This window comes from Chiroxiphia lanceolata, chromosome 5, assembly GCF_009829145.1.
Source record: "Chiroxiphia lanceolata isolate bChiLan1 chromosome 5, bChiLan1.pri, whole genome shotgun sequence".
Lineage (NCBI taxonomy): Eukaryota > Metazoa > Chordata > Aves > Passeriformes > Pipridae > Chiroxiphia > Chiroxiphia lanceolata.
This window is the reverse complement of record NC_045641.1, coordinates 41,222,202-41,294,290: the sequence shown is the minus strand read 5'-3', so window position 1 is coordinate 41,294,290 and position 72,089 is coordinate 41,222,202. Positions and strand designations below refer to the sequence as shown.

The 72,089-nt window shown below is 36.5% G+C and overlaps 2 protein-coding genes across 10 annotated transcripts; one reads left to right on the top strand and one right to left on the bottom strand.

Moving 5' to 3' along the window:
* Nucleotides 1-15,378: 15,378 nt before the first annotated feature.
* Nucleotides 15,379-59,296, bottom strand: METTL25 (methyltransferase like 25). 9 transcript variants are annotated; one of them, XM_032688556.1, is made up of 14 exons: nucleotides 59,223-59,296; nucleotides 58,063-58,221; nucleotides 52,754-52,918; nucleotides 48,554-48,654; nucleotides 43,792-44,424; nucleotides 41,361-41,505; nucleotides 33,098-33,192; nucleotides 30,630-30,659; nucleotides 29,464-29,537; nucleotides 27,038-27,131; nucleotides 24,777-24,878; nucleotides 17,940-18,014; nucleotides 17,250-17,321; nucleotides 15,379-15,704 (listed from the first exon to the last, which is right to left on the bottom strand). In XM_032688556.1, exons 2-14 carry the CDS (start codon nucleotides 58,073-58,075, stop codon nucleotides 15,606-15,608), a joined length of 1,698 nt encoding a protein of 565 aa, XP_032544447.1. In that variant the 5' UTR covers nucleotides 58,076-58,221; nucleotides 59,223-59,296; the 3' UTR covers nucleotides 15,379-15,605. The 9 variants fall into 9 exon arrangements, with proteins under 9 accessions (XP_032544447.1, XP_032544445.1, XP_032544443.1 ...); XM_032688554.1 differs by lacking the exon at nucleotides 59,223-59,296 and adding an exon at nucleotides 59,081-59,160; XM_032688552.1 differs by lacking the exons at nucleotides 58,063-58,221; nucleotides 59,223-59,296 and adding an exon at nucleotides 58,544-59,074.
* Nucleotides 59,297-59,532: 236 nt separating this feature from the next.
* On the top strand, nucleotides 59,533-65,094 carry CCDC59 (coiled-coil domain containing 59). The gene is made up of 4 exons (XM_032689287.1): nucleotides 59,533-59,679; nucleotides 60,866-61,091; nucleotides 62,399-62,498; nucleotides 64,724-65,094. The coding sequence occupies exons 1-4, from the start codon at nucleotides 59,550-59,552 to the stop codon at nucleotides 64,883-64,885; spliced, it is 618 nt and encodes a 205-aa protein (XP_032545178.1). The 5' UTR covers nucleotides 59,533-59,549; the 3' UTR covers nucleotides 64,886-65,094.
* The last annotated feature ends 6,995 nt before the right edge of the window (nucleotides 65,095-72,089 follow it).

The window sequence follows — 72,089 nt, the reverse complement described above, 5'->3', positions numbered from 1 at the left end:
GAGTTTCTCATTAGTCTAAATTTTTTCCCTGCTTACGTATTTCAGAGTCCAGAATTGCATCATCACAGTAGCTTTATGTCTGAATGCCAATTTAACTATACATTCGATGAATGTCAGTATATATTTAAATTGACTTTCAAACTCAAGTATTAAAATGCTCTTTAAATATTACTGATTTTTTTTTTCCTTTAACTTATATTGTAGTTTTAATCTATGAAGTGTTTTAGACAGGAAGAAGGTCGCAGGTTAAACAAGGAATACTTTACTTCAGAAATCCTGTCATGAAAGGGGGGACATAATTGCCCTCAAAGAGAGCATGCTAGCATGTAGGAGGAGAACATCTGTTTCCACACTGTCTCTTCTGCAGAACACAGTTTATTATATTTGTCTTCATTCTCTCATTTACAAAACCGGTGTGGAAATGTATTTCAATATGCTTAGAGTTACAACTAGGAAGAAACACCCACGAACATATTCTTTATGTCACTTTGAATGCCAATACTAACCTTATTTCATAATTTACAAAAGGCCTCAGTGGCTGACTAGAGGATTGGGAAGATTTGAAACCTGATGTTATGTAAATTGCTGTTTCCAGCTTTGATAAGGAAAGTAAAACATTTGGAAGATGATACACTGGGATAAAGACATAAAGATATGAGCCTGAAAAGGCTCATATGGGATTATGTAGTTCTTTTGATTCTAGTGGGGGAAGGTCACCCATTAGTTAGATTGGATATCAAACTTCCCCAGAGCTGAGTCGGCTCTTTGCTGACTTATCACCTTCTGTGCCATTATTTTTGCACAAAAACATACTAATGCAGTGAAGCCTGAGTGCCCTTGGATGCATAAGCAATGGACCCAGTGAGAGATGAGGCTGCAGGGATGGGAGTCTCATGAGTGGAGGTGAAGTGGCAAGCAGGATACAGAGACAATGTAGAACTGGAATAGGCTGAAGTGAGCATTCATCTCATATTAATGTTCACCTTCCTGTCAGCTTTGTGCTCATTACTGTGTTCATTGAAAGGCTGTATGCTGTGAGCTACTGTGGACAGGGCTAGAAGATAACCTTAGAGAAGATGGGATGGGAGGTGTGGAATCCTGTGCCTTTGGGGCCAGACTGTATACAGAGATATGGGAAGCCTGGGGTGATAGCATAGAAAAAACAATTATCTGTGACAGTCAGTGATTTACTGCACATATCAGTATAAAAATCATTCTTTCCATCTCTTGTTAGATGGCCCTGTAGCATCTCCCTTCCCTCCTCTCAGAGGAGAGATCTGCAGATTTTCTCTGAACTTTCACAAGTATTCTGCCTGGATTTGGAGGAACAAAATTGTGGATTTCAAACAGGAAACATTCAGTTGTGAACTAAATCCATGTGTGAATACCGAAATTTATATTCTGTTGGGAGCTAAATGGATTTCTGAGGTCTGCAAGCTTAGAAGACTGGAGAATTGCCAGAAACCTGGCAAGGTGACATTGTCATTATTCTACAATTACTGTGGTATAACATAACCTAAGTTTTCTTGAGAGGAAAACAATCCATACTGAGCTTGTACAATAAGCCTCTGTCAAGCACTTCCATTTTCAGGAAGCTACAGTGTAGACAGTGCTTTGAACTGGAGTAAGTCATGAGGTTAACAGAGGGCTCCATGGAACCTGAGAGACCATACTTGAAAAAATTCCAGTCAACCAAGAGCAACCTATAGTTCAACACTTTGAATTCACAATTTTCTTTTCCAGTAAGACTTTAAAATATATAAGAATATACGAGAATGTATATTTTATATATATTATATATATATTCTTATATATAATATATATAAGAATATATAAGAATACCGCACATGTTTATGCATACATAGACACAAAAGTGAAATCTGAAAGAAGGGAAACCTAGTAGATAGAATCTAAGCTTATTTTCTATGCAAATGTAAGGATTTTACTTTTAAAATAACTGTAACATTCCCTAGCTTATGTGAGGTGGTTACTTTAAAAGTTAATACCTTGAAGGCTTGATACTAACATTCAAAATTTTGTTTATATGGTGAAAAAGGTATAATGCCAATTGGTTGATTTTCTACTTTTTTCTCCTTGATGATTACTACAATAAAAGGAGCATTTTTATTAAAAAAAATCCTTAATTTAACTTCCTGGGAAAAAAATGTATGAGAACTAATCTAGATTGTTATACTCACTTGTAACAGAAAATGTACTGGTGTCCTTGCTACATGGCATATAAAAAGTATTAAGATAAGGAAAACTCCTTGTGTTTTTCACTGAGTAGAGGCAGTTTTGATTATAGGTCACACAGAAAAGAACTGTCCTCATCAATTCACTTTTCCATTTTGCATAGACTGTACAAGAAATCCTGGACTGGTAGGAATAAAGGTAGAAATGCTGATTATTTGGCCGGTGATTAACTGTCATACTAACAAGAAACATCTAAAAACATTTCAAGAAAAACCTAGTAAATTCTTAAAGAGCATGCACACAGAACTACAAAGAATGAATATTTTTCATAAGGTTCAGAAAATCTCCTTGCGGTAGCTACAAAAGAGCAGGATGGACATGAACTGAGGAATTTAACCACTTATCTCTGCTTCCCAAAAAACTACAAAAATCTTTGTAGCTGATCAAAACTTCTATCCTTCATGCACCCTCAGTAGAAGTCATTATAAAATATTACCACAAACGTCCTTGTCTACAACTTGCTAACGTGCAACACTTCATACATCAGAAAGGTACATGGAAGTTGCTTTAACACCGGAGAAGATCAAGCCATAGACCTTGTGAACTCCAACCCTTTCTTCCTCTTGCCAGTATTTTCTGCATTAAGGTATAGCACTATGAAATCACATTTGGCAGTTTTCCTTGAACTGATTGGACTCAAGTGGCTACAGGAGAATCTCCAATTTAACAAGTATTACCCTACTCAATGATGGAGGTGAACCATGCAGTTAAGAAAGCAGGAAATACATTAAAATAAACAAATAAATAAGACTTTTTGTTCTCACCATTAATAATATTGACTACTGACTGAATGCCTGATAGAGGGGATAAGATAAAGCAGTCTTTGATTGGATTTGAGTGGGGACAGCTCCTCCTCAGGTATTTCACACTGCTAGTGCAGGAGAGCAATGGAAAAGGACTGATTCATGCCCAATAAATACAAAAAAGCATGCTCAGGCAGGAGCCCTGGATTTGTCACAGGAGTGATTAGGAAAAAAAGCAGGCAGAAAATACATTCTAAGAAAAGCCAACAAAGATTTTCATCGCTACTTCTCTGAGCACTTCAGCATTAAAATAGGTTTGCATAAGAGAATGGGAAATAGGAAAAAAAAGGCTACTGGGGTTACTAGGTAATGTTTAGATTGATAGAAGAGATTGAGATTGAGTAGATATTCCTTGTACAGCAGTATTACCTCATCTCATATTTGACAGAAAGCAGTGGGAATATTTACTAAAACTACAAAAAGGCAAGATGACTTTCTTGTCCGCAACTGAAAAAATGAAATTGAAAATGAAAAGAGAGAAACAAGATAAAACTTAATGGAAGCATTATTATGGCTTTGTCTAAATTGCAACTTTCATAAAATCTTGACATATTTGTAAAAACTGTAATATATAGATCCAGACACAGTAGAATCAATAACAATAACAGAAATTCATCACTCTGTGCTATTCAAAGCACCATGCTGCAAGGCGTCTATTTATACACCATGACAGTACACACACAATAATTTCTGTAAATCAAATAGTTATATTCAAGCATAAATGAGTCAAACATGTCACCTCACATCTTTAATGCCCACCGAGTTGGCTTAAAGTTTTGCTGTTAGAGATAATTATTTATAAAACTATGTGTGTGTTGAGCATACAATGTGTAAAAATAGATACACTAACTGGAAACAATTCTAATTTACATTCTGTTCAATTATTTTGGTTTACATTTGCTGTATTACAAATGGTCAACATATTTTTTTTCATTAATTAATTTAACTGGTCTTGCTTTTGTTTTCTGTTTTAACTAAACAAAGTCTAAAAAGTTTCCATTGTTGCCGTTGCTGTGTTTCCAAAACATCCCGTGGTATGTCCGATTCACTACATATTTGGCTATTTTTCATGTGCTTTCTTTCAGTGTTCAGTCTGCATATCATGCAATGTTCTTTCTGGCATCAAATGTCTGAATTTCCTTCCTAGCTCCTCTGTTAATGGTTCATGGCACACTTAATTTGATCATGATACAAATATAAATATTAAATGTGTATATTATGCATACCAGATTAATCTTGCAGAAAAGTCTGGGGTAAATATGCTTCAGAAATGTTTACTTTCTTCAGCAGTCTAATTGATTTAAAAACATATTTCTTTGGTTTTGTTTGTGCCTATTTGGTGTATGTGTTCCATAAATAGTTTTGTAAATGCTCTTCATTAGGTGAGTAGTTACAACTGCTAATTTTGATCAGATGTTCTTATAGTTGCCAGAAATTTAATGCATAATTCATATTCCATTATTAATCCCACCCTTCATTTTGCCATTCTTGCTATTCTAGCTGGTGATCTTCTAAGATAACCCCCACTTATTTGTACTACAATGAAATGCCTCATGACCTAGACAGGACTAAAGTAGTGAGGCTTAGCAAATGAACCAATGTCTGCACAAACAGATCTTCCTTTACTGCAAAAATTATCCAGTCAGAAAACAAAGCAGTGGAAAATGTAAGTAATCATTCCATACCATTTGTGAACCATCTGCAGGCCAATTTCTTCAGTTATTCAGTGAAGAAATGAATGTATCCTTCAAGACAAGTATGAGAGACAAATATGATCTGCTCATACAATTCACATCAGGGGGGATTCAGCAGCAAACAAGACAGAATCAGGTAGAAATCTTGCAGGCTGATTTTTAATTCTTCAAATAGGGTTTAAATCAGATATAAGTAATTAATGTATTTTATACCTAGGACCAGAATTCACATAAACTAAGTTAAAAGTTAAAATAATCAATCAGTCTGTTGCACTATTTTTCTGTTCTTCCATGTAGGACATAGACACTCGATGAAAAATAATCTTTTTACAAAGGAAGATGACATTCAGTTCAGAAAATAAGAATGCTTTGTAGTGTTCTTCTGATAGTGTTTACTGAAGCGTCTGTGTTTTGTATGGTAAGTAATTTGTTACCTGTCTGTTTTTTAGGGCAACTTAGCAACAAAGTGCAGACATAAAAAACCCTGGCATTTTAAGTCAACAAACGAATACACAATTTTTCAGGAATTAAATGTAAACACTTGTAAGGTCACTTTCAACAGAAGATACATTGATGAGACACAAAAAAAGAATGAAAAAGAACTTTAAAATATTACTAGGTCTGTAGCTAGCTTTCATAACAAACATTAGGGATTTCAGGGTTCCACTGTTACATAAAACTGCCTGTCTAGAATAATTTGCCTGTGTTTTTGGGAGAGCAGAGTGCTGGAATTCATGTTGTTCAGTACATCACTTGTTTTGTTTTCCAAAAGTCATACGAACTGAAGGAAGTGACTGCATATGTTGATATTAGAACTTTTTAAGCTTAAAACTGTAATGGGCACATAGCTTCTCAGCATCTACAAACCAAAAGAGATTTCTTCTCTATATGAAAGCTTATTGAAATTATTCAAAAATGTGTGTTGCAAACTTTTACTTCAACTGGAAAATGATGCTTCTCTCCAACACTCCATTATCCCACAACTGAAGAAAATAAACCAAAACACATGAAAAGTCCATGGAAATTAAATATTAAAGACAAAAAATACATTTCTAATACAAAAATATAGTTGTCCTGAGGAGATGTTTCAAGAGTGAAAGTCAGTTTTTGAAAAGCACTTTGAAGAATAGTATGTTGTGAAGAGGGTTGTCAGAATGCAAATGTAGTGATAATTCAGGTAGTGTACGTGCTCTTCTGCCAACAAAGGGGGATATTTATGATTTATCAGACATAAAAATACTCACTTATCAGAACATAAATTGGGTTTTTTTTCTTGTTTTCTCTTTTTAATAATGTCCTCTAGGCAACCTGGGAATGATAATATGTATTGCAATGTTCAATGGCAAGCCTGTGATTTCACTGTTCAAGGGGAGCACTCTAGTTCAATAAAAAATGCTCAGAACAACCTGGAACAGCACACCCCACTGTATTGCAAAGCATACTGTCACTTCTCCTAGAAGAGAAAGTAAACCCTACAACAGTTTCCTGTAGAAAAGAACAGTTCCCTAAATGACCACAACATTGCATTAATAAGACTACTCGCTGTGAGGACTGCACATAACAGGTACAAATCAGGCTGACTTCCACAAGGGGAATTATCCAGCATTTCGTGGCAACACGTCTCAGGCACCAACTACACGAAAGAGAGATGCAGGAGCAATGCTTGACCCTCAAGCACTGTGCGAGCTGTTCACTGCTACCCTTACACAGTAAGAGAAAACTCAGCCCAAAGTGCTTGAAGGCATAACACAAGTGGTGGATGGGAGAACAGAAACGATAAAGCTCTTTCTTCTTCATTCTTTTTCCTGTCTCAAACACTCAAGACTTGATGCTCAGAGCATACACCTGCTCCTCCCCTGGACTATACAGGAGTCGAGACATATCAGGGCAGCACTTCACCACAGTCAACTAGTGATGCTGCAGGGCATAGAGTTAATTTGGGGTAATCCTATACTAACAGGTTTATATGGCCTCTGGGACTCAAAGTAATAATATTGCAGTTTTACATGGTGTAAAGTGGATCTATCTTTCCTCTCCTGAGACTGAGAACCGTAAGTCTCAAACCTTAAGTGACTAAAAAGTGGCTAATTAAGTTGACATTAACTTCTGATGACAAACTGATAAAGAAATTAAAAGTGCCTACTGTGAACTGTAATCTTCTCTTACATGTATTCAGATTTGTTTTGGCAGCTTTTTAATTGGAGAAACATTACCTTTTTTACCATATCATACACTTCTATTTCCTTCAGTAGAACTGTAAAATACAAATGTGTAAAAAGATGAATGTTCCTAGATTTACTCTTCCCAAATGTTAGGTGCAGTTTGCCATGGAAAAGTAAATTAGCAACATATGAAGTTGTAGTATTTCAATAATAAACAATAATGAATAATTGTGATAGATTTTACATTAAATTGATTTATGTTGTCTTAAAAGCTAAATGCTAAATCATAAACAGGAAATTTTTAAAAAAATTATCCCCACTGACAACGTGAAATGTTATTTTAATTCTTCACTGAGATCCTATCTGCAATTACATAATTTTCAAGTCCTGTTGTAAAATATTTTCAACAAAATCACATTTAAAAAATGTTTTCTATAGAAATCCATTCTTAAAATACATCTTAGATGGAATTATAAAAATTAATCAAAATTTTTGTATCTCAGTCTACATTTATAGGTTCTGTATTGAATTAATGGGCTGTGCAGAAAAAGTTATTAATTAACTTTCTTTAACACAGCTCAGGAATAAGGGATGTGCTGCCTAAAAAGTGCTGATAGAGGTGGCTTGCTGGGGAAACATATCACTTACATAAATTCAATTCTTTGTTTTAAAATGTTCTATAAAATTTCTGCACAGAGGAAAAGAAGGAAGGGAAATACAAGTGAAAATGATAAGTGAATACAAATACAAAGTGAAATTTTGTTATGAAAATATTCTGTTAAAGTACTGTAACAAGTGCTGCTTTTTTTAAGAATTAAGGCTAAATCTTACTTTACTTATTCATAAAATCAGTTATAGTGGTGTTCATGGGAATTCTACCATTGGATTCAGTGAAAGTACAGGCTGTGACACTTCTGTTATTCTTAGGAACAAAAGTGCCATTTAACTCTGCACTACTATAGTCAGTGCCCTCATTGTTAAAGGACTAGTGAGAGGAGAAGAGAAAATCCTGAGAGTTTTGATGCATTAAAAACATATTATCTGAAACAAAAAAAATGAACAAAAAGCCATCTGAACCTTCTCTTACTATATGTCAGGAAGATTTGAATGATGAACCAGTGTTCACAGTAATTTCTATACTTTTCAACTTCAATATGTATAGATAAAGGAAGTGCACATGATCCCTTTGCCCCCAGAAATGTAAATTTGGAACTGTCCTTGTACAAAAGATATTTGATCACCCACACTGTTTGTCTTCAGCAGATGCTTTTGTATCCAACCCTGCTCCCATAGAAATCAACTGAAACTAGGCAGTGACTCAAATGAAGACAACATGGGTCTTCAGTACATTGTTGGACAGACATTTTTTAATTAAATCAAGAATCTGTCTAGGGGTAATCTTAGTGATACACATTTTTATTACATGACTCTGTACCAATATTCCTATTCTCAAATTAAAACTAAAATTTCTGTGAAAAGGAGGGTTTGCATTTTTTTTTGCTTTTATTTACAATATTTAATCATTAACAGCATAGCAACAATTTTGCTAAAATCAACCTTATAACCCTTACTAGCTAATTACAGTCTGCCAATAAACACTGAAGATCTTAAAATAGATAAAACTTGGTTTATATGCTGCTCATTAAGTATTTAGTGAGTTTTTTTCATTGAATTGATACCCACACCTTAGAGTATAAAAAGGTTAACAAATGGCACATTAGTCAAGTAATGTACAGCTCTTTCTGCACTTTTTAACATTTGTGTGTCCTCTTGATGACTTCAGCCTTTCTAAGACTAACAAGTGAATTTATAGTTGAGAAACAGCATGGTTGCTTCTGCTATCAGTCTTTATTCATTACTCTAATAATAGGAGGTGTAATAAACAACATAGATTTACAACTGTACATTTTAATTATTGTTTCTGAAGGTTTGTGTATCAGGAGAGGTGATCACTGCTCCTTTCTGATTTGGAATTTTCTCCTTCAGTGCCAGACACTACCAAGTTATTCAGTAAGCAGACAGCTTTGCTCTTTTCATCAGTGATTCATGAAAGAGTTGACGGTGTGTTAAGGCCATCTGAGCTTCAGTCTAACAGTCTGATTTGTTGGCTAGATTTACTGCATCTTGATTTTCTTTATAAATTTCATGTGAAACCCAATACCATTTGCCCTGACAACATCTTTATCTACACAAATAAGTTCATATTGGTTCAGCTGCAAAGAAAAAAAGATTTATATAAACCTGAGAATTTTGTAATGAAAACTTAAAAGTTTCACAGGTTTCACATGCAGAATTTTTTAATCCACAGATAAACAGTAGTTACATTTAGAAGTGATATTTTGGTTTTGGACAGTCTTTGTTAATTTTACACAAAGATATTAGATAATTGTATCTTGTTAGCATGTGTTACATACAAGAAGAAATGGAAAGTCCCTGCTTATTATACATAACCACTGTGACTGTAATTGCAAAAGACTGAAAAGAGATAATTTAATGATAAACTATTAAAAAATAAAAAGCAAGCACAAACTTGGATTATACAACAGATACAAAAGAAATGTTGTGTAGAAACCAGCTTGATTTCCTGGACTGGACAGTGTATTAGATTGTTGCCCTAAAAAACTTTGTCACTTTTACAGCTAGTTCCTAAATTTAAAATGTGAATCTCTTGTTTATTTACTGAAAGTTCATGCTTTCCTGCACTCTGATTGAATATCATAATTGCATTTCTTCTTACACTTTATACAGAACAACAATATACTGTAAAGCAACTGCAAATCTTTGAGATATTTTGTCCATATAATCTTGCCTTCATGTTTCATATTTATGATTTTAACAAATTCTGGACAACAGCACGCCTCATGATGTAACCTGTACATATACTGTACTTTCCTATGCAAGAACATACACAGTACAATTTACATATAATTGGGAACCTAGAAACCATTTTCTAATTTACTTCAAATGCACATTTCTGAGGAAATTATGGTATATAGTACAATTTCACTTGGATAAAACAATGTAAGCTTACTGTAAAATCAATAAATAAATAAACCTAGAAGTAGTTACCACTCCTATCAATTAGATTAAGTCATTTACTGTTTGGACGAGTGTATTAAGGGAAGGGTCCACCTGTGGAATATAAATCACAGGACAACATTTTGTGGACCTATTAATGATAATCAGAAGTGACCAAAGTAATTAACAGACTGAACTGACTGAAGAAATCTGTTAAATGGATTTCAATAATGATATCAGAAGAAACCTTCGAATGCTGGGCATACCCATTCTAAGAGTTCTGTTGCCTTGTAACATAAAGCAGAGAGTGGAATGTCATTCTCTTGCTGATTTCACGAACAGCATCGCTGTGATGGTGAGACAAATGGCTATTTCTTTCCAGTTTCATGCAAACATTGCAGATGGCCTTGAAGAGGTTGCAGGTTTATACTGGGATGATTGGTGTACAATTTTGAGGCCAATCTTCATTATGTTGGTGGGTTTCCTTGGATTTTAAGTTTAATGATAAGGTGCTCTGGAATTCCTGTGAAGAAAATGCCTCAGAGCTCTTGAATTGAAAAAGACTTGTGAAGAGAAGATATCGTGCACAGTAATTTTTAATAACCTATGCCTCTCAGGATGTCTGATGCTTGCTAATCTTTTTGATCATCAAGAATTAATTTCAAGGCTTTCAGGGAGAAAGCAGCAAGAAGCATAACTGTGGTATAACTTCTCTGAGGCATCCTAAATCTCAGAAGGATTTTACTCATTTTTTAAAATACAACATTGACAGAGATAACAAGCAGGGATAAGCAAATTCAAAGAAACCAACTTATTCAGCAGTTGCCTGGAGATACAGAATACAGACCGACCAATCTGAGTTGGTTATTTCGCATGGTGAGGGAACTGCAGCTGGATTCCCAGAGAATTAGGCCATGTTCCGATATGGTAGGAAGTATGGGAATTTTTGGAAACTGTTAAATTTCAACGGATTTCAGAAACTAAGGGAGTTAAAGTCTCAGTTCTAAGGCTCAGGTGGCCAGTTTAAATGGACAACTATACCTCAGTTCTGATTTGGTTACAAACACTGAAAATTCTTCATGGCCCACACCTTAGGATGGATTATCTTCCTTTCAGAGCTCTAGAATATGTATCAGGAAGGACATATATCAATAAGATGCATGGGATAAAGAGATTTAAAGATGTTAACAAAGACAGATTATTCAATTAGTTCCCAGGGAAAAGGAAGTTTGAAGCACCATACTGTAACAGTGAAGTTGGCTACTTCACACATAAGCAGGGAAGCTTTTCCTGGTTTGGTCCTATCTTACCACTTGCCCTTAGTATCAGTGATCTCTGATAATATAATAAAGACCATGTAATTCCCTGCCACAGGCAAGGGAGGGACATCTGTAAGACCCCAAGTCTTGAGATATGAGTCCACCAAGGGAGTTTTAGTTGCACTTTAAAAATATACAAGACTCTGAAAATTTGCCTGCTGAATTATTAGAAGAGCCTTTGGTTCTTTTAACATCTTAAGAGAGAGCGCAAAGGAGAAGACACAGCACACGTTTTCTCAGGAAGTACTTTACTGGTAAACTGCAGAAAAAATAAGAGTACTTGGCAAAAGTTTAAAGGGTAGCATACAACCAAAACAAAGCATTCCACAAACCATTGACTTAGCACATGCTAACACATACAACTTAGCAAAATCCAACCCATCTGGTATCCAGCTACCCAAAATATTAAGAAAAGCGATTGGAAGAAGAAAAAGAAGAAAAGAGAGATAAAAAGAGATATATAGCTACCATTCCTAGATCCAGTGCAGGTCCAGCTACAGGAGTCTAGAAAATGGTGGGTTCAAACATGTGGAGATCATGAGTCTTTGGTTTATCTACTCTGGCCCCTGTGGTCATCCTTTCCAGGTGGGACTTCTGGCCCACTGGCCACTCTGGGAGTCTAGGGTGAGGGGTGGTGCTCCTGCTGTGCCAGACAATCTGAGGCTGGGCCAGGGGCTCCCAGGGCTGCTACAGGCTGTGCTCCCGGGCTGCCTTTGACTGACAGCTGCTCCAGGTTGCCCCATGGGTCTCACAGGGGCTGCTGTGTGTGTTAGACACCAGACCAATAATTATTGGGTCAGAACCACCTTGTGGGGAGCATGTGTGTGTGTGGAGGGGGATGGGACGGGTCAAACCTCATGGAGGTGGGGTGATGTCATATCCCTCATGGCAGGTCCCTGGAACCCACATGGGGAAGCCCCGGAACAGCTTTATACTAAAGTAAAAGTCCTAGCCAAGCTGGTGAGCTGGCAGCTCCCAGAGCTTGGAGTCTTACAGTGTGGGACAAGGCGTGACCTCACCTCTGTGATTCCACTTGTCCCCTCGCCCCCTCCTGCACACACACACTTGAGTTGCTCCGAACCAATATAATAATCCAGTGTGTCACATCACCTTCCACTAGACCAGATTACTCAGAGCCCCATCCAGCCTGGCCTTGAACAATCCTGGGATGGGGAGTCCACTTTTCCAGGCAACCTGTTCCAGTGCCTCACTATTTCTTCCTAATATCTAATCTAAACCTACCCTTCTTCAGCTTCAGACCATTCATCCTTGTCCTTCTCCCCAGTGTTCTTCTCATTTCATTCTCTGCCCAGACTGTATTTGTGCTTGGGATTGCCACAAAACAGGTAAAGGACCTTGCACTTGCCTTGTTGAATTTCATGATGATTACACAGGCCCAACTCTCAAGCCTGTCTAGGTCCCTCTGGATGGTATCCCTTCCCTCCAGTGTGTTGACTGCACCATGCAGCTGGGTGTCATTGAAAAACTTGCTGAGGGTGCACTTGATCCCACCGCCCATGTCACTGACAAAGATGTTAAACACTGCCAGCCCCAATACAGTCCCTGAGGAACACCACTAGATCTGCAGAATTAAAGGTTTGTTGTGAAAAAAGCAGGCTTGGAGATCTTAGGGCAACATGTGTGTTGCACACGCACCTTGCATTTACTCTTGTTCCTCCATCTAAGAACAGGTTTCAGCCCTAAGAAAAATAAATAAAATATTCCAAATCTGCTACAGAACACATAGCCGTGCCATGAACAGAACCAGGCAAACACCTGATGGGAAACAGGTATATCCTCTGTTCCTTAGGCAGCATATCAATACAGACAGGAGTGTGTCACCCTGAAAGAAAATGGAGATTCTTTCCTATCAAAAGACTTCATCATATTTAGGGTACAGTTTTCATTATGGAAGAACTTCTGGCAATAACCATGAAGAAAAATGTTTTTATTCATCCTGATTACTGTCATGGATTTTTCCATTGTGTAAATAATAACACATTCAGGCATCCAAAGCTTTGAAACAGCTTTGAGAGCAGACAGCAACTGACTACTTGAATGCAAACTCATCATATAAACCTCTTGATAGTTATTATTCTAAGAAGCACATTGCCTCTGTCTTTGCCTGCATAGACTACAAAGTGCATGAAAAGTAGTGAAAGAGCCTAAGAAGCTGATGGGGGAGGGAATGCAAATTTATTCAGAACTTTTTGAATCAGCAGAAAAGCACTTGTGCTAATCCTAGAGATGTGCTTGTTTTTCTAAACTGTTGCAAATTTCCTCTTAAGATAGTAATAAAAATTTAACTTTGAATTTATCTAGCATTACACACAAAATTAGCAATAGTCTGTATACCCTTTGCAATTTTGACTGTATTCAGATTAAAACAGATGGGGCTTGCTGAAATGAATATTTTTGGGCCATAACAGGGTACTTTTTAGGCCCTTGCTTTCAGTGAGAAACTGTGCTTTCTTTGTTTGGACATCATATATGCCCAGTTTTTGTATTTGGTATGAAAAAGTGGAAGAATCAATTAATTAAAAAAAAAAGGCAATTTCTTCCCCAAGTACATTTTTCCAACAGCACATAAGATAGGGATGGCAACACTATAACATTTCACTAATAATTAGTCGTCATGTTTTAGCAGAACATAATGTAATAAACCCTATTTTTCTAAGATTTTTGTTCATCTTTTTTCTTTTTAACATCATGTACTTTAGATTGCCCTTTTATTTCAGATATTCTCTTCAGATATTTTATTTCAGATGTTCTTTTCCTTCCAGATGCCTAGCGGTTAGGAAAGGATTTTCTTTCTTTTGATTCCTCTTCTGGAAAAAGAATTCAGCAGCTTGTTAGTTTCCTTGGTATTCTATATATAACAAAAGGTGCATATATGGAAGGCCTCATTTTTCTCTTCTTAGCTCTACTGCAAAGATGCTGGGAGCACCTGCAACTTCGGTTAATTTCCTTGGGTACTGAAGGTGTTCAGTAGCTCTAAGGATTGAATGTACTGGGACCAAACAAATGTGAGAAGCTCATACTGGAACCATGGAGCTAATAAGGACTGGGAGATAGCAGAGAACTTACACACAAAAAAAGAAGTATTTCTTCCAAGTGAATACATCAATAAAGATGTGACTTGTTAGAAAAATACCTTACTTTCTCTTTTCTTGAATGGCCATGTTCACAACCTCTCATTATATTTTGCAAACTGCAACAAAAAAGATTCTTTCCTACTCACATCTTTATCTCAGTCTGACTCCCATCACTATTACCGTTGCTAAACAATTAGTATAAAAATATTTTCTATTATTCTCATCTTCTAGGTGTATTCTCCCCTTTTCTTCTTCAATGCTGTATTTTATTATTTACTTGTCCTTTTTTTTCTGTGCACTAGTAGTTAATTATATTTTATATATGCTGGAAAATTCTAATAAAAGCACTAGGACTTAAAACAGAAACTTTTCTCCTTTTTATTTGATGGAAAATCTGCAAGTTTAATTAGGCAACCCATTGAGATAAACATATCAACAAATAAATTTCCCACTCATGAATGCAGCAGAGACAACAAGAAACTGGCTAGGAAGTTTCAATTCACCCGGGTACCAAAGTATTTATACCCAACAGATTTTGGCTAGATAATAGCTTTCCAATGGAACTCAAGGATTACAGAGTGAACCCCAGCAGGGCAGCTGATTCTTTAGCACTGGGAAATCTCCCACTGGATTAGAGCACACACATTTTTTCTTCAGAGTGACAGGCAAACAAGTGCATGCCAGAAAAATGCCTGAAGGAGGAAAGGGTTAATACAAAACTGTCCTCTGCAGGTAGTCACTATCTAGGCTCTTTTACACTGGTCTGTAAATAAGCTGGTCCTGATAACATGCAGAATAGGAAGTATAAAAATTCTATTTAGTCTATAAGCCTCTTGTTTACAGCGCAGGTTACTTTTCTGTTTATACTTTGCAGCATCTGGACACAGAAAAGAAAAAAAGTGAGCCTTGTCTGAGACTGCTGATACCAGGTATAATCTTGAGATTAGAAATATCAAGAGAAAGGGTATTGATACATAAGCATAGTACCTTAAAAAGAAGGAACATAAAAACTATTTTAAATAGCAATCACACAGTATAGGTCATAACTTTTTTAATAAAGTCAGATGTTCAACATTGTTTAATAACTGACATAAGGAAGCCATCATATTTATAAAGGAGATACTTATTTCTGAAGATTCAGAGGTATTGCAGTTTTTTCTCTTGCAGCTGAAAAGCAAACAGTGTACTTAAGGAATCAATTAAAGAGAGGAAACAACAGTATCAGTTCAGAATTTTCAACCTCTCTGCAATTTGCTTCCACTTAAGAACATGACTCTTCCTTCAGAGCAATAACTGCATAGCATCTGGGGGACTTCACAGGATCAAATAACTTCACAAGTCCAGACCAGGCAATGTTTTCCTGTAAAATGATGGATGATTGAAGTACATCAAAATGTGTTTGACTTAAAAGCTAAGATATGATAATAGGTTCACATTTTGAAATACGAAATTGAAAATAAAAATAATTATCCTTAATGCAAAGCGGGAAAACCACTTATCTAACAAGAAAATCAGGGAAAGTTTGTTGTGAAAAAACAGACACCCATAACAGGATGCATTTTCAAGTCATTTAGTTATTTCTGGCACTACCAAATGATAGCTTCCCCCCCTCCTTCATCAATAAGGATTTGTTCTTTGATTGAACTAGAGCAAAGAAATTAAGGATCACGACATACTCATTTTAGGCAGCACATTCTACTCCTGAAGCTAATTAACTGACTTTTCAAATGAACCAGGCCAGCTGGATCTGGTCATCATGTTGTGTATGGTTTTTATAATTTCTATTTTAAATCCCAAACATATTTTATGAATCAACCAGTACAAGATTAAATTAATGCATATATTACATTTAGAAAAGGCAAATTAGTGCTAAATGCAGCAAGTTTGATCTCCCATCTTGGAAATCATAGAGATCTCTATGGCACTCGGGAAAATACACTGTTATTTAAACATTTCAAATTGCCTCTCTGTAAAAATACCAGTTAGAACAAAAGCATACATTTACTACAGCTCAGTAGTTGGCAGAGAATACAGTGAGTTTTCACTTATTATAAAATGGAGCTGTTAAAATGTAAGGTTTATGGTGGGAAAACACAGCTATTCATACGAATGAGTTTAAACTTTATTTAAAAAATTTATTTTGACCATGGCTCAGAGTAGAAGCTGGAAGATGCTATGATTTTCTCCTAGCAAATTATTATTTGTGTGAAAAATGTTTATTGGTGCAGAAAAAGCATTACTGCTGCTTCTGAGTTAAACAGGCCAAGCTCAAAATTAGTGTTAGAAGAAAGAGTGTGATATAAATCATCATGGAGTAAATGTAGTAGCATTTCCTTGTTATATCCTAGGTCTATACTTGTAAAATATATCCAGACTGTATGTTAGTCAAATGTACCTCAGTTGAGCCATACAGTTGGAAAAAGTGCACCCTCTCTCATCATTGATCTTAATTAAGGAACAGTAAAAGGAAATAATAAACATTTTGGATCTAATTAAAAATTTCTTGAATTATATGTTCTAAAGCATATTAATTGGAAGTTGTAGCATAAACAGCACAATGTTTGTTTAGCATTTCTAATATTCTTTTTAATTAATAAATATCTCAATGTTGTATAAAATGAGATTTTTTGCATATTTAATTAATTTATTTTTTATTGCCTATTGAGTAGTAATTACCATACAATTAAAAGAACATAAAATTTACTGTTGCTGCTTTTCTGAAAATAAAAACATCTGCTGGGCATATGTTTATATTAAACGGAATGAATGCTTATACTTTTGCAAATACGATGAGAATAATAATTCTGCAACAGAGACTTTTGGTCTGCACTGTAATAAATAGACTGAAATAGCCTCATTTCACTGATGCAGCCTTTAGGTATCATAAAATATAATGCAAAAATACCTGCTCCTTGAGATAGCAAAGACGATCCAGAAGTATCAAAACTTCTATGCAAGGAGCCAGAACAACCTTCAACTGAAAGAAAGATTAGATACTATAATCCCTTTGGGAAAGACAGGCAATACACTTCCAAATGGCTACACTTCCTCAGAACAAGTCCGGGAAGGTCAATCATTTTTTAGGGGTTCTGTTGTACAAACGTCAGTTTGCTAATTTTACCTACGGGATGGACATCTTCAAAACAGATTATATTAGAGACAAAAATACATGGAATGCTCTAAAGTCAGGGAACTACGTTATTTAGTTGGCTTTCAGACATTTGTCCAACAAGAAAATGATACTATCTGTAGCAGAACAATTTTAAAGAGGGAAATAATGAATTTTAATAAAAAGAATTTTTATGAAATAACTGCATGGAGACCAGTCTAGATTTAAAAGGAGACTGACATGCCATTTTCCAGTGTAACAGTCTCTCTTGAAAAAGAATCTTCCATGTATTCACTTTATTATTTTACTTACACCTAATATAGTTTTGGAATAGGACATGCTCTAAAGTTTGGAAGGGCCAGCTGCTTTGTTTTTTGAGATTGCATACCAATGTAAGACAGTCCACCTCCACATAAAACTTAACAGGGCTTTGTTCTAGACTAGCACATATATACAAGGTAATAGTATTAATGCTATAACTTTTACCATATTAAATGCTTCTAGCTCATTCATTCTGTGCTTGTATTTTTCATAGTAATCCATTATACAGCTGTCTGGGAGCTGCAAGAGATTTAAGAAAAAAAAGATATCAGAGTTCTTCTAGTTACTTTTTTTGAGAGAGAACTTTACAATTAAATATTTTTTCCTGATTGAAACTCACACTACAAAATGAAATCCGTGTTCTGCTTTTAAAATTAGCCCTTTTCTAAGGTTTATAATTACTTTCCAATAGCAGTTTCTCAGTTCTAATTTACAATAACTGTTCTTCAGACAGCATTTTGCGCTGACATGAAATACTGAGATACATTAATTATTCAGAAAGCTCCAGTCATTCCTAAATGACAATTACACAGTAACTGGAGATAACATTCTCATTTCCTTTCCCATATATCTTATCCCTTCCTCAACAGCAGTATATCTATTCTTTTGTGGCTGTGGAATGAGCTAGACCACAACTTAGCAGAAAAGTAACAGCACTGACAGACAGGTAGATGTGGCTCCGAGGGACAAGGTTTAGCGATGGACACAGCAGTGCTGAGTTAGTGGTTGCTGCTCTTAAAAGTCTTTTCCAACCTAAATGATTCTATGACTGTGACAAAAGACTACAAAAGCTGAAGTGTTTAATACATTTTTGAACACTTTATTAGAAGAATCATCTGAGAGCATGTGGCTAATCCAGCTGCAAGGATGTAAAATCTCTGCCTAAAATAGGAAAACAAAGTAGGGAACATTTAAAAAATCTGTAAGTTTTCAAATGAGGTGTGTATTATGAACTTCATCCTAAGATAGCCAAGAAGGGAGTAAAGGGACCTCAGAACTATTACTCATTGTCACTGAGAAGTTCTCAAAGAGGGTATGTCAGAGGGTATGGTCTTTTGTTATAGAACACACAGTTCAAATTAAATGCACCGAAAAAATGGAACAAATAAAGAATTTAAAACCACTACAAGATAAGCAGATGAATTTGTCCACATGAATTCGTCAAGAACAAATCACAAGTTGGTCTACTTCACTTGTAAGGAGGGCAAAAGGATTCACAACAGAGAAAAATAGCTGGTTATCATATATTTCAATTTCAGAAAGATTTTTGACAACATTTCACATAATAATTTTACAAGCAAATTTAAGAAACAAGTTTAAGATTAAAGTACTATATGGTGAGTGAAAATTGTTTGAATGACCATAACCAGACAGTAGTTACTAATGAGTCTTTGAACAACTGAAAGACCTGCTGACTGGAGGTCTACTATGGAATGCAGTATTTTCATTAAGAACTCAGACAACAGAATAGAAATCAGATTAATTAGGTCTGCTAATGTGCAACAGAAAGGCATTGCCAGAACTTAAAATAATTTTCAGAAATTGGAGCATTGCTTAGAAAAGAAGTATGAAATGCTGCACAGAAGAGCAGAAGGGATTAGACTCAGGCAGAAATAATCAGCTGTTCAGGATGGGGAACACCAAATGACAGTCTGCGAGATATAGCAGATCATAAGCTGAGCAAGAGTCACAGTTGTGCTACTGCAAAAAACCAGCAATCACCATTCTATGATGTGTATGGGAGAGCAGCCTGCAAAGTGCAGGAAGTAATCCTTCAACTCTGGCAGTGGAAAAGCTCTAGCTGGAATACTGCATCCATTTTTGGGCATCAGATTTCAAAGAAAGAAATGAACTGTCTGAAAAAGCCCTGAGAGAGAAAAGAGATCAGAAATCTAGAAAACATGATCTAAGAAGAAAGACTCAGAGCACTGGAACTGATCAGGCTAAATTAGACAAAATTGAGAGTGGGCATAATAAAAGTGTTTACAAGGCTATCACCAAGAAGCAGAGAACAGTTTGTTCACTATGTCTACAGCGGATAGGGCTTGTATTGCAGCAAAAAAAAAAGTCAGCCAAAACCTTGAAGAAATCTTTTACTTAGAGGTTAATTAAGGACTGGCAACATTGTCAGTCTCCATTACAGGAAGCTTTTGCAAGATCTGACAAATATTTTTCAGGGATGATGCAAAATTCTAACTCTGCCTTAAAACAACAGGGCTTAGAAAAACTTTCGTAGTATTTCAATCATATTTTTTTAATTTAGAAAGTACTTTTTCCCAATTGCAGATGCAAGGTCGAGTAGCTGATCTGGCAGTACAAATGTGGACTAACAAGAATTTTTTTTTTATCTTATTGTTATTTTATTTTCTGTAGATCTGTGCAAATATTTTAGAGGTTCTTTTTTTTCTCTCTTCCCCTCTAAAGAGTCAAACCAACTAAAATATATCAGTCATGAAATAAACAAAATAGTTTATTTAACCTCTGACCTATAAGCTTTCCATTTCAACTGCATAATAATAGGGTTTTAGTATAATGGATTTTTGAAATTACAGGCTATTTGGAATTAAAATACAAAGATCTATATTTGGAAAAATGTGATCATGAAACCTTTCTGCTTTTGCTTCCTTTATGTTCTACATTTTTCAAGATGAAGCATTCAAATTGAAAGAAAACAAGCTGTGAAATGTTTGACAAAAAGGGGGTCAAAAATGTCTCTTGGACATTGCCATACTCAAGTATGTCCTTTTCCATTCCCTCCTTGTTTATTACACATTTTGACTGAATGCATCCTGCTGTCACAGATAGATTAGGTAGTATTCCAAACTGTGTCTCAGATAAAAGTTTGGTGAGCTGGAAAAAAAAAAACCTGTCCATCAAAAAGCATTAATAGAGACAGGCATAAAAAGGGTAACTGGTAGTTAGCCATGTGGCCAATTTTTTGGAAGAAGACTAAAACCCAGATAACACTGGCTTTGGCTGAAACTGCAACAGCTTGCTACCTGCCTTTGGTTCCTAAAAGGTACCCGACACAACCATCTGCTATCCTTCCAAGGTGCAGTAGGAGTAGATTACTGTTTGCATTTTCAGGAGAAGAACTGAACTTCCACATGCAAAGCAAACCTCATTCATTCACTCGAGTTGTCCATGCAACTGTTCTTTGGGTTGCCATGCATTTGCGTAGCCCAAAACAATTTTCCACATATATGCACTGAACCTTTTTCTTTCATTATGATGTTGAAACTATGAACATGAAAAAACTCAAATACATCTATCATGTATTTGTCTTAAGATTGATTCTGCACTCAAAGAGCTAGCTTATGTTACTGACACTCAAGATGTTACTGACACTCAAGTAACCTACATTTTATACAGAGAATTTTTGGTCAGTATTTCTTCCCTTATGTAGCTACAATGTCTCCGGGTGTTTATCAGGTTCTGAACAAAAGCACCTCTTTGCACTGTAATGGTGGTATAATCTTCTTTTAAACTGATTTCTTTGGTTGCTCAAACAGCTGAAACAACCAAGTGAACCTAGCAAGGTCTCTGCTAACCTAGTTGTAACTACACCATATGCTGGATATGGCACAAAAACTGTGCCATAGGACTGACTCATCTACGAGACTGTCAACAGAGCCCTGAGAGCACATGAGACACCATGTGCCTGAGCACACCCAGCTTGGACTGCAGTCCCACAGATATGCTGATTGAGCTGAAAAGAAAGCATTCAGGCACAAGGTATGGGACAATTAGTGATACAACACTTAACATCTCTTCAGAAAGCATTTTTTCAGAGCTCTGCCTTTTCCTAGACTGAGCATTTTGACTGAATGAAAGTCTCTTTTACTGTCCAACGCTGTACACGCCCTACAGAGGAGAGACAGCCTAAGGATGCTATTCCACAGTCTGTTTAAATAGATGCAATTCCTCTGCTGCCTCAAAGGGATTGCTTTCCCCTGCACTGACTGCACAATTCCATGTTTCCTCTTTCTTCTTGTACAAGCATTATCAGGAACAGTAAAAGAGTACATGAAAGCAGTAAGACAACCCTTTTAGCAGAGCAATGTCTTATATCAATTCAAAACACTTGGGAAATCATACCTTACAGTAAATTTTACAACTTTTCCACAACTAAGGTAGTTAAAAATAATGTAATGTAATATAGTGTAAAATAACATAAAATAGATAATGAAATTACAGAATCACAGAATCAAGTAGGTTGGAAAAGACCTCTGAGATCATCAAGTCCAATCTTTGACCTAACACCACCTTGTCTACTAGATCATGGCACTAAGTACCACATCCAGTCTCTTCTTAGATACCTCCAGGGACAGTGAATCTACCACCTCCCTGGGCAGCCCATTTCAATGCCTGATCACTCTCTCCGTAAAGAATTTCTTCCTAATGTCTAAACTAAACCTCCCCTGGCACAGCTTAAGACCGTGCCCTCTTGTCTTACTGCTGTTTGCCTGGGAGAAGAGGCTGATACCCACCTCACTACCACCTCCTTTCAGGCAGCTGTACAGAGCGATAAGGTCCTCCCTGAGCCTACTCTTTTCCAGGCTGAATAACCCCAGCGCCCTCAGCCACTTCTTATAGGACTTGTGTTCCAGATCCTTCCCCAGCCTTGCTGCCCTTCTTTGGACCTGCTCCAGCGCCTCAATGCCCTTCCTAAACTGAGGGGCCCAGAACTGGACACAGCACTTGAGCGGCCTCACCAGTGCTGAGTACAGAGGGAAGGATCACTTCCCTGGTCCTGCTGGCCACACTATTCCTGATACAGGCCAGGATGCCATTGCCCTTCTTCGCCACTTAGGCACACTGCTGGCTCATGTTCAGTCTGCTGTCAGTCAGTACCCACAGGTCCCTTTCTGCCTGGCTGCTCTTCAGCCACTCTGTCCCCCAACCACTAGTGCTGTATGGGGTTGTTGTGGCCAAAGTGCAGGACGCAGCACTTGGCCTTGTTGAACACCATACCACTGGATTCAGCCCATTTATCCAGCCTGTTCATGTCCCTCTGCAGAGCCCTCCTACTGTCCAGTAGACTGACACTCCCCCCCAGCTTGGTGTCATCTGCAAATTTGCTAATGGTACACTCAATCCCCTCATCCAGGTCATCAGTAAAGATATTAAATAGGACTGGACCCAACATTGATCCCTGGGGGACACCACTAGTGATCGGCAGCCAACTGGATGCAGCTCCATTCACCACCACTCTCTGGGCCCGACCATCCAGCCAGTTCTCAACCTAGGAGAGAGCGCCCCTGTCCAAGCTGTGGGTTGCAGCTTTTCCAGGAGAATGCTGTGGAAGACAGTGTTAAAGGCTTTCCTGAAGTCCCGGTAGACTACATCCACAGCTGTATATATTCAGGTTAGTTCATGTCTTAATGTACTATACAGTTTCACTACTCACAGTTCCCCAGTCTTAAGTATGAGGCTTTTTAACACTTTTAAAAAAAACAGTAAAGTTAAACCACACAGTAAGATTCTTAATCATATGTCCCTTCCTTTGCAAACTGCATTTTATGATATTCCACTAGTCACTGCTAAGGAGAATTTACAACCCAAGGAGAGTCAATGGTAAGCTAAGAGAAGCACATCTTCATCTACCCACTGTAAAAAAAAAACTCGTCTGACAAAAAATAACCAATTAGTGAAAAAGAAAATTCTACTTTGCATAAATTCTGATTTCACTATTGTCTACCAGCTTTAAAACTCAAAATGAAATAGTCTGGAGTTTGCAAAAGCACAAAGTCAATGTAGCAAAGAGAAGTAATTTAGGAATTCCAATACAATTGAACTAATAAGCACAATGTCTATCAAACATCTTTGGATTTATTTAACAGTGCCTGTCAACCAAGGGAGATGGGAGAACATGTCCTGCTGCTTGACAGGGTACCATGTGATAAATCTCTGAAGGGAAGACAGGCCCAAGAAAGGTGGTTAATATTCAAGAGTCATCTTCTCCAAGCTCAAAGAAGCCAAGCCAAACCACCAGGGATCTCCTGGACAAAATCAAAAACAAAAAGGAAGACTATCAAAAGTGAAAGCAAGGAGAGATAGCCTGGGAGGAATACAGACATATTGTCCAAGCATCCAGGGATCAAGTTAGGAAAGCTAAAGCCCTCAGAATTAAATCTGGCTGACATCAAGAACAACAAGAAAGGTTTCTATAGGTACATCAGTGATAAAAGGAAGACTAGGGAAAATGTGGGCCCTCTCCAGAAGAAAATAGGAGACCTGGCTACATGAGTTATGGAGAATATTGAGATACTCAACAATTTTTTTACCTCAGTCTTCACCAGTAAGTGTTCCAGCCATACCACCCAAGTTGCAGAAGGGGACAGGGACTGAATGAATGAAGAACCACTCACTGTAGGAGAAGATCAGGTTCAAGAACATCTTAGGAACCTGAAGATGCACAGTGCCATGGGACCTGATGAGATGCATCTGCAGGTCCTGAGGGAACTGGCAGATTAAGTTGCTAAGCCACTATCCAGAATACTTGAGAAGTCATGTCAGCCTGGTGAAGTCCCCATGGATTGGAAAAGGGGAAACATAACCCATTTTCAAAAACAGAAAAAGGGAAGACACAGGGAACTACAGGTTAGTCAGATCCTGCTAGAAACTATGCTAAGGCCCATGGAAAATAAGGAGGTGGTAGGTGACAGACAACATGGCTTCACTAACAGCAAATTGTGCCTTCAAATCTGGTAGCCTTCTACAGTGAGGTTACAGCACTGGTAGATAAGGGTAGAGCAACTAACTTCTGGTTTTTAGAAAACTTTTTGCACATGTAAAACAGAGACTCATATGGAAACAATTTTTTCTCATACTTCTCTGGTTGTATTACATAGTGTCACCAAGTTTTAGCTGCTTTTTAAATATAACCTAAATAAATTTATGTATTAAAACAGTGATTGCCTTCCTTTTTTTTTTTTTTTGTGAATGACAAGGACATTTTGGATTATTCTGGAAATAAGCTTCCTATATGCTTACTCCCACCTTATATTCTTCCCAAGGCATCGGTTTTTGGCCTCTGCCAGAGACAAAGTAGACTTTTGGTCTATGCAGAACAGCTGCTCTTTTGTTCATTTCTAAACAGAGCTAGAAAACAAATTCTACATAAATTTCTCTGATTTTTGTTGTCTTTGAGAGCAAATGTTTAGATTTCATCAAATTTTTAGCTATGTAAGTGGTTTTTTTTCTGAAGAGAGGAATTTAACACATTCTCCAGTATTGTGTAGGTATAGTGCTGACTCTACTGTGAAAACTGCAGGGTCAGAACCACTGTTGAGGGCGCAGTTACAATTTTCCTCTCAGTAGTATCAGAATAGCACTGGTTTTGTGCTGCTGCAGATTTCAACATAGCTGGGAAATAAAAAATAATACTGTTTACATCAGCATAAAATCCAGTCTTCAGTATGCAGCCAGCTGCACATAAAATAAGGAGAAACATAAGCAGAAGTGAGCATTTACTTGAATCAGGTCTTTAGCAACCACACAAATGTGCAGTTTGAAGCAGTGTTGACAGACATCTTTCTCTCAGGGCAACTTGCATTTGTCCAGACTCTTTCTAGCAAAAGGCAGCATGTCTAAAATCAGATCTCTTAACACAAAGTTTCTATGCTTATTGGTTTTAAAAAAACCAGTGAATAAATTTCCACCAGCAGAGTTTAATCAATGACTTTGTAAACCGATTATTGCACAAAAAAATGCACTATTGCTTTTGGGTGATTGTACACACAGAAAGACACATTTTATTTTCAGCTGGGGTGAATGCATGATGTTGGTGCCTATTTATACAGAAAAGCAAACAAGTAACTATGTTTGCAAACAGAATTAAATATAATCCTTTTAAAATATTGCAAAATTCAGGCATAAGTCTTTTTCTTAATGTTGTAAGCATGACTCCAATGTCATTTGAATTTATTTGCTTATTTGGTTTTGCCTTTTTCTCATAGTTCATGCTTGATGTGCCCGGCAAATTTTAAGTGATTTGATGTTTTGACTACAGATTTTAAATGCTAATTTAAGAAAGACTACAACAACATTTACCTTAAATATTTTACATACTTGCCACTCCTACTTTTTCTTTGATGGTACTGAATTTGTTAACCATCTGCCTAGTACTCTCTAGTGTCTCTATTGCCCAATTTGTTCTCACAGCATGGCTGTGATCTTTACACACTCGTATTCTGTGCCTAATGTTATGTTGCCATCTGTTGACCAACTGAGCAGTTGTAGTACTAAGACAAGACACTCAAGAACATAAATAAGATCTCCAAAAGATTTGGAAAGTTTAAAACTCAATTTTGAATTTACTTATTTTTTTCTATCTAGAAAGTTATTTTAATACTTTTTGACATTTATTAATTTAAAGGAAAAAAGAGGTATTAGGCCTTCAAAGGTCTTCAAAGGCAGCTTAGGAAGACTGTCTAAAGGCTAAACTAAACTGGAAATACATTGGAAACTAAGTTGTAAGAGAAACATACTGCACAGACTGAAATGCCTATCTTGCTATAATGTTACATTTTCAGTTTCAAAAGGTGTCCAAAAGGATCATGATAACACTGAAAAAACAACAAAAAAAAATAAAATCAAAAGGGGTCAAAGTATTTACTACGTGATTCATGATTCATAATTTTTTGGATCTCTTTCAGTTTAAACTTAAATAAAAGATAAAAAGGCAACATGCTTGTATAGTGTAGTATTTCAGCTGGTCTAAAAGGATGCATGAGTTACTTTTACTGGGATGTATAGTATCAGCACAGGCAAAAAGTTCTTCATGCCTGCTTCACTTGGCATCTGAAAAGTATATTCACCTCTAAATGACAACATGTATAAAATACTGTATTATATTTTTAGCCTTAAAGGAGATTTGTAGGATTTATTTCAGAAATAATAGAAAGCCTTAAAAAAATCATGATTATGAGCACCATGTAGAAAAAAGGATTGGTTTTATATAAAGTCATTAGAAAAAAGTAATTTTAAATCAGAATATTTTAAAGAATTTAAACATAGAAGTCTGTTTGAAAAAAAAACAACATAAAATCCCCCCAACTTTGATGTTGGTTTTTTTTTTTAATATATATAAACAAGCATGGACTTGCTCTATTAATATTAACAAAAATGATAATGCTTCATATTCATACAGCAATATAGGAAGTAAATCAAGTCAGTGGCTTAAACATTCCATTGTGGTGCTGACTTCAAGAACTTACAGGGATATAAGTACTTCATTTAGTCTCTATTTAGTGACTCACCTTCGAATCATCCAGTTCCAGCTTTTTCAGAGACCTTCTGACATAATCTATGAAGGAGGATGATTTGGAGAAAGTTTTTCCAACATGTCGATCACTGAAAATACAGCATTGAGATGCAGGCTTTTATACATCCAACAACAGAAATTCATGTATTTTTAACTTAATTTTTAACTTGGAAGAAATAAATCAGTTGGACGGTTACTACTGCAAAGTTAGTAACAACTGCCCTTTTTCCTCCTTCCACTTATAACAATCAAGCTAATACTTGAAGTAATTTCTAGACACAGCAATTTTATAATTGCATTATAGTTGTAGTAAGGTTATTATGTAAAAATTTGAAAGTTAATTGAAGCTTGTTTTTAATTTCTTCACTAATATTTTTATTTCCCTATATAAATGACAAAATTCTTATTTCTGCTGACAGATATTTCCTTCTATACTTCTATAATTTATTATAATGCTGCTGTAATTTATTTATCATTAACCACTGGACTGAGCAAATGCCACTTTGCTTGTTACCTTGTGTTCTTATCCCTGCAATTTTTATTTCATTAAATGATGCGAGAATTTTCTCCTGCTTACAACTGAATAGTCTGCTTTTGTAGGCAGCCCAAAATGTGGTTGTTTTTTCAGAAAACGTTAAAATAATGCATAAAAACTGGAAAAAAAAAATAGGAAGAATCCCAACAGGCCACTCAAGTTTTTTTTCTCTTCTCTGTGTTTAAAATATCTTGGAGAAACACCATGCAAAGTTTTTATTAGTCTGAATTCATTTTCTTGTCCTAACATAATTCCTCTTCCAGCTGTGCAGTGTAGGAGTTAAATTTTCAGATACAGAATTTTCAGCTACTGAATAACTTAACAAGAAATACACTCCTCTCCACCCTCCCAGTGAAATATTGGATAGAAATGTCTTACTTTAAAACCTTTCCTCTTCTTTACTCTTAGTAAACCCCTACCTCCTTATCTAAAAACCAGAACTAACATCTACTGAGGTCAACAGAAAGACTTCACTCAGTGGCAGTTCTAATGTGTTTAGCTGTCAAGGACCCCCACTCACTGAGAATCTTTTCTGTTGTCACATTTAATATTGAGATACACCTGAACATTTGGGCTGATGCAGTTTGGAAATCAGTCAATGATTATGCTGTTATGTCATTCTTAGGAAGACGGGCATCTGACTCTTATAACAAGTTACTGGGGGAAGAGACATTTTGTCTGGGATAGAACTTCACAGTAGCCCATACAGTGCTGTGCTTTGGCTTTGTGATTAAAACAGTGCTGGTAACACACCAGTGTTTCAGCTACTACCAAACAGTGATTGCACAGTATCAAGGCCTTCTCTGTTTCTCTCTCTGCCTCTCAGTGAGTAGGCTGAAGGTGCACAAGAAGTGCAGAGGGAACACAACCAGGATGGCTGAACAGAACAGGCCATAGGGATATTCCATGCCATATAACATCATGCTCAAAAGTAAAACTGGTGGTGGGGGAGGTCTTTCCAAGGTAGCCATTGCTTTAATTTCAAAAGTATAATCTTAATTACTTCCTTTAACAAATAAAACATCTATCTCACACTTTTTCTTTTCTCTACAATTTAGCAGCCATGATTTTTTTGTGTGATATTTTATGTAATTTTAAAACAAAGAAGTATTTCTTCTTTCAGGAATTCGACCTTTTGAAGGGTAAGCTGTCTGACTCTAAATTTAGTATAAGTTTTGGGGGTATTAGCATTAGCATTTATTTTAGATCTGGAGTATATTGCTGAAGTGAATTTTCTGGTTTTCCCCACCTCTCATGCCTTGGTTCACACTGTGGAATAGTATCGGAGCTCAAAAAATGGATTATTTTCAAACTAAATTAAACTGGAAGGTGTGCTTCTGGACATGCTCCAAGTGTTAACAGGCATACATCCCCCAGAATTAGATAAAATCTAATCCAACTACAACCACAAGAAAGAGTACAATGCAGATGTCAGATCCTCAGCAGCAGCTCTCCAAATCCCATTCTACAAGGAGGCAGCACTTGCCAGGGTAGGCACAGGCAGCGAGTAGCTCTTTACAGCCATCATGGCCATTGAGCTTTCAGCATTTTTTCTCAGGACAAATGGAAATGCCTTTTCCCTTCTGCAGTATTAAAGCTGCCAGGACCTCTGCATGACAGGGTAGCCCAGGATTACACTGTCTTTTTAGTAAATTTGCTGAGTGTTCTCTGGTGAAGATATGTTTCACCATGTATCCAGTACCAAAGAGGACCTACTTCAGCTACAGGTAAAGGAAGGACAATAAATTTGTGATATAGATTTAGGATGAGTAAATCTTTCCTGCATTTTAATACTAATGTCTATATACAAAATACTTTCTTTATAGAATAGAGGTGGAAGAGAATCAGATCTGTGGTTGGCATTCTGTGAATTCAGAGCTTCCTACCTTTTCGTAACACCATACATTTCTTCTATAATAACCTGAAGAACAGCTCGATAAAACAATGATTCTGTAGGCAGCTGCAAAAAATTTTACAATAGCAAGGATTTAAAATTGGCACTGAAATAAGGATCAGAGTAACAAAACCAGTATTGGTTTCCTTAATGGCTTATTGATTGAGTTCTTTACAATCAGTCAGAACAGATTTAAGAGGACAATTTACTAACATTCTTGCATCCAGTCAAAATTATGTATTTGGGTCAGATTCTAACATAACCATAAATGCAAGAAAAAAAAGAAACTCAAACTCTGAAGATCAAAGGTTGATGGAGGGAAAAAGAACAGAGGAAAGTATACTGATCATGATCCAAATTCTAATATGCAAAATAAATAACAATTTAGCTAAGCTGTTTTGAATACAAAAGGCATAATTCTCTAGCTGAATCATCATACACTGTAGTCTGAACCATGCAGAAAGTACTATGCTAAAAAAAAAGAACACAGTGAAAATTTCATATCTTTGTGTACGGAAGATCTGTTTGCATAAAAATAGTTAAAGATTGTCAATTAAAAATTTACAGGAAAAAACTACTAGGGTCAGTGGGCTTACATTTGGAAAGAAGTCTCTCAGGCTTGCCTTTTAAATACTTGCACAGTTGGTGTCCACCATCCCCTAAAGGATAACTTGCACAACAATAATTCAAAATATTCACAGGGAAAAAATATACAGGGATAAAAATGAGAATGATGATGTTTCTAACAGGTTCAAGCTTTTGTCATAACAATGTCTATTTTTACATTAGTTGATAAAACATTGGGATAGAGTGATCCAAACCAGGGTTATCAGAAGGACATTTGCACTGAATTTATTTACTAGCTGAAAGATAGTGAAGGAAGTTAGGAATGGTATTTTAATGCCTTAAATTTTAAGCTGTGCTTTTTTTCCTCAGACTCTTAATTGTCAAAAGAAAACAGATTCACTAAGTACAACCACAGCAATAAAAATGTGATTTCATGATGACACATGCTATCTATCAGGATTTGACGTAGTACATGCCAGTATTTTAGATTCCAGATATGCAGGAGTTCAATAAAAGGCCATGGATTAAGAACATTCAAAGGGGGAGAACACATTTTATCTCAAAATGGCTAAAATAAACAATATTACTTACCATTTGGCCAACTGCAACTCGCTCCAAAGCCTTTAAGAGTAAAGGAATTAAATTGCTGATATGTTTATTCTTTGTCATAACATTTTACAAACATGTTGTATAAAAGTCAGAGGAGATGACATGTTGAAAGACTAATGGTGTGACATAACACAAGCTTGCACACTTTAAAGTGTTAATACCTTTAGGTACTCTTAATCAGCTACTCCTGTTATTTTGGTTTATTTACAGGAGAACTAACATCTGACTGTGTGGAACTAGATACACACAAAATTTGCTTGTTTTTCTTTGTCTTGTACCAGAATTTTAGAGGATTACTTTCAGTGAAAATACTATAAAGAAATGCATTTTTCTTGAGTCTGTTCCTACTGAAATACAAATAATTCACTTTGCATATTTGACTATTTAAAAGTAAATACTCATTCAATGTACAATATTAGTTTTAATCCCTGATACTAGATAAATTGAACTGTTGTATATAAAGTTAAATCAAATAAAACTTCAGAAAGACTGCAGTTTAAAATACTGTGTATTATTTTCCACTAGATTCTTCATACTATAAATACTGATGTAGGTGCTAAAGACTACTTGATTTTTATGATCCATAGTGACAAAAAATGACAAATAATTAGAAGCATGGAATATCCCTTCACGGTTGAAAAGATACTGTACCTATAAAATTTTAAACGAGTTTTAAAGATTGTAGTAGAAATGAAGACAAAAAACTCAGTAAATTATTTGATATTACATCAAATTAGATAGCAAACCGGAAGTACCTCACCACTTAGGGGTCATTTTCCTTTAGTCCCCAAACTTCACTACACTAAATAAGACTGCTTGTTACTCAGTCATCCACTCCTCTTTCTCCTAGTTATAGAACTAACCTTGTATTTCAGACTGTTCTTTAAACACAGTCCAAGTAGATGCAGTTTATTCGTGACTTTGGCCAACTATGATGTGTGTCTTTTGCTGTGTAAGCTATAGCTCTCATACCAGCATGAATATGCTGCTGCTTAGGATATGGATGTGGGTTCTGACATGTATTGTATGGGTCTGAAAATCAAACTCTCACCCAACACCTTTGACCTTGGCATATCAATGAATTTGAATGCTGAGTGTCATTGCTCAGCAGACTGAGTCTCTCCTGGCCAGCCTTTACCCCTAGAAAGATCGTGCCTAGTGGCACTGTGCTGGCTCTCTTGTACCTCCTAAAAGGCAAGGAAAATCCTAGTCATGAAAAATGCATATACAGAATTACACTCTTAACAGTAGAAGTATCTAGTGACACAAGAGAACTCTCTGCCTTTTGTGAATATTTAAACAAAAAAAGCTTTTAACTGCCAAATTTCTATGATTTCTGAGAAATCTAAAATAGATATATATGGCATGAACAGTACTGTCTCCTGGGGGTCATTTGGTTACAAAATTTATCTTCCTAACATTGTTGAAAAACAGCCCAAACTTTTTCCAAAAGAAATGGGAGAGGAAATGGCTAATGTGTCAACTGAGGAAGGTATTGTATGACACAAGAGAAAAGGCAAATCTCTTTAGAAAGCAATTTTTTGTGATGTTTTACAGCAACATCTCTAAAATGAACAATTCTTTTCTTTTACTTTCCAAGGGTAACACATTTAAGCCTTATACTAAACAACTGTCCTATACTTTCTCTTGATAGCATTTAATTATCATGCTAGTTCAAGTTTCTGTAACCTCAATACATTAGCCTATACTGAGTCTTTAGTCTACACTGTTCTCTGTAACAGAGGTACAGAGCAAGCAGCAGAGGCTAGCCATAACCTGATGTGATTCATTATGATACCAGAAATTAAAAATTAATAAAGGGAAGGAATAGTGATCTTCTAACTAAAAGTGGTTGAAATTTTCAGTACCTATCTGTTTTTTCAGATTAGACAACAGCTCATCAATCTATCTTGATGAGGCTAGGTCTTTAAAAGTATTTAATCTCTCGGTGGAATGTTAAAAAAAATGTTTCCAGATTCTTAAGCCTCATGGATTTTAGAGCTCTTCTGGTTTTTGGAATGGGCAGGTTTGTTCAAGTTTTAAACAGTCAGAACATTCAATATTATGAATCATGAAGGCATTGGGGGAGTTACTGATTGCAACCCTTTGACAATTACCTTGTTTCCCCCTAAGTCCTTGGCTAGGAACTGTTATCCTGAGGGGTTACCTTGTTTAGGTTTCAGCAAAGGTTTGGCCTTTCTGTACAGTCTTAAAATGCACTTCTGTCACTAACTCATTTTTTCGTGCCTTTAGCAAGCATAAAATATATAAAGCTGAAAGGTCAATACTAGTTTTTTAGATATAATTTATCATGCTTACAACATTAATGATGTTATTCTGTATAGTCTTGGATTAAAGTCATGGCTTTAGGATTAGAAGCCAAAACCAATGAATTCTATAACATCTGGACAAAGCTCTCAGTAGGAAAAAGAGAAGAAGGGGAATCATACCAAGCATGCTGACATTCTAGCATTGCGACCACAACGCCAGCCTTTGTCCTTCAAGTACTGACACATGGGAAATCCCCACACTTTGTCGCAGCATTCTGCAAAATGGAGGAAAAAAAAGGCACAACTTTTTCTCTTACTTACAGAATGCACAATGGATTGGGCAAGAAGAACAGTAGTTAATGGTAGCAGAAACACTTAATTGTTCTCATCCAGTACAAAAACCTGTGGTGGTGCTATAAAAAACATGTTTTGCTGTAACACATGTTTTTGGTTTATGCTGAATTTCTGATAATTTCACATTTTCCAAAACAATTTTAAGTCAATGTAATGTCCTTTAAAAAAATCCACTGAAAAAACCCAAAGGGACAAGAGGAAAGTTTGCAAATCCTCCTGGCACCTCATGCTACAGCATGAGTCACAAGATATAGGCCAGGCAGTCACTCCAAGCAGCAGGACTTCAGTACCACTTCTCATTGTGTTCTCATTCTATCATAAACATGTTTTAAGCATCCCACAGAACAATGTGTATTTGTTTATTCCAATTTCGAAAGACTGTTCTGCTTCAAGGTAGAATGTTTGTTTTCCAGAAAAGAGCAGCTGCAAAGGCTCTTGCTGTTTCTTCAAAACATCAAGAAGCATTTGCATCACAATCTGTACTCAGTTTGTTTCAGTATCATTTATATTTTAAATAACAACACAATTCTTCGTGTTAAACAGTAATGCAAACGTGGGGAAACTAAAGTACAGAGATTACTTTATAGATGTTCTTAATACTCAGCTTTAAATGTAGTCAAACTCTAAATGTATAGAGTTTTCATTAGCACATTTGTCAGCTGATTTTTTAGAATGCTGAATAAGAATTACTACTTTCTTGAAAAAACCCTACAAATTGGCTGAGATCCTGGCTTTTTAGCACAGGAAGGTGACTGGGGCATATTAAAGAATAAATCATGTAATGGGGTTAAAAAGAGGACAGCAGAAATACAACTTCAAATTTACCAACAGTCTGAGATACATTTAAGTAGAATTCATTTAATAAAAGTTAAGCAAAGAAAAAGAAAAAGAACTATAAAGAACCCTCCCCCTGCAAAGCCCTTGCTTTTCTAGTGCCCAGTCTCAGCTGATCTCTAGAGAGTAACAGCAAGCTGGTAATCTTCTGCACACAACCTCACACTTTGCTCCCTTTTTAGCCCTGAGGAATGTCAGAGGCTCATAGCAGGTGAATACTGATTTGAGTACCGTGATTTAAGAACAGGATTTTAATTCTGAATGATTAGCAGAAGGAGAAAGAAAATTCTTTAGAAATAAAGATGTAATTTGATAAAACAACTTACAATTGATTTCAGCACTAGGAATGTGCTAAGTTTTGTAAGTGCCTCATGACAAGCTCTAAAACATTAATTAACTTCAAGTCTAATTATGACTACATGAGTACATGGGTACTTATATTGCAGGGATGGTAGTAGGAACTTATTAAGTATATTATTTTTCTTCAAAGAAAACAATGACTGCCATGGTTGCTATTGTATGATTCACACTAATAAGCCCTTCTAATACATATGTTAAAATATTTCAAAATAAAAATTTGAAAACTGGGTTAGAAAGATGAAATCATTGATCTTTTCAAGCAAATCCCTTCTAATTTACACCATCCTCCAGGTAAATTAATCATTCATGCAAGTTAAAGTCACTACCCTCTCAGCTACAATCCCAATATCAGTGCAGTGTACTCATGCATAATACTGAGGAATTTATGACACCTTTGAAAAAGATAATCAGGCAAAGCACCATCTTCATTTAAATTACTGAAACTGTAAAGTAGGAGAAAAAGTGAGAGAAACTCGCTTCAAGTGAATTTTTTGTGTATATTCAAAGTTGACCACACATCTACAATATTGCCTTAAGTTCTATTTAGTTTTTCATATCCAATCCACTCTCAAGCACACTGATGAAAACTGTAAGATTAATATATCACTATAAAGTTCATATATTTAGAAGCTACATTTTAACCCCCTGGAAATTCTTTTAATGCCTGCAACTACTTTCAAATATACTTAATATTATATAGCTCACTAAATACCTTATTGTGCTTCTATCTGAGAACACAACAGCTGTTCTAAACTGTATAAATCTCCAAAAACACTCAAGAAACATCTTAAGTACAGGTATTCCATGGAAGATTTCACAGTAAACAGCTCGAGTGTTCAACAGCACATGAAGCAATCATGTTATAATTCCGTACAGACTCAAACAGAACTCCTTCCGTGAACAGTTAACAAAATGGGGAATTTTAGGTAATCATTTTATGAGCTGAACTGAAGCTATGCTGGGGTATAATCCTAGAACATATTAGTTAAATTGCTATAAATTTACCTCCAAGTTAAATTCTAAAAAAGACTAAATCACACATCTAATAAAATAACTGCTGCAAATATTGTAATAAAACATCAGCAATTTTATATTGATGTTTCTTTTTTTTATTAGTTATAGAAAAAATATATGGTAGTAGAAGTAAGATAAAGGTAAAATCCTTTTAACAGTTAATAATTCTGTATGTTCACAGATGATTACAAGGAAATCCAAGAGAATAGGACAAGCTTCTATAATACCTTTAATACTAGCCCATCCATAGATTTTCGTCTAAGAATAATACTACAATTTCTAGGGTGTTAACATGTAAATTTTACTTCACAAAGCTTTACAGTAAAATATGGTCCTTATAACACAACAGACCAACAGTTTTACTGTTACTGGAAAAATAAGCTTGACTCGAGTTCCATGAGACAACCCAAATCAGAAAGGTGTGGAGGCAGTGATGTTGGTGCAATGTGGTGCTCCCCTTGGCATGCCTTCTCCAGCCCTGGTGTCCCTAGAGGCTTTGTGGCTCTCTGAATCCCAACCCTAAACCTTTTGACTGATGATGTAATTCAGTGGGTTGAAAAGTCATTTTTTCTTCTGAGACTTTTCAGTGGAAATTATTCTTTGTTACCTTCCTCAAATTTGTTCACATACATCCTACTTTTTGTATACGCTGAGAAACTTCATCAAGGTAGTACTAAAACACAAATAACCTTTTTCAGGTCCTCCATAGCATCTATCTTCCATGACATCACAGATTCTCGGCCTACTTCTGTTATTCCAAACAAAGCAGATAAACTACTTATTTGCCTTTTTCCTTCATGGGAAAGACTAAGTCTTCCTTGGCCATATGTGCTGGTTTAAACCATTGGGAGAAATGAACCCAACTCAAGAGAGATTACAAGTCAGAGTTACTTATTTTAAGACACTGGCTATGGAATATCTATGAAAATATACCTAGGAAACACATAAATCATCTGTACTCAAATACTCTGAAACAGTGAGCAATCTTTCATATTTCAGTGGAATGGAGTGATATGAAGCCATTCTGTTTGCATAAGGAATCCTTCAGAAAATTCAGTTTCAAAGTTTTTCCTCTGAATCCACCTTACTCAAGGCCTTTTCAGGTTTCACAAATCTGATAAAATTCTGTATGTGAAGTTTGACTACCCTTTGTAACCCTTTTGGTTCCCTTAATTATGTTCACTAGCCTTTAAGGCTTAAAGTTCATCCTGTAAAAGCTTTGCTGACTTCTCCCAGAGTGCATTGTTGAGAAGCTACTCTCCACAGCTACCAGAGGGCTCTAAAACTCTTGTGCCCAGCAGTGACCTGACTTTAGAAAACCTTACAAAAGCTGGAGTTCATGATTTCCAGTACTCAAGCCAACCTCAAAAAGAGCTATAACTGAAAGTAGCTATACAACTACACCTATGTCTTATTTCAAACTCTCAAATACTTATAAATAGTTACTATTCAGATCCTTGTTAATTTCATCAATTGTTAGAGTCTAGTTACACCCTGTGGTTATTCTCCTGATGCTTACTGTTCTAACCCTAAAAAACATGAGCAGACTGAATTTTTCCAGAAATCTGCCATAATGGCTCATTATGTAAATAGGTGTATGTAAAAAGTCTCTAATAAATAGTAAAATCCTTACTACTCTGATGTAATTGACTATCCAGTGCAGTAACAGGGAAGAAAAACCTCAAAGGAATAAATAATTCTAATGGCTATGTATATTTTATCCCTAAAAGAATCTCTATATAAACAGACAATTCTCCTCAGAGAGAGCCAGAGTAAAACTACTTAGAATTTTCCAAGAGCTTATTAACCGAAACTTAGAATCTGGTATTGCTTATAAGAGCAGTGAAATTTAAAGACAGGTGTTAAATGCCATTGCCTTCAACTTTTTTAAATTGAGTTGAAATTTGACATTACATAGCACCTCTTGATTGCTGTAGCTACTAATAAATCAAAGCAAAAACTTTCATAATAGCAAGAGTTCAAAATTATTCCCAGCATAATTGGAAACATGGTCCCTTAACAAAACTTTCCAGATGAATTTAGTTTATAGACATAGAAGGACACTATATACTGCTTGCATTACCCAAGATTGTGACTGCTGGCACTACTTTCATCAGAAATGCTCCCAAAGTACTCACAGCAAGTCCAATGGCAAACTGGATCAGGAAATCTTGCAATATCTTTATTATCTTTAGGATATATGAGAGACGTAATGCAGCTCAGACAAAAAAAATCCCCCAAAATTAAGATAACCAAGGTGATTCAGCAGCCCACCAAGAACACGATAGTAACATTTGGTTGATATTTTGTCTACTCACTGCCTCAGATATAAATGTTATGTTAGGCATCAAAACACCTACATTTTCTCCCTACGAATATCAGTTAATTCCAGTTAATATGAAGTGAAAAAGCAATTTTTCACTGGCCTCAAACAAGACTGATCTTGGTATTAAATCTTAACTGCCAAACAACACACTGCCCAGCTGTCTCAGGTTATGGTAACCAACAGTCCACAGCAGCTCTTCTGTGAGGTGGCTCATCTGCTTAAAGTACACTTATGAGAACAACCATCTGAGTTTACATTAAAGAAGCAGTAAAGATGGAAAATGTGCTACTTAGCGGGAAAGAGCTTTGAGCTGGACTTGCCACAACCTTGACTTTAAGGGTGCACAGCTCAAGAAAATAAAAAACTTTGAAGGAGGGTAAAAAAATAATATAAATACAGAATAGAGCAATGACATTTTTAAGAGTTTTTAAAACTTCGAAGCCACTAACTCAAGACAAAATAACTACAAAATGCTTTAAACAGAACTTCCCACTGTGTCCTTGCAAGCAAAACCTTGCATACTGGACTGATTTCAAACAAATAAGTGTTTTCCTGTGTTGCAGCAAATTCTGGCCAATCCTCTTTGCTTCTTAGGAAGATCTCCTATCCATTACTGCATCCTAATATTCAAACTAGTCTCTCCATGTAAAGCTTCTACAGGTCTCTGCAATCTCTGATTGATGCCTAGATCATCCAGTAGCTTCCCTGAGCTTAGTGTCAGAGCCCGGGCAAGTGAAGTACTACCTACAGTAGAGATTATATTGGCCCAAGGACCACACAGGCAAACTGGAAATATACAACTGCATGTGACCAGATAGGATGCATTTCAGGATGAGAGAAATGACCGGTGTCACATGAAGACTACACTCTATCATCTTTGACAGGTCATGTCTATCAAAGGAAGTTCCCAGTCACAGGAAAAAGGCAAAGACCACACCCACCTTCAATATGATCTGAATAAGCTCAGTAAGCCTCAATAAGCTTATAGAGAAAATTTTCCTGGAAACCATGTCCAGGCCCGTGAAGAACAAGGAGATTGAGAATGGGATGCAGGAATTTACAAGGGATTGATAAACTACTGCCTTCTGTGATGCAGTGACTGGTTCCATAAAGTAGGGAAAGGCACAGTCATAGTTTACCTTGATTTTAGCAACTCTTTCAGCAAGTGTCTTTACAGAAAAAATGGAAAGATACGACTCAGACAGGTGGACTCTAAAGGAGGCAGAAAACTGACAGTACTCTGAAGCTTGATAGTGAAGCCTGCAGATTAAGGGATGTGATTATTCCCCCTTTTTAGAACCTGTGAGAGTACCTAGAGTGCTTCTTTGGGCTCTCCAGCCCACCACTATGACTTACTGAAATGAATTTATCGGTGGCAAGAGGACTAAAGGGCTGCAGAAAACGTCAAGGAGGGATCTAACTGCTATTTTCGACTACATAAAGGAAAGGGAACAGAAAAGATTAAGCTGGACTTTTCTCAGTGGTGAAAAATGAAAAAGACAATAGGTAATGCACAAAAGCTGCAAATTCTGAATAGATATGAGGAAAAGAATTTCACGGTGAGGGCAAACATTGAAATGGGTTGCTAAATCACTGCCCTTGGAGGTATACAAAACATGAATGAACAAGTCCCTGAACTCTACGTTTGCCCTGCCTCACACCATCATCCAGTTCAGATTACCTCCAGAAGCCACTTGCTAATTAAACGCTATGATTTGGTCCATTTTGGAAGCAGTACCAAAATTCACTTGCATCAGACAGCTGCAAGAGAGTTTACTGCTTGTAAAAGTGAATTGTTGGATCAATATCATCTGATTAGTTAGAGAGGCCTCTAGCACCCCCTAGAATGCTTTGTCAGTTTGAAATCCATGCACAGGTAGAGCAGATACATGATATAGTCCGAACTCTTTGTCATTTTTCCTTTGAAGAAATCTTAGATATTGTCAGTCCTTGCACTCTTAGCTCTCCACTGCACATTTATGAACAAGCCATACAGTACATGACTTAGTAGGGAAATACAACAGCATTACAGATCTTAGAATACGCACCCTCATAGTAACAGTACCAAAAAAAAAAATCTATTTTTTTCAGCATCACTGGCATGATGTGCTCTTTTCCAAGAAAAAAATACTGTAATTTTCTTTTCTTCTGTCCAAATTTTTATCCTTCAAGCTGAGAAAAATCAAACCGCTAGAAATTTCAACATGCAATTTGGCTTCATTTCCATACTGCTATGAAACTGCAGTTTCTCTTATTACCATGCACGTATATCTGTTTGTTTGAACTTAGAACACCTGATTCTTTGGTGGTGTCTGAGTAATAATAATCTGGTACAGCCTTATGCACTGGTCTGGAAAACATAACCCTACAGCTAGAACAGGAAGCCATGTCCTCTTCACAATAATAAGAAACAACCAAATGTTTCAGACACTCAGACTCAAACACAAGTACATGGAAAGTTCTTAATTTCTTAAAGCTCTGGTGTAAAAGGAATTGTATGTTTTTTTACTAATTGCATTTCTATGACTTAGGGACTTCAATTGTATTTTCCTTTTGGTTTTGGAGTGAGCTGAAGTATTGTGAAATAACTAATACACTTCAAAAACACTTTAAAATTGTTGCAGAGCAAAACAAAAACAACATGAAAAGATTATTAAAGTAAGCAAGAGCAAGCACATGTCACGATCAGTCTGGAACAGACTGCCTGAACAGCTAACTGTTAAAGAGCAACAGCTGGGTTTCACCTGCCTTTCTGTCTGTGAAGTTCTCTGAAAGAGCTGAAATAAAATTTGCCAATCCACCCCTTTCTCAGGTTCGCTTGATATAATGATCAGGTTCTAGGACTTTGGCAGCTGGTCATTTAGACAGCTCAGCTATGTACCACTTGCCTCAGGAAAGCCAGCTGCTTAAGTGTTTATCATTATGCAGAATTTCAGGTAAAAGAACTTCCAAGTAAAAATACCAACTTTCTATCAAAAATGAAAAACCTTCACATTTGAAGGAAAATTTGCCTACAGTGTGAATCCCAAAATAATTTTCAGATTGTGTCCCCAAGAAAAACTGTTATGTATGTATATGATGGTCTAAACCGGCAATGACCCAGATCACAGCACAAAAATTGGTGGTTTTTTGAGTATTACCTTACACTACAAGAACTTAATTCTCCTCATAGTTGTATATGTACAACTCAATATAACAAGATGGTGCATGTAGACACCCAAGGACAGAGTCTGGTACAAAATATTTTGAAAGGAGAGAAACACACTGGACCAAAAAAGCCTCCACATTTATAAGTGAAGCAAGGAATAAACCCAGCTGTATGCATAACCACATAAAAACATTATGCATTAATGTCCCTAATCTCAGTAAGAATATTAGGAATATTGTCATAACGGAAAAGCTACAGGGCATCCGGGAGTGAATGACCCACATAATATTATTAAAACCAGTTCTAAATAAGCCACTGGAAAGGAAAAAAAAAGAAGGAGGTTTTTAAAAGGTATAATACTCTCAATATGCAAACTTGCAGCCACAAGTTAAGCTCAAAAGATTTACCTTCTTGGTTTTCAAATTGTTCTGACAACAGATGGTAGCAGCAGCCCACACTGCAAACTGCTTTGACTTCAGGCTTGGCAGCAAAAATACGTAGTGTATTTGCAGCCAGATCTCCACACGTATGTAGACCCACCATCACACAGTCCTAGAAAGAAAAATTTAAAGAGGCAATAATAAAGCATCTCCCTCATCAACTGAAAGAGCATGAATAATAACAAACACCAAACCCCAAATAATCTGGAAATGGTTAGTGAGCTGTAGGGCAAAAATACACAACTCCACGAAGACTCCTGCTGTTCTGTCCTAGAATTTTTCAATATTCATAAAAGGTCTTCAGTGCTAAAAAAACATGGTGAAAACCAACCATGAGACACGAGAGGTTCAAGACTATGAACAACAGCTGCATGGAAAGGAACATCTACATGTTGACTGGACACAGGCCATTTTCTCTTGTCTTTCTTAGCTGTCCAGTTCTTGTTATTAGTACCACTGCTACTTCTTTTTCTTACTTAAGATTTACTGCTGTAAATCTGGATGGACATATCAATGGAATTTCTGCATCTTTAATTTGCTGAAATCAAAACTACTTCCTAAATACAGATGGAAGGTGAAGAGCAGGCTTTGTTATTTGCAAAACTGTAGTACTGGCACAGTTTCTCAGTATGCCTGCTCCTATTCAACAAATGGCCATTTTGTTCCAAGGTACAAAGGAAGAACTTCAGCTTCAGATGCTCTGTTCTTCTGTCCATTCTATTTCCTGCTTTCTTTTTTCTACAATTTCCCTTTTCCCTCCATTTCTCCACCAAAATTTTCCCTCTTCTTACCATTCATAACAAGGTATTTCCCTTCTGGCATTATTAGTTGGAATCTGCATGGTAAACATGGTGTTGCTTTGAATTTCAGCCATATTTATTAATCACAGAATTACAGAATCGTGGAACGGTTTGGGTTGGAAGGGACCTTAAAGACCATGAAGTTTCAATCCCCTGCCACGGGGAGGAACACCTTCCAGTGGATCAGGTTGCTCAAAGCCCCATCTCATCTGGCCTTGAACATTTCCAAGGACGGGGCATCCACAGCTTCTCAAAGTAACCTGTTCCAGTGTCTCGCCACGCTACAGTAAAGAATTTCTTCCTAATACCAAATCTGAACCTACCCTCCCTCATCTTAAGGCCATTCCCCCTTGTCCTATCACTCCATACTCTTGTAAAAATTCCCTCTCCAGTCTTCTTGTAGGTCCCCTTTAGGTATAGGAAGGCGCTATAATGTCTCCCCAGAGCCTTCTCTTCTCCAGGTTATCAATATGAAATTAGCCCAGGGTCACTCACTTGGGATACCTGTCTATAATCATTCTAATTTTATCTGATTTTCTCACGCATCTGTATTACATAGTACATACATGTGCAAAACAGTAAAACCTCCCCTTTACTCTTTCATCATAAAGAAAGGCAGTATTATAGGATTTCTTCTACCTTTACATCATACATATTACATGCTAAGTGGATACAAATGTTAAGGCATATGCTTCATCAACAAACCCTGCTGCTCAGGGTGTCTTTTGCATACAGACATGAGCCTGCTCCACACATTCTCAGATACTCAGTAGCATTTATTTGCCCAGGTTACAGGACCATCAGCACAAACCTATGGTCCTGAATCAGAGATGAATTACAATTTGGAATATAGTAGTTTGGTTACTACTGCACATAGGCATGTTTTTATCATTCCATAAAAGACAGAATGCACCTAAATCAATCAATGTACATTAGTTAGTTCAGGCATAGGAACTAAGGAACTAAACATACAACCACAGAGCTTCCAGACTTGTATCACTGTCTTTGGGCAGCTGAGTTTTGGCTTGTTTGTGTAGACACAAACCCTGCCAGCTAGTAAATTACTAAATTAAATTACTCTGGAAAGTCAAAATGAAAACGCTGTTTACAAACTCTTCATCTTGAGTACTATACACAATAAATTCTCCTATGACTTCCCAGTTTGACTGAAATTAGAAAAATCTTTTTCAGTCAGTGATAGCTGACTTAAAAATTAGAAAATTCAGGAAAATTGAATATATATTCATATACTTGATAAATATAACCCCTTACATAATAGATTTATTTTATCTATAATGACAGTTGTAAAATAATTAAATGTGCTAATATATATGCTGTTAATTTTGACAGCTGATTATTATCTCATAAATTCTAAAAGCTGCTTCAAAATAGTCCCAACACATACATTAAAATAGAAAAACAACCTGTATTTGCTAGACGTACTTCTGCTACCTGGCTGAAAACCATTATTGTGCCAGAATATTTGTTTACACCACAGAGAGCACCCTGTGTACACCCAGCAAATATTATGTACATATGAAAATGGCAATATAGACAATGTACAATCTAAATATAGTAAATATGTAAAGTAAAATAACCTCCAGATCTGTTACGATGTCACTGAGTTCTGTTTCTGCAGTGATGCAAGAGGTTAAGGGTAAATAGAGGTTCGATTCACTCGACTTTGTTGCTTTAGTCTTGAGAGATGTCTTTTTTCTTTGCACTTTTTCCTCTTCACAGAGTTCCCCCCAGTTACGACGAGATGAAGAAAAAACTTCTACAGCATCAGCAGGTAGAACATTTAGAATAGCAAGAACCTCTTCAGAAAGTTTGCCCTCATGAGATTTTGTCTGAGGCATCAAATCAGCTTCAGTTTGTGTCCTGGTTTCAAATGTACCCATTTCTGTGAAACCACAAGAAGGAACTAAATCTTGCATAATCACTTGGTCCCGACTTTGAAGACTTTTGGCATTATTTAAGAGTACTTCATTGATCGTTTTAGATTTCATTTCACTTTCCACTGGCCTGTCATTTGTCTTTTCCAAACTCTGGGTTTTGAGGTTTGCTCTTCCTCGACTCTGATATGCTCTCCAGTGTTTCTTCAGTTTTCTGTTCCTTTCATGAGCACCATCTGTGTTGGAGTTGGAGGAGTCAATTCCATAAACTTTTAAGTTGTATTGCATGGACAAAAATGAACTCAGGTAGCCTTTTCCAGAACCTATATCAATCACCTAGATAATGGAGGGGGGAAATAAAAAAGAAAAAAAAATTTGCTATAATTATGAGCAACAAGGCACACTCCATATGCAAAATAATTTCCTAAAAAATTAAGCAGGGATTGAATAGCTACATTATCAGTACCATCCTTCCCAACTCACTTAGCTCTTTTGCCTTGTTGGTCCACCTCCTGACTTTAAAACACAGAATTAAATCTTAACTGATTTGCTCTAGAAAAAAGACATTGCAATGCTCACGCAATGTACATCCTGACTCTTCTGAGAAAGATTCTCAGTATATTTTTTGACACAAAATTTCCTTCTGCTAAAGAAAATAAGCACAAACCACCAGGAACTCCATCTGCCTTTGCTAAACTAGATCAGGATATACAGTCAGCAAATCAACCGCTCGCAGTATTCAGATTTAGGCACCTAATTCCTATACCGAGGAGCCTACTACCACTAAGTGTACAGGAAAAGAGCATCTTCAGATTCCGTGCTTGTTAAATTAGTTTTTAATTATTTCTGTGAAAAGCAGCATTCGGACACAAGAGACAGCTAGTGAATTATTCCTAACTCCTAAGTGTGACCTCTAGTGGCTGTAGATACAAGCTGCAGTTTGGGGAAAGTTTAGTTGTTTCCAGGTAAAAAGAAAACAGTAATACATTGTTAAATTAGTACTGGGAGAACAGTTTTTAAACAAAAGGAAAAATTGACTAATAATAAGCAGACAATGATCTTGTACTAAAAAAATAGACTGCATTACATTATTCCCTGCTCTACCTTCCCTTGATTACACAGGGAAAGGTAATCAGCAATCTGTAGCATATCTGTCAAGCATGAACCTTTAAAATGAAAATTCCATGATATAATAAAATCCAAAGGTCTTGTCCACAGTGAGCAGGGTACTATGTTTAAACACAGTTTCTGGCACAGTGCAATCAAGAACTTTGTCTCCAGAAGCATTCCAACATTTCCTAGCACCAAATCACAAATGTAATGGATGCTGATGCAGAATTATATCATCCTTACATTACACATTGCAAGTCTTGCTGCACATGCTGCAATTTCCAAGGAAAACTTTGACAAATACATTAAAGAAAAGAAATGTGCACTTAAGCAAAGAGGAATCAACACTGGCTTCTTTTCAGAGTTTAATCAAGTATTTCTTTAAAAAATAAAGTTCCACTTGTATGATAGGAACAGTGCTTAAAGGGGGTAGTAAACAACTGAAAAAAACCCCTTTAGTTATTTTGCTTTAATGTTTTAATTCAAATCATTAAACTAGAAGTGATTACAGTTGTATTAAAATTTTTGCTTTTATTCTTATTTTACTATTTATTATACTACACCATAAAATATCAACAGAGAGCAATATTCTCTACCACCCGTGACACATCATGGCTATGGAGGTGAGATGGAGGGCATTTTTCAAGCTGTCAGTGATCTGTAATATCGGAAAGAAAAACCCTGAGGACGCGTGCTGTTGTAAAATGTGTTTTCATGGCTCCAGATTTTTTAATTAAATGCCGCATATATTTTGTTTTGTGAGAAGGATAGAAATAAATCAATAAGGAAAAACTCTCCTAAAACTTTATAATTGCTGTATTCATTTTAAGTTGAAAGGAAACCAAAACAAAAGAATTTGCTTTTTAAAGGGTGAGAAGGAAGCTTTTCTTTTTTTCTCAAGGTAAAGGAAAGCTCTTTTCATATATTAGGGATTTGTAACTCTGCACAAATAAATGTTGCTATGGTGTATGACTAAAATGGAAAAAGTTAATATAGAGCAGTAGGCATTTCATATCCAGTGATATACTGAAATATTTTTCATTAAATGTTACAATTTTTTCAAAAAATAATCCTATGTAAAAAGATACTCCAAGCCATCTGATAAAAGTGCATTATGCCTGCATGAAATTGCAGCATATTGACATATTGACATTATACTTAATAATGACTGGTTTGAGATTTTATTAGTAACCAGCTACATTGAAACTCCAGTTATTAAGATGGCTTTACTCTTTTACTTTCTGAACACGGGTTTTTCTTTCCTTTCCTTCCTGAATCTCACAGGAACTATTTAAATCTAAATGAAAATGCTATATGAAACACCATCTTACAGCAAATGCAGAGAACATTTAATATTGCATTATAAGCAAAGTATACTCTCCTTCAGCTTTTTCAGCACATGAAAGTCTTCAATACTTGAACAACTAATACTTGCCTGAAACAAAAGGTCGGTAAGTCAAAAAACATGCTTATGATAGAATAAAAGACTTTGACAAATCTGCTGCTACTCTATTTCTGTTCTTTACAGAGCACATCCACTTTGGGAGGGCACCCACACCTGTCACTGCAGCTGGCCCTTAAAGAGCTGCTGGAGAGACTGCCTTCCATTGCTGTAAGCAATCGCAGATGCTCACACATTGATTGTGTCTCATCCAGTAATATTTGGCCTTAATTGCAGCTCTCTATTTACTTGGCAATTCCAGTTATAAGAAGACTCCCTAAAACTTTGCCTTTGTCAGTCATACTTCACAAAACAGATGGTCGGGACTGAGAATTTTGATCTCTGTTTCCAAGGATGCCACAGGCCTGACCCAAACCTATCAAGAGTACTGTATCATTTACTTATCTAAATTAAACTCAATCTGAGCCAAATAACCTCCTAACCAAAGTTCAGCTTTAGCAATTCAGAGCTGAATCCAAGTTTTGGGGCCTTCCCTATGGTGGTAGCAACAGCAACTCAGGATGCTACAGGTACATTAATTTTAAACTCAGACATATTTACCTAGGAAAAAAATGCTCAGAGAAAATATACTCAGCATAAAATCTGGGCAGATACCTTATTAATCTTTGGTTTTAAACAAATATAGTTTGTTCTTTACAAATCTTTGTGGAAATTAATATTAGCCTGAAGGAAATTAGTCTCCATTTACACTTATGGCTCCTTGCACAGAAAGCAAGTGCAGCTCAGATGTAGAAAGGAATAAAATGTAGTGTCCAGAGCCATTAGCCATCTCTAGTTTAAAGCAGGGATGAAGATACATTGGCCAGTTACTAGCATTATAGAGGCTAAAATGAATAAATGAACTCAGCTTACCCAGATAGTGAAAAATTTAGCCTTACCACAACACAGGTCTAAGGTATGGAATCTAACAGAAAGTTTAACACGGTAAAAATGTATAAGAAACCTATATGCATGTAAACTGAGGAAACAGTACTGGTGTACTTTTGTCTAATAGAATGTGAAATACACTACTCAAAAAAGTCAAGTACTGTTGGGATGCTTGTGTTTTGTCAACAGATCCATAAGTAAAACTCTGCGAAGTTTTAATGAAACAGCAATGTAGTGCACTGTGTAATCATAATTACATGTTAAAAAAAAAAAAAATTAAGTTACAATCAAATTTGAGAAAGGAATCCTGCAATTCTTTACCATCCAAGGAAGAACTTGCCTTCTGATGTATGAAATGGCCAGCTTATACAGTAATTGCTGGGTGATAATGGTGTTGGGTGTCCAGTTGTCATTGGTGTTTCACGAAATGTATTTCATACATACTCTGCTACACAAATCTCTGCTTAACTTCGTCTCTCTTCCAACTAAAAGGGTCATAACTAAATTCCTAATTGACAGATCTCAATTCATGTTAAATAAAGCTGAACAGTATTAAACAATAGAAAATAATTTAAATCTTGTGCCAGAATAAGATGACCTTTCCAAATCTCTCAAGATACTCTGCTTTGGTATCTGTGTGGCACTCTCGTGTGCCTGACATAAGGCAGCTCTCCTACTGATGCTTACGGAAAATTGCCAGCAATATCATACTGATAAACAAGGCAGTACTTGTCCATAGCAAAAAGCAGTACAGTTTTTAGCTGCTCAACATAGAGAGGATGATCAGAATTTCTTAAAATTACTCATGAGTGATTATGAGCCACTTGAAAGGCAGCGCCTTTGGAACTACACATTTGTGAACAAAATTGTCTTTCAGCTTGGCCCTAACGGCTCTTCTTCAGCTACAATTATGTACAGGAAAAATAAAACCAGCAGTGACAGAACATCAAAATGATGTATTTGCATACAATAAAGAGAATAATTCGGAAGGTACCTGGTAACATACAGTAAGAAATGCTTTCATACCTGCTTTATACCACAATAATTCACTATGTTGTCTACCAGCTCTGACATCACCTGCACTTCATGTGATTTCTTATTATTCATAAACTCATCTGCTTTGATACCTGTAACAGATTAAGAAAATAAATACACGTTAACACAACCTATAATAATAAAGACTTGTGACCAATCAGGAAGAAAATCCCAGCTAACATATGCTACAGTGTTTATATTTTCAGGATAGTAATTTTAAATTAAAAACTTACTAAATTATTACAAGATTAAACTTCTGAATTATGGATGAATTAGTAAAATTCTACACACTGCAAAACTCAGGGTTTTTTTAAGATGTAGCATATCTAACACCTGACCAGATATTAGACAATAGCTACTACTATAAAATTGTGCTATTTTTCCCTGTCCCTTAAAAAATATTTATTTTTGTCTCATTTACCACATTTACCTTGACATAAATGAAATATAAGGGCAGGGACAATTAATAATCACATAGTACAGCTTGTTAATGCTGCGAATTTGCTTACAATATCAAGTAGGAGATATCACTAATAAAAGTTATGAGTGATGCTGGGAAAAGTCAAAGGAAGATGAACCTTCCTTTTCTTTATTTAGCCTATGGGTGGATTATAGAATTATTATGCCTTTATAGTAGAAAATCACTCATTTCAGTGTTGCTGGAGAACGTGTTAACGAGATGGAGTCAATATTTATCATGGGTTTACTGCTTGTGGACAACACCAAGCACCCACTTGCTAATCTCTACACCACCCAGCTAAAGTAGGAGCTCAGAAGTCACTCCCTCGGAAGAAACCCACATATTTCTCTCAGGGGACTAATGCTACAGTACACTTGGATATAGTTAAATTGATGGAAATTTTTCTGAGTGATAGTAGAAGAAACTGGATCATTACTGATGAGCATGCACATAGAAAACAGGACTTTTCTACATGACTAGGTGGATTAATATACTTTTCCATTCTCTGCTTTTTGCACAGTATGTGTTCATCTGTCCAGAAACTGATCATTAGGCAAAAACTACGTTCATTCCTTGATCAGATCATGCTGGGAACAGAGCCAAGTGTGTTACTTTTTTAAAAGAGAGTGGGGAATTGAACTGAGCTCATAAGAAACCCAGTGTTTTCTCTATTTTTCCCAAAGCCCACAGGATCTCTCTATTTCTTAAACATCTGGGGTTTTTATAATAAACTGTTATGACAGTACTTAAAATCTAATATAGACTCTATGAACTGACAAAAGAAAAAATAGACTAAAAGACTTAAACAAAAAAAAAAGCAGAAACAAGTGTTTGTCATTTCACTGAAGATTCTCCTGAACTTTAAAATTGTGAAGACCTACACAGCGTCCTAAAAAGCTTTTAATTTGTAAGCATATCAAATTAAAGAAAAACAGACAGGAAAAAATCTAAAAAGAAAAAAGGTCTCTCTCTCTGTTTATATTTGAACATTTTTGTGTCTGGACAGGCTCATCAGAAGAAGAAGTAGAATCGAAACAGGAAGAAACAGACATTTAACTTCTTGACAGAAATAAAAGTTGTTTGACTGGTCTCCAAAGTAGAACTGTCACTTTGACCGATGATCACATATTGCACCTTTACTCTTTTCTATATTATGAACTCAAAAGACTGAATGGGGTAATGCTAGTATTATTTCAGAGAGTACTTAATCCAAATTAAGTATTTCAATAATGGTAGAAACCCAGAAACATGATCCAACTTATATAAGCTGCGGTTCCAGATGAAAAAAGCATAATTTGTTGATACCTACATATATAGATTATTTATCATCTTAGCTAAAGTTTGTTAAACATTGTTCAACTTCTTTTCCTGCTTTCTGCAGGATGAACACACTATTTAGATATCAGCTTGGGGAAAATGATACTGTTTGCAGAAAATTATGGATTTTTAAATAAATTTTACTGTTGTTGCATTTTCTGGAAAATTCTGATAGATTTCTACATTATTCTGAAAAACAAGCAGACATATTACAAACTAATACAAAAATATATCTGGGGACTGTTTTATATTGCCCAGATAATTGAAAATTTGAATTAAAAAAAGTATACTAGTTTTACACAAACTGGGTAAATTCCTTCTGCTATCATAAAATTACTTCCTTGAAGCTTAAGGTTAGTAGTTTTAGTTGGTACTGAAATGTTGCTCATCTCCACTGTTAACCCCTAGCACGGGTACCTGTAGAGAGAGTATTCTTAATCCAACCTTCACTTCCTATATCAGATATGAACCCTCTAACAAAACAAGTTTTCCCTGCTGGCTTCCTCCCCTTGGGCCGGGCTCTCCTGGACCCCGTGTGCTCAGTGCGAGCAACCTGATGGTGCAGTCAGGACCATGGTGATTCCCATTAGGAAGCAATGGGGAACACCCTTTAGACTCAGAACTCCATTCTGAGTAGTTGTGTCCACAACATGCTTAAAATGTTCATGCTTACCAATTATTCCAAGGAAGAACAGCAATATATCTATATTAAGCTTGTGAAGAAGTTAGAGAACTATGTAAGTATGCAAACTGTGGGAATAGGCTCAAAAGTCCGTTTGTCTTAGAACAAGAAAACATATTAAAAACATCTGAAACATAAATGGAATTATCCTGAATATAAGCATGGCCATCATAAAGTTGCCAATTTTCTCAAACTTACATTTCTCTTGACTTGCACGCTTTAGTGTGTCAGGAAAAAACCATATCTTCTAAAATGCAGAATTAAATCCCAAATACCTAAAATAGCTTAAAGTTAAAAGATCACAACTTCCATTTGGCAACTTGCACGTTATGAATCCATAACTTGGTATTTTGCTTCTGCCAAATGAGTACCAAGAACTTCAATTAAGTTAACTTAACTGATACTTACTGCCAATTCAGCACAAAGGTTTTGAATTATAATTCTATTGTATACATTTGGAACATGTTTTATTTTTCCTATGAATTACAACTTAGAAGTACTGCAAAAGCAGAAGTCCCAGTCCCAGTTACCCAACCAAGCACCACTCCTGCAACAGAGAACAAAATATTCAGCAATTATTTCTGATGCTCCATTTTGCATGACAAGAAGATGAAAGAATCCTTCAAGTTTTGCTAAGAAAGTTGATCCAGGTATGAACTTAAGTATAAGGAAGAACTAAAGAATTACAAAAAATTAAGAAGAACATGGGGAATCAGATCATAATAAAAATGAAAACAACTAAAAAGCAAGTGGGGAAAAAAAAAGCAGCATACAGTTATCGAACTAGAAACACGGACTTCATATGAACTGAGAGCATAAGGAAAGAAGCCAGAAAGTAAGACAAATGCACAACAAATCATTCAGACTATCTTAGCTATGGCATTCTAGTACTTCCATGGAGCTAATAACGGAAAATGGCAAAATTGGAAAGAGATCACTGTGGAAAATGGGAGAGATGCACAGCATTTATATAATAGTGCTATCACTTAGGATAAGACACGTTAAGAGTTTTAACATATTACAGAGATAAAACACACTCGAAGGCAAAGGCAGAGAGCTGCTCAATCTGTCTCTTAAAAACTAATGAGAAATCTTGAAGACAGTGACAAGTCTAGAGACTGAGGACTCCATGAATAGCACATTTGTGTAAAAATTACAGCAGTCCAAGTAAGGATAAATGACAGGTTATCATCTGATTCAGAAAAAATAATCAGGGTAAGACTCCCAGTGTCCAGCTTGATGCCAACTTGAGAGTGTTTTAATTCAATCTTTTTAACTACAGAAAATTAAATTAGTCTAGTTTTATCACATTTAATTGGTATTAGTCCAAAACATATACAATTAAGAAAATCTTTTTTCTTTTAAAACATCATTTTTCATATTTTAGGGTGATACTTTTAAAAAAAGTGAGAGTAGCAACTATGATTCTTGCTACTCAGGGAGAAGACAAACAAAAGGAATTAACAAGGTATCTCAAATAGTGATGTGCCCACTTCCTGCCCCATCCCCTTTAAAACTGAATCTCAGGATGGATCTAGATACTGAAGGCTCAAATTTTAGCAAGAGAATTCATTTTCTAAATAAAGGCAATGAAAAAACTATCTAGGAACAAATGAAAATGGAAGTGAGAAGCATGTAGGGAGAAAAATCCAAACAACAAACCACACTTAAAAAACACGACTTGCAGGACTATAGAGAATAAATAAACATTAAAATACAAACATAAATATACCTGTTGCTCCTTGGCTGTTTCCTTTCAATGCTTCAAGTACATCTTCTAATGGGGTACACACTCCAAGGTTGGACAAAGAATAATACTTAGCAGCCAGGGCAAACAAATGTACATCAATAAGCTTCTCTGAGTTTTCACAAAATGCACTGGATAACGTGTCATCATCTGCAAATAAAAGAAAAGGAAACAGTGCTTAACAGCTCTCTAGTAGTGCTGACAGAGAACTACAGGTAATTCTTAGTATACTGGGCATTTATCTTGCTTCCATAAGTGGTAAAACTCATTAATTTTCTCCATCTGTATTCATCCTTCAGAACTGAGGTCAAATTTTACTCTTAGCTGAACTAGTGTAAATGTGGAAAAATCTATTGTTTTAGTAGAGCTACTTTAGTATAATTGACAAGCTAATTCAGTCAACATTATCACTTCTTTTGTTTACAAACTTGCTCATTATACGTTTCCTAGTCAGCCCCATCTGCCAGTATATGCTACTAGATTTTTTTAAAGCAATGCAGCTGTTTAATATATGAAGTGCTTTGATTTACAGTCACTCTATTCATGTACTTTCCAAGCTGCTTTGTAATGGGTGAATCTACTGGGAGAGTTAAATTAATTTTATTTCCAATCAGATGTGGGCCAAAGTTAGATTCCAATGTGTATTTTGTTAGATTCATGATGAAGTACTTCGGTTTGGTATTACTCAGCCCTTAGGTTCAAAAACGTACATTTATTTTTAAGTGAAACGTATTAGTATGATTAATTTATTAATTCTGAGATTGTTTTGTACTGTCTAATTCCTCCTTATTTTAATTAAAACTATTTGTGAATTCTAGATAGTTTTGCTAATATTTTTTATATATTTGTAATTATTTAAAATATCTAAAAGGTAACCAGTCCAGCAAACAAACTTTTATGAAGATTTGGAAATTTCCTGCTTTGTCTTTTGTGTCATGGGTAGATGTCGAGCAACTTTCCTAGCACAGCAGCTTTCCTGAATCTGGCATGACAACAGATACAGCTGTTTGTATTGACCTCAGCTCTAATGCTCTTAATTGTCTTGCATATATTACAATTCACTGAAAACATTCCCAACAATGTCGACATGTTAATTTTCATGGTATGACGCTACAAAGGCATGAGTGAAGCAAACAAATTTTGGATCTAAGGAAGAATAAATACTGTCTAAGCTATAACCAGAATTAACATACTTTCCGTGTCTGCATGGCACTTCTTAGTCTACTTCTCTCCACTACAAAATCAAAAAAGAAAGCCACCTTCCTCTCTAAATGACTGCCTTATTTGAACCTCTGAACACCCAGTAAATTTTAGTTAGTGAACCCTTCATGAAGCATAAGGGTCTAACAGGATATTAGAGACCAGAAATAAAGAATGCAGTTCTTTAGGCAGAAGGGGCAATTTTGATTTCTAATGTCTCTTCTCTAAAATATATTACAGAAAGACAATAAATTAGATTGTGTGCATTTTGAAATGACTGAAGAAAAATAAATTTGGTTTCCGACAATACTTTCAAATCAAGCACATAATGGAAGAGACGGGCGCAATGGGATAAGACAGTCAAACACTTCTGACCAATGGACAGAACTGTTTTTTGGTTTTCTTTTTTAAAAAAAAAGTTTCAACAGAAGTAAATATCTACACAAAGGAGTATTTTTGCTTTCTGCTGGGTAAGTGTTATGCAAGGAGCTCCTACATGAAATTATCACAGCCTGAGTTATTGCTGAAGAAGAAAATGTCAGTTTATTTTTAAGGGAGGTTCACTCATTTGACTTATTTTAGACTTTCTGGGGATGAACAGTGTTCCAGAAAATTCATAGACATTCACAAATTGCATTAGTCTGAATAAGTAAAAAATGCATAGAAATCTCTAGGTCAGATGCAATGCAAAGAAATCCTTAATCTGCCAAGAAAGAGAACAAGGTTTAAAAGACTCATCAAGCAATAAATTCTATGTCAACAATTACTGAGAAAGCAATAGACATGAGAAATTAAGTCAAAAGGTGCAGAGCCATTCAGCAGTTTTGCCAGGTGAAGGAGAAATATAATTTTCTTGATGAGAAGTGGGTGTTCCATTTTGTTTCATGCACATTATGACCACCTCGAATTGGTCTAGCATTTAGTATAACACACTGGAGAAAAGTTTGGCACGTTCTACTATACATTTATGTTGCTCTTTATCTCCTTTTTTTTATTTCCTCAGTAACCAGTATGGTCACATCAGCCCTCCAATGTACGGTACAGATATATATACGGTACAGGTGCTGGCAAAGGTTTGTTTCAAAGCCTCAGATTTGCTTAATGTCTCAACCCAGAATGGCATCCCAGTCCCAACAGAAGTTTCTACAATATATAGGTCATTCTACATTGTAGAATGACCTATATATGCTAGGTCATCATATATATCCCTTCACCTGGAAAAGTCATTCTGAGCAGACAAAAGATCATTAAAAAATGGGCACAAATATGCACATAAAGATGACATACCTGTACAAGCTACCACAATTAAATATTGAGTTTAGGTAATTACATCCATACTGTACTAAAGCTATACCTGAGTGAAAGCTAGGGCTATCTCACCAATTTCTACTGCAAGGTTTACAGTCTCCTTTCTTCAGACTGGATCAACATTAACTCCTTGGGTACCATGACGGCCGTGTCCTTAACATCTACCAAAAGACTAAATGTAAGAATGACATTGACCTAAAACACCACTTTTACAACTACAGACATCATGCAAAACTCAGCAAAACCTGCATCTCTCCCGTCCTCTGTAAAGAATACAGGTTATATACCTCATTGGCAACTTTCAGCCAGCAATCATTGTGGAAATAAACATCATGTGAATTACATATACAAATTTGTTACAGCACAAAAAGAAAAACACTACCTTGACCCCAGTATAGAAAACCATTAAACCAATAACCTTGAAGAAATTTACCCTCATTTTTCCCATCTGAATTTCAGATAGCTCATCAAAATCAACAGCAGAGGCAAATATTCTGCAGACTAGAGTTCATGATATTTAGCAACCCAATCTTCCTTTCACCTTACTTCCTGCTGATTCCACTATATCACACAAATAAAACTTACCCCAAAACTTAATAACTTTCCTAGGTTAAAGTCTGATTATTGAAATTGGGAGTTTTCTGCTTCTTTTGCCAGAACTCGTGAAAAACTTATAAATCCACTACTTGCTTGCTTTCACTTTTTCAACAGCTGACATAAAATATATTTACTGTCCTTACAAACCTCACTCAGCTGAAATTAAATGCAGCAATACCCATGTTCTATGACTTCCTTGAACTTGGTTATCTGGTGGAAGAACATGAACAGAACTATAAGGATCTCATACAAGATCATTAATGTATTACCTGTAATAATACTCCTACTAAAGTTAAATTGTTGTCCCAGCTTGCCAACTAAAAGAAAAAAATCCCAACCATATTAAGGTATCTGAAGCCTAACTCCAAGCTACAGAATGGCAGCTGTCGAACTACGCATTATTTATGAATATTAAAAACAAAAGTTTTCCTGAAACGTTTCCACACTGGATGCTCAAAAGAGGAAATCTCGTGTGTCTTTTAACCAGTCAATCTGTATATTTGCAAACAAATCTTCAGAGGAAAGAAAAATATGGCCAAAAATTGGAATTACAGTACAAACAGTAACTTACAGTAAAATATGAAAATACTTAAACACACATTTGTCTGTGCCTGTGTCCAATTTACAGCAATGACGCGATAAACAAAATGCAATATGGCAAATGTCAGCTTTTTGATGTATAGAAATATAAACCAGTTTTCTGAATCTAAAAAGAGACCATTAATTTTCCTGCAGGGTACAACTCAAAACAAGGATTCCATCCTTTACATGGTCATTATGATGAAATGTCATCTTATGAGTGTTTGAAAATACTCTTTGAAATTGATTTACAGAACATGTGATTTAATGTTCTGTAACATGATTATCTTTTTGCATATAATACTGTACCAGGAATTGCAATTTCTTGCTTGCTAGCTTCTAAAACTACAATTCAGCATATGTTTGTCAAAATCCCTGCAGTAACATAAAACATGGGCCAGAATAACAGTTTTGTGCCAATCTGCAATGATGTAACTTTTTAGTTTGCAGAGCTGTGTGAGTATGAACTGACAACTTCACATTTTCAGACCAATTCTGTCAAATATAGCTTATGTTTCCCTATAATTTAACTTGGGATCCCTATTAGAACAGATCCTTGAAAACTTTTCATAATAGTTTGGAGATTGCAAATGTATAAACATAAAACTTCTCAAACTCTTAAGGAGCAAAGGTTTTACCGTGTGAAAAAAAATTTAATTTACACCTATTTTGAGTAAGGTATTTGGGGGTGATGACCACAAATTCATTTGAGTATGCAAAATAAACCTATCCTTACAGCCACACTCCAAAAAATGCAGCTCTCTGGATTGTAGCATGTTACAAGGGCCTTTTAATACCCTTTTCAAGGTAAATATAAATAACTAAAATTTAGATATCTGATAATTTTGAACATGGAAGAGTAATTTATGTTTATGTTGGGTTTTGAAATCTCTGATGGTTGGTTTCTGATCTCTAACGTTATTGAGTCACACTAGTGCACTCAAACTATGACACCAAGTTTCTCGATCTTAATTTTAATACAAATATAAGTAATGTTTGCAGGTATCTTCACTGAGAAACTCATATTCTACTATTAAGTCTTTTCACCTTCTGACTGGATGGACAGATACCATGCAGTCAAATGAGTAAGGCATGAACCACCAAATCAGCAAGAACATGCCCGTTCCATTACAGTGCCTTCTGTTAATAGGATATTATAATTTTAAAGTTAGAAAAAGGAGCAATTCTTTTTTTTTTTTAATTAGCAGAAATAATTCCTGCAGGAAACACAGAAAAAAATTCTGTATTTTAGCCACAGCATGAAGGCTTCATATCCTTCTAAAAGGTGTGCTTCATTTTAGCCATAAACTGCCTCTTTTGTTTCAGTAATTTCTGTAACATCCATTTTGAATATAGATCATTATTTTTTATCTGATTTTAAAACCTCTAAAGCAATACTCTGCCTTTCTGGTTCTCATTCTACTCTACAGGCCACCACATCAGAGTTTGAATAATTTCATGGGCTTTTCCATAGAAACGGGTAAGGTCAGAGTAATTTTCAGTTAGTGTTCTCTTTTTGATGATTTCATCTAATAATTAGTTTTGTTCCAGCCTCTATTTACATTCAATTTTATGTTCTGTCTCTGAGTCAGTTCTGACTCTGACATTACCTGTCAAGAACATTAAATGTGTTCTTGCTCCTTCCCAATACTTGCTTGCTGACCGGACCACTGCCTTGTTTCCATCTGGCCCTTGAAGGTAATTTATAATCCAGTGTCTTTTTCATGCACAAATAAACTCTGTGGGTTTTCTTCCCAGATACCTCAACCCTTTAAAAATGAGGCTTACAGTTAATATTTTGAGAGGTCGCTAGATCCAACAGTGAAATGCTGCAAGTGATGTAGCAATTCACAGTTCTTCAATCTCCTTCCAAGTCCAAATCATTATCTTAGCCTGTCTTCTATGCCAAAAAGTACGCAGCTCCACATGCTACTTTCTGTGGACCCTTCTAGTATGCTCCACATGCTTTCCTGTCTCACGTGCCATTAACACAGCGTTTCAGTGCTAATGCAATGTGACAGCTATCTACACTCCATAAGCTTTGGCACAAAGCAGGTTTTTCTCCGCTAAGTGCTTTGTCAGAGATTTTACCTTGGTTTTGAAACTGATCTCTTTGCTTGGGCTCAGTCCCCCCAAATACCACAGTTTTCAGATCCTTTATCCTCATTTCTGTGCTCTGCCTGAAAGACTATTACTGGTATGTTTCCCTTCTACTCGGACTGCAATAAATTCAGTAACACAATTTCATAGCTGGCTTCCTCTTGAGTTACGTGAAAATTACTAAAAATACGAAGTGCCTCTTAAATAGATCTTGTCTGAAACAAAACAGCTGTCTTCCTCTGCCAGACACTCATTATTGCAGATATGTAGGAAAGCAGTGTTTAAGCCTTTTCCAGCTGTCCTCCGCATCTCCAGTTTCAACATCTGACTGTTCCACCTTTCCACTCATGCGGAGGTTTTCTGTTTGCTTTGGGGTTTTTGGGTTTTCTGCGTTTTGTTTTTTGTTTTTTTTTTTAATTTTACTTCTATTCTTCAGAAATTAGTCAGAGTGAATGAGTCTGACAGTTTAGAGTTTCGTTTCGTTTCTAAATGAACGGAATGAAATTGACAGAATGAGACCACAGTCACAACTGCCACTACTGCGACACTTTCGCAGTGCAATTCCCCCCACGACTGCGCTTCCTCCGGACGGCGCCGGGTCCAGACACCCCCCGTTTCCCAGGAAGAGCGGAGCGCAGCCGACGCCCCGCGCGCTCCCGCCCGGACTCACCGCACGGCGCCGCCGCGCTGTCGGAGGCCCCCGCCAGGGGGCGCGCGAGCGGCCCGGCCGCGCGCAGCGCCTCGAGCACGGTGTCGGGGGGCGGCACCACGAGGCGCTCCCAGAGCCCGCGCGTGAAGAACTCCACGGTGTGCGCGCGGCACAGCGGCAGCGCGCGCCGCACGAACCGCGCCGCGCGCCGCAGTGCGCGCGCCGCCGCCGCCGCGGGCAGCTGGGGCGGGAGCGCGCGCGCCGGCCGCGACATGGCCCTCCGCGCGGCCCGGCGGGGCGGTGGCGCAGCTCCGTGACGTCGTCGGGGTGCGCCGCGACGGCAGCGCGATGGCGGCGGCCCGGCGGGGCGGGCCCGGAGCGGCGGCGGCCACGGCGGGCGCGGGTGCCCCAGCACCCGGCCGAAAGCGGCGGTGGAGGCCCGTCCTGTTGCGCAGCTTCGTGGGCAGCGTCCAGGAGGGTGAGTCGGAGCCGAAGACGGTGCCGAAGGTGGCCTTTCGGTGGTGCCGAAGCTGCCGTGGGCCAGCTCCGAGCTGGGCCTTAGCTACGGCCTTAGCGAGGGTTACGCGTGGCGGAGCCGCGGGCCCGGCTTGCCCGCTGCCCGAGGGGTAGTTGAGGCCATCGGCTCGGGGCCGGGGGCTGCGGGGCTGGTGAGGGCGGCCAGTGTGAGCCGGAGCTCCCGGGGCTCGGGAGTGCAGACCTCGTAGAAAGCTATACCCTTAAATATGCTTGAAAACAGGTTCGGACTACTGATAGATGTTTATGCAGATGTAAAAACGAATAGGAAAAAGAGCATCGGCCTCAGCAGCACTTTTCTGAAGTTGCAACTTTGGAGAAAGAATTAAAGAAAAAGTTATGATTAGTTTGACTTCCCTTTAGAAACTGTTTTGTTAGTGAATATTATGAAAGCCAGTAGCTCTTAAGACTAGTGCAATAAAAACATATTAGGAAAAAAGCATGTTTGGCTTAAACTTTGATGAGTTGTTCTATACTGACGGACACTGAAACAACCGTTGTTGTTTCCTTTAAGGCGAAATGATTCTATGATGTAGCGAACCTTTGGAGCTGTAGAAAAGCTCGTTCTGAACATGTATAGAAAGAAAGTAGTAGCAATAAAATACTGTTTAAATGCAAAGATGTAATGAATTATTAATACAGTATAATACAGAGATTTAGTGACTTTTTGCTGTGTCACAGCAGTTGCTGCTGACAGTACTATTATCAGTGTCTTCCTGAGAGTACCTTTAGGAGCTTATTTTGGAATCTATTTTGACATTTCTTACGAAGCTGTCAAAAGTAGGAAAGAAGTGAAATGTTAACACATCTTTTCACTGGATTTGAAAAGCATTGGCAAAGGTGTATAATGTTGAGTAGGCATTAAGGAGCGATGTCTGCAGTCTTCTCTCGGGTTTAGGCAATACTTTTCAGTAATAATTTTCAGCAAGCTTCAACGCAACAGTAGGGAATTATAATTAAAACAGTCATTGTTTTCTTGAATTTATGACTGGTCCTTATTAAAATTGACACACATAGTGGCTTTTTCCATTTTGTAAAGAAAACAGCTTGAGATTGTCCTGACAACAGTTGACTGGTTTAGTACCGTTTGAACACAGGTGTATTTAACTCACTTTTTCTTACGTTTTCAGGACGAGGATTTGCGTTTCGGAGGAAACAAAAGATCGAAAGACAGTACAGGAGATTATTGAGAAAGGGAAGAAAGGTCCACTCCCAACAGGATGATCAGTTTACTGATACCTATCCAGAACACTTGAAACATCTTTACCTTGCAGAGGAAGAAATGCTTAAGAAGCGGAGGCACAGGACACCAGAGGATTCAGTGTTATCAGAACAAAAGCTTAATAAAGCAGAAGAGTAAGTTTTTAAAATGTCTTTAAAAAGAAGCAATTGTTTCAATCATTAAAGAAATACTTTAGATCTTATACTTTACATGGATTTGAGTATGGTGATGTGCTTTACTGAAAATGCCATTAGGTCTTAAATATTTTTCCTGATTGTAAGGAAAATAAATGGCAATGCAAGTAGTTTTGAGACATTGAGACATCATTGCACAGTATTGCCACAAGGTGGAGATAAGAATAAAGCAAAAATTTTTCTTTTTTTTTCCAGAAGAGAGTGGTATTTTAAATGAAATTGTGAGCAAATACATTCTCTTTGTTTTTGATCTGAATCTCCTCGATGCTGATGGCTGCTTTTCACCTTTTTGTAGTGCAAGTGATAGAGTAATCAAAAACTTTGTTAGTGAACAGCCACTAAATATCTGGAAAGGCTTATATTTTTTAAATGTGAAATGTGTTTGCTACCACACTATTTATGTAATGGCTTTGTTGTAAATCAGAAAAAAAAAAATTACAACTAAATAACCCAAAAAGTCCACTCAAAGTAGTGTGACAGTAAATGCCAGACAAATGGCACTGGTTTTCTTCTTCTTTTTGCTTTGGTAAAAGTTACACAGGCAGTCTTTTATATTGCATTCTGGAAGGAACATAATTGCAGTTCCTTATTGCACAACATTAAGGACAATACTGTACCTTTCCAGTATCTAATTTCAGAATGTTAATATGCCATCTCATTCAAGAAGAAACTTTTAGAAAGGGGTTGTTACTACTGTGCTTTTTCACCTTGCCATGTCAGCCTGACTTCTCTAGCAGGCAGTCTGCCAACACTGGCTGTCCTTGCATCTCTGCAGCTGCATCTGTGTGTTGGAACTAGAAAGAGATAATACAGCTCCAAGCTAGTGCATTCAGGTTTTCTAGCTCTGACGAGGTTGCATGATGGGAAAAACTCTTTAGGCACTCTTTAAACTTCATGAAATATCATCCATGTGGAGATCCAGCAGATAAGGTATATGTGTTACTAAAGTTGTGTGCAGTTCAGTCTTTGGTACATTTTGCATTGAAGGAGTTTAGTTTGTTGTGTTTTCATGGTGATTGCTCACTGCATGGTATGGAATGGTGTTGGGTATCAAGTAAGAGTGGTGCAAACAGGTCTACATTCAGTGTAGAAGGATGACTCTTTGAAGTCTGTATTTGCAGTTAACTTCCTTGAGTATGCAAAAAACATTGGAAGACTACACTGTGATTCTGCAGTGGCTGTGGGATATATGGTTATATTTGCTGGATGATAATCAGTGTCTGAAGTACATGTATGTTTTGTTACAGGTCAGTTGTGACTGAAGGGAAGTTTAAGAAGAAAACGTCCAATCAGAAGGCAAAAGAAGAGTACGAGAAAATAAAGGCTGAGCGTGCTAGGAAGAAAGAGGTAAATCTTAAAGTTCTTTCTTGACTGTAGACAAAGGCTGGATTAATACCATTTCTACCTGTCAATCTCCCACAGAGGACCATAGGAGAAGAATACAGGCATTAGGACTCCTTCAGTGTTTTTCAACTTGACAGTAGTATTCAGGCATGCAGGCATTCAGAATATCATTCTCTTTGTTCTTACCATTTTTGTCTTGCAGTTGCTGTTAGCAGGATTTTATTATGTCAGTTGGTACATCAAGAAAAGCTTAGAGCTCTATCTACATATCCCAGTGGATTGTATTAGACCACTTAAATATTGTAGAAGGGGAAGTAATAACAATACCATCATCTCATGATGAAAAGTTAAATATCCATCCTATTTCTTATGGCATTACCGTAATGCAGTCTTCATTTTACCTTTTGATGTACTTTGCCGGCAGTGAAACAGTTAAATGTAATAGTATCCATGGCCAAAATTTTTAGTAATTCTCCTCATTCTAATTTAATGGGAATTATTTTTACAGGACATATCTTAATATTATCCCTGTTGAATAACTCACTTGAGTTATTGATTTGAGAGATCCGTATTTAACTGGTTTTATTCTTTCCCAGTACATTGTTGCACGGTAAAGTGGCACACAGCGCAACTTGCAGAAGTTGTGTGACTTGCTGCTGACATACTAAATTTCAGTAACTATTATATAAGTATATAGCTGGATAAAACACTCTATTTCTTTAGTTTAGCCGTATTTAGTTTTATGCGAGCTGATCCTTTTGTGAGTCTGGGTGAGTTACAAGATTATTGAGCTGATAGCTGCTTTTTTGAATGTTAGCTACAGATCATGCCAATAGAAATTAATGTTATGACCAACTTATTTAGAGGGAATGGGAACAAGTAAAATACCAGAAAGACTGCAAGGAGTTTTCTTTGAGCAGCTCGTAGAAGTTGCCTGAGGGGAGTTGTTGGCGTTTTTAGTCTTATTCAAGATATTTAGGCTAAACAGTGTGGCTAAGTGCCACAATAATAATATCATTTATGTGGAGTACTGGCATGATTATTACATACTTTACCCTCATGTATGTTAGCAAACACTGTATTCGCAGTTATTTATCTTGGGAAGAGAAATAAGCTTAAAGACATAGTTTTGCCTCCACAAAGGCCTTTTTTGGCCTAGAAAAGCTAGGATTTAGTAAAGATCAGAAAAAAATATTAAAGTAGCAACTGTCTAAGTAAGATGAACATTCTTGCTTTGAGAAAGCATTTGGTTGGTAGTTTAAATGGATATTGTTTACAACAGTATGCTGAATAGTGGTAAAATTATTAGATAGGAAGTGAATTACAGGTAAGTTAAAGTAGATGCTGCTCTGCTTTTACAAAAAAAGAATAAATTATATTAATTGTTTTGGTGAAATAACTGCAGGATTCTGAATGGAGAGAAATTATCTTTGCATATTCTTGGGGCTTTTTTTGTTCATTTTTTTGGCTGGTTATTGGTTCTTTTTCCTGAAGCCTCTTAGATTTCTGTTTAGAAATATTTTCTTGGGTTATTTCTGGTTAATTTTATATTCTGCATCAGGGAGCAAGTCTTACTAGATTTTGTACGTCACTGAAGCTATCTATGCCATGGAAAACAAAAATATAATTGCTAAATTGTCATTTGTTCAGGCATTCTGCAGAAACATCCACCTTTGTGGTCATCATGGCACTGCATTTCAAAGACTAAACTTCATGAGGAAAAAATCTTCCAAATGAACTGAACTGGTCCTTCAGTCTGATTTGTGGTGTATTGCATATTTGGGTTCTGTCTGTCTGTCCCATGCAATTGTGTCCAGTATTGTAGCACATCTGCACTGCCAAGACATTTACATGGGAGCTCCTGTATCGCACTCTTTCTGCCTTGCACTCAAGAGGAGAAAGTGGGGACTTTTTTGCCTCTTTTTCAAGGAGTATATTTTGCAGAAAGGAAGTAGTATGCATTGTGGCAACAAACCTTATTGTAGGATGCTTTACTGAAAAAACTTGGCTCTTTTCTTGAAGCTTTAGGCTATATAGTGTGTTTTGATTGCAGTATATGCTGAAAGAGCATCCTGATTGTGCTTTTAAGAGTAATGGTGTTTCTACTGTTAGTACGGTACCTAATTGCCAGTATCTATACAAAAATAAATTTTATTGCTTATAGATAGCTTCACAGTCATAGAAGGTATGCAATTGTTTCATAATCATGTATCTTTATTTAATTTCAGGAAGCAGAAAAAAGAAAACAACAAAGAGAAGAAGCTCAACGGTTGTACAAGCAAAAGAAAATGGAAGCTTATAAAATATTGAGTAAGAAGACTAAAAAAGGGCAACCAAATCTAAACTTACAAGTAGAGTTTCTTCTTCAGAAAATACAGCAAAATACCTAAACTTCTGTATATATTTGAGTTACCTGTGGACATTTTATTAAATTACTTTTAATAAATAATGTTATTTTGCTTCTGTATTACTTTTGTTATTGGCTTGATTTATCTCATCAGTCCAGTAGTGATATGTTCATCCTGAAAATATGTATTGTATGCTGAGAGTAAGAGAGAGATCTGGTACCTTGAAAATAAATGGTCTGGATTTCTAAACTTAAATTCTATTAGCTACCCAATATCCTGGATTCAAAATCAATAGGGCCTGGTGCCGTCTGAACATGAATCTAACACTTCCTGCAATTGTGACTACTAAATTTTACTTACTTGGGAGGACTGAAGTGATACATGGGACATATTTGATGTCTCATGAACTGCCGGTTCTAGGAGCGTGTTTTGTGTGCTTTTGGAGAGGGTTTGGCACATGAAAACAGAGAACATATACTATACTTGGATGGCTATTATTTATCATTCTCCACAAAGAAGAAAACTTACAAAAGGTCCTAAAATGGTTTGAATGTAAGGATCTCGTGAACTTGACACATACTTTGTGCTTGGTGATTTTTGCTAGCTATGCTGTATCAGGTAGATGGGTTGAGGTTTTGGTATACTGAGTGTATCAAGTTTAAATCTTTGCTCTTTGGAACATCTTTAGAAAAAGATTTCTTTCAGACTTTGATTTGTAGATGCAATTAGTGATCTTTGACCTAACAAAGTGAAAGCATCCTTCATGAGTCTAATAAGTTTCCAATAAAACAAGTAAACTATTTTCCTTAAGTTTATACAGGAGAATACTATTATACTTTTTCCTTTATTTCAGTCTACTTTGGCAGCCAGGAAATAATGCTGAGGTGTTTTCTGCATATAATAAAGATTAGTTAGACATTAAAGGAATATATTGGAAGAAATTTCTTAGGACATGCTTCATAGTATTTGCAGTATGTTTACAGTATTGCAGTATTATTTGTAGTATTACATTATCTCATTTAGAAGTTGATGTCAACTGCAAAAAAGTCCTTATTTAAAATGCGTAGGAAAAATAGTTTTGAATTGTATGACAAGCGCTGTTAAATGAGGAATAGTTTAGGAGTTTGTGTAGGCTGAAATGTTACTTGTGTCAGTATCCTGAAGCTTTTTCCACCTCATCTTGTTATACTTCTTGCAAGGCTTTGAATCCTCATGCTGTAATGTCATCTGGAAAAACTATATGCAAGGCATAAGTTAGTGCACCAACAGAAAGTGTGGGAGCTTTTTCTGAAATGGGCATGTCTGTTTTATGAGAAAAAAGGAAGTGTAAATTTAACATGCTTATTCTGTTTTAGACTGTTCCCTCTCTGGTTTTGGTCTGGGTTTTTCTGCTTTTCTTTCCCTCAATAATTGTTGTAATTGCCAGTTTTGAATGGTTCTGAGCTGAAATATTAAAGAGCAGAAATCTGCAAAGTGCCCAGAGAATGGGAAAGGCAAATGTTAGTATAGAGAGTCTAGTTTGATTCTTATCATTCTAGGCTGTCAGCTTTTACTTTAAAAAATGAAAACAACAAGTATTTGCAATTATTAGTTATGGGGATTTTTTTATCAGGAGGGCAAAAGACTTAACATGTTAGCTTTGTGTTCTTTCTGAATAACGTGAAACATCTTCCATGTGAATTCATGCTGCTTCCATTTTTTGGTCACGTGTCTGTTACCCTCTATGATCTCTATCATGTTGAAATGTGAAAAAGAGGAGTGTAAGTCCTGTTGCTGTTCCTTTTTTTTTTTATAGTCACACACACTACTCTCTTCTCTAGCAGTTTGTTTTCTGTTCTCTGAAAACCTGCAGATCTCAAGTACTGATATCTTTCCAGTACATCATCTGAATTAGATGAAGGGGAAGGGACAGAGCTTCACAGTTTTACATTTTATTCTTGTATATATAAGTTGTATAATCGGTGAATGCAGGCAGCTTTCCAGATCTCTCTCTTTTTTTTTTCCCCTTCATTCATCATCATCATCATCATGGCTGGGCTTCGTGAACGAAGATTTGGGAAGGGCTCTACCCACGTGTGTGGCAAGCGCATTGGTAGCTAAAAAGGCCAATATGAGACAGACATGTCCAGTTGCAAAAGGCACAGCGGAAAGACTCCTTAGGTGGTATATTCTGCAAGGCACGATTCTTTCTGCATTGTCTTTTCTCCTCAAGGGTGATCCTGCGTGTGTTCTCAAAAGCATCAGCAGCGTTATAGATGGTGTGTCTCCAGACCTCCCGATTGGAGGCCAGAGTAGACCAGTTATGGTGATCAATATGGCCAAGGCTGAGATGTTGTTTCAGGGAGTCCTTGTATCTTCTCTTTGGGGCTCCTCTCTTGCGGCAGCCGGTGGCAAGTTCACCATAAAGCAAGATCTTAGGGAGGCAGTGATCCTTCATCCTGGAGATGTGCCCTGCCCAGCACAGCTGTGTTCTCAGCAACATGGCCTCAATACTTGTGACTGCTGCTTGTTCTAGAACAGATGTATTGGTCACATAATCTGACCAGTGGATGTTTAGGATTGAACGGAGACAGAGTTGATGGAAGCGTTCTAGGAGACACAGGTGGTGGCAGTAGGTGGCCCACTATTCAGATCCATATAAGAGAGTAGACTTCCCTTTCATTATAGACCATTGAAATGGTGAATCAGAAATAAGAGAGGGAAGAAAGTACAATACATTCATATTTTCTTTTTGGTTCCGAGGAACAGAATCTGAAGCTTTCTTTGCTCGTTTTGCAAATAACTTCTTGGGAAATCATAATAGTAACTGAACTAGATCATGTCATTAAGCTAACTTTGACAGCCCAAGGACTTACCCTGCACCCATCTTGAAAGAATTTTTTTCTGTGCCACTACTAGCAAAAATAAAACCTTTGATACGTGAAGTTACTAAGGCTTTGGAAATGAGGGACAAGTTAGGCTTTGGATTTTTTTATCTTTACAGTCTGGTAAATTATGTCTGCATTAGGAGTTGGGTAAAGAACATGAAGTTAAAAACTTGATTAATCTTAGTGTCTGTTTCTGCTTTCACAAAGTAGTGTTTTGAATCATTAATCCAAGAATTTAGAAGCAATTCTAAATGGATTAACGGATAGAAATGTTGTAAACATAAGGAAAATGGAAGGGCACCTCACTTAATAAAGTCTGTGAGGACAGGACAAATCTCTGAAATACCAACTTTCCATAGAATTTTTACTAAGTCACGCCTTCTGGAAATTGCTGAGTGGATAGTTAATAATGAACTGAGAGCCATGCAATAGCTTCCTGACTCCTCTAAAGAAAGCCTTTATGGGATGTGAAAAAGAAAAAAAAAAAGATGCCTAAGGTAGTTCAGTCTGAACTTTTGGTAAAATAATTGTTGGTCCATTCATAAAGCTGCTGTGTAACTCGACCTACAACATGCAAATTGCTCTACCTTTTAGGTATAGCTTTGTCATTAACTTTGTTTTCTTCTATGTAGCTTTTAATTTATAGCAATTTAGATCATTATTTTCAAGTCTGGATTTATGTATTTTCCCCAAAAGATTATCTCCACATTTGTATCTATTTTTTTTAATATCTTGCTATCAACCCAATTGAGGAAATGCAACACATTTGTTTAGAAACTTGTATTTGAGGATCCCACTTTGCAGATTAAAAAGAAAAAAAAAAGCTAACTAATTTATTCAATCCACATTTGCTCACTAGAAAATGTGTGTGCTGGCTTTGGCTGGAGTAGAGTTGATTTTCTTCACAGTGGCTTGTACAGGACTATGTCTTGGATTTGTGCTGAGCACAGGATTGATAATATAGAGATGTTTTTGCTGTTGCTGAGCAAGGCTTACAAGGGGCCAAGGCCCTTGTACTGCCACGCTGTCAAGGAGACTGGGGGTACATGGGAGGTGGGGAGGGGACACAGCCAGGACAGGTGACCCTGGCTGACCAAAGGCACATGGCCGTGTAGTGAAAGGTATTCTGAGACACAAAAACTAGTAAGTAAAAACAACAAACTGAATTCCTGAAATATTTTTTTATTAACTGAGGGTAATTTTGTTTGTCCTGTTTTAAGAATAAATGTAAAATTCTAACTCTAGTGTTCTTAACGTTTTCTATAGTCAGTGAGGATGTCGTCAAGGGGCAAATAATCTCATCTGAACATAAATCACAGGTGTTACTCCTAGAGATACATACCTACCCATACAAGTTTGTGGTAGCTAGTTCTAACACCTAGACTTCTAGAAATGTCATTTGGCAACAACACTTAAAGTTTGTGATTTACAGTGCAGTTATTTTAAATTTTAGGCAGAGTGAAAAATAGTAAACTGTCCTGAATGTATCATACACAGCTGACCAGGACAGGGCAGCAGAGTACTACGCTCTGCAGCCACTTTTGAGCAGGGAGATGTTGATTTTGTTGCAGCGATTTCTTTCTCCTTTGATTTGTTTTTTGGTTTTTGTTTGTTTTTTTTTTTTTAGTTCAACAGTAATGATTTGCTACAAGGCATGTTATTTTTTGTCCTTTCTTCATTTTTTCTTTTTTTTGTTTAAATTTTTTTTCCTTTTCTTTCCTTTCTGTGATATAATGAAGTACAAAGACTTAAACTGCCAATGGCAGATGGAAAGTACGTGACCTACAGTCGCTGCCATGTCACTTTAATCTAAAAGTCAAAGATACGCTGGCATAAAGCTATAAATAATTCTCCTATTTAACATTTTAAAAAATTAAAACTCCACTGTAATGCATAGTATGTTTTCGGTCAATGCCTGACAAAAGTCAGTTACACATTGCTTAGATTGCTTTAAGACTCAGGTGGTAAAACATGTACAGTAGGAAGGTAATGCTACATTATGGAAAGACCTTAATTTTTTACCAGTCAGTTTTTTTACCAGTTTAATATTTACATTCAATTTATTTTATTGTCCATATAAGTTAGATCAAATATAATGTAAAATAAATACACTTCTTTTCAAAACAGAATCCTAAATTGAATACTTAAGAATGAATTTTTTAATTTGTTCTTAGTTTCAAGGATGCATTGTCGATTTCTATGTAGAAGTATCTACCAGATTGGTCAGGCTGGTGCTGTTAAGTGCTTGTTTCCCCAGGAGCTGCATATGCTAATTGAGTGTTTATATTAAACAGTCTTCAGGCTGATATTTTTTATGCTTCCTACCTACACCAGTTTTGGATTTCTCCCTGATGACAGGACTGCTCTGTTTTTGTTGAGGATTTCCCAGGGAGGAGTGGAAGAAGCTGCCCTCCACAGATGGCCATCTCCTTGGCAGGAAATTCATCTGGTCTCAGCATGTAGGATTTACTGTGCACATATGAACTCTGCATTCAGTGTGCACACAGTACATCTGACCTGACCCAGACTCATCAGATTTATGGCAGGAAGCCTTATGGCTGATCTGCACTGGTACTGAGCATTTGAAGCTTCCAGAAATTTTACTGCGTGTTTATATACAGGGGACAAATTTAGCTTTGTCAGCATTCTTGAGTGTTGACAACACAGCATTCAAGTCTGCATCCACACTACTGGGTATTTAACAGTTTGAATTTGAATATTTGAATATTTGAAGTTGTTAGGTCATCAAACTTCACAGACAACATTATTAGATACAAAAAGTCCATTAAGACCAAATATTTCATAACCCTACATGTTAAGAAATTTAAGCTAAACTTATTTTTCATAAATGCAGTTCCTTTTGCTTCAATGTCCTTTTTCAGTTTGCATCTTATGTCCTGAGGATAGTTAAAAATTCCCAAACATTCTGCGCTTAGAATCATGGAACATATATCTTCTGGAGGTCTCCTCTCAGATATAAAACTATAATATGTGATATTTTGTGCTTAGAATCATGGAACATATATCTTCTGGAAGTCTCCTCTCAGATATAAAACTATAATATGTGATATTTTGTATTCCACTGTAATAATGAATGTGAGATTTTGTCATCTGAGAGAAATATGTTATAATTTCTGTTTGTGAATACAGCACATACATTTAATTCTCCAAAGACAATGCAGTGAAAGCTTTTTTTAATGCTGTTTTGATTTCTCCAGATAATTGTCCATCAATAGAAATTATAGGTATATAAAGCATAAGTTCATTCTGTGTCACAACTTTTACTGATATTCATGATTTCTTTTCCTCCTACTTATATAATTTTGGTGGAGTTTTGTAATTTTTCTTATAGGTAAGATAAATAAAGTTGGTATCTTCAGTGGAAAATGGTATTTGGATTTAATGAGGTAGACTGGGTTCCTTTTAAAGGAACCTGGTATGCATTAAAATACATTTAGTAGTTGATAAACAAACACACATTAGAATATCAACTTATTTGTGGTGTATTTTTTATAATTGTTGTATAGGTGTCAATACATTGGATTGCACTGTAGGTCTGAAAACAGAACACTACTTAATATGCACTACACTCAAGATTAAAACAAAGGGGATATAATTTACGTGCCCACATTAACACCTGTAAACACTGGTCTGATGTTCAGGCAATTCCTTAAGATAGTCACTTTTTATTTTAAAACTATATTGTCTTGTCCAGGTGGTAGTGGTTACTGTTGTCAATGTTATTTTAAAACCAATTGTATACATCATTTTGTGCTAATTTCAGTTTCTGAACCTACAAGTGTATGGGCTGTTGCTCCTCAATCCTTACAGTATTATGCTCTGAAGGCAGTGGAGGCATGCTGATAAATTGCCTTTGCACTAAGAGCAATAAATCATGCCAAAAATTACAAACGTTTTGTATTTAACAATTATTTTCTTTGGGAGTGCAGAAAGGGAGCAAAACACAGTTACAACACACACAGGAACACCTTCCACTTCTACATTTTACTTTGTAGTAGAGCAAGTTATCCGATTTTCAGCTGCATATGTAGGGCCAGGGCAGATCTTCCAGCCCACGTCCTCACTTCCTGTCCCTGTTTAGAAGAAGCACACTTAGGAATGGGCTTCATCTTCAGTTGCTGGGGCTTAAGCACGTGCTTGAAGTTAATTATATAGAGAAATAAAAAGAGAAAACAGAAAGCTACCTCATCCTTCCTTTGACCTCTTATCCTGTTTGGCTGGTTTTTTCTTTAAGTTGCAGCCTAAGTCTTAGGATTTTTATTTTTTTTTCTAGCAGAGTAGTTTTTTGGCTGTTTTTTGTTTTGTTTTGTCTTTTCTTTATAGGGAGAACCAGAAGAGGGTCTGGGGAACTACAGGCT

What these genes read in the sequence shown, in the direction of transcription:
- METTL25 (XM_032688552.1), bottom strand. Translation starts at nt 58,619, where the DNA reads ATGAGGATAAAGGATCTGAAAACTGTGGTATTTGGGGGGACTGAGCCC. An exon ending in ATTATTGTGGTATAAAGCAG is followed by an intron (nt 44,425 to 48,553) that starts GTATGAAAGCAT and finishes TCCATTATCTAG; the next exon opens with GTGATTGATATAGGTTCTGG. An exon ending in AGCTAGAAGCATTTAATATG is followed by an intron (nt 17,322 to 17,939) that starts GTAAAAGTTATA and finishes TCTTTCTTTCAG; the next exon opens with TTGAAGGTTGTTCTGGCTCC.
- CCDC59 (XM_032689287.1), top strand. Translation starts at nt 59,550, where the DNA reads ATGGCGGCGGCCCGGCGGGGCGGGCCCGGAGCGGCGGCGGCCACGGCG. An exon ending in CGTGGGCAGCGTCCAGGAGG is followed by an intron (nt 59,680 to 60,865) that starts GTGAGTCGGAGC and finishes TTACGTTTTCAG; the next exon opens with GACGAGGATTTGCGTTTCGG. An exon ending in AAGCTTAATAAAGCAGAAGA is followed by an intron (nt 61,092 to 62,398) that starts GTAAGTTTTTAA and finishes GTTTTGTTACAG; the next exon opens with GTCAGTTGTGACTGAAGGGA.